General features: G+C 37.6%; 1 protein-coding gene and 2 pseudogenes across 1 annotated transcript; all 3 read left to right on the plus strand.

Moving 5' to 3' along the window:
- Nucleotides 1-21,196: 21,196 nt before the first annotated feature.
- Nucleotides 21,197-22,156, plus strand: LOC138917730 (olfactory receptor 2T6-like). Its single transcript, XM_070235925.1, has one exon. It carries the CDS (start codon nucleotides 21,197-21,199, stop codon nucleotides 22,154-22,156), a length of 960 nt encoding a protein of 319 aa, XP_070092026.1.
- On the plus strand, nucleotides 31,074-32,043 carry OR2T131P (olfactory receptor family 2 subfamily T member 131, pseudogene; annotated as a pseudogene).
- Nucleotides 47,904-48,842, plus strand: OR2T135P (olfactory receptor family 2 subfamily T member 135, pseudogene; annotated as a pseudogene).

Below are 72,089 nucleotides of genomic sequence, written 5' to 3' on the forward strand. Positions count from 1 at the left end.
AATTTCATAATTTAATTGTATGACTTTTAATTCGATTTAGTCATTTCTTTCTTAAAAGCTTATGTCTCCTAATTTTTGCTATAACAAAATACTAGAAAATATATATCACTGTTAATCTATGTATGTATATGAATATGGCCAATTATATTTTTATCTTGGGATGTACTTATAAGTGCATTTTGTTGTAGGCAGTAGATGTCTCAATTTTACTAAATTCTACTTAATTGTTTTATATTTTAACTTTTTTTTTACTATTCATTCATCCCAGAAATATATACAAACTATTGGAAATGTGATGCACTGTTTTAGATCTGGGAGCTAAACATTGGGTAAAAGTTACTACCCTCAAGATTTCGAGGACAATATGGAGGGGGTATATGTATATATATATTTTTTTCTCCATGTATACTATAATTTTATGTGTTTGTATATGATGTCAAATAGTGATATGTCAAATGAATAAACAAAAATCATAAAAAAGAGTGACTGATACTTGCTATATTAGAGATTCAATACTCAAAAATATCTCTGTTAAAAGGCACTTGGACAGAGATCCGAATAAAGAACAAGAGGCTATATATGTCTATAATGTAGACTTATGGCTAGAAAGTGGTAGCTGCACCAGGTACTGCATTTCCAGGTACCCTTTATACATGATGGCACAAGGTATGTTATCAGTTGACACCAGTGGAGTGTGAGCTGTGTGCCATTTCTGGTCTAAAGTGGTTTATAAAGAGGTGAGCGGCCTTCCACTCCTGTGTAATTTTGTCTTCTGTACAAATGTAGAAGAACCAGTAGAGGCATCCCATTAGAGGAAAGGAGCTAGGACCATGAGTCTTTCCATGGAGGCAGGGACAAACAAGACTTATTCAATTAGGAATGTCAACAATGGGCCTTTCCTAGGATAAAATAAACTCTTTGCATAAAGCCACCGAAATTTCAGAGATGTGTGTTATAGAGGCTAGAACTAATAATGCAATCTAATACTGGAGGTTGTAGCTTGAGGGCGTACTAACTTTACGAAAGCATAAAAACCATATATTTGGCTAGATAGTCAAAAGGTAGAGGGTGAGAACATGGATTTCAAGGGCTAGAATGAGAGCTATCAATATTGCATTGTACCTAAAGATTTTGTAAAATGGTTACTTATGATAATTTGAAGAGAGGCCTCATGCCTTCTGAGTTGGTGGCTCTAGGAGAGCTGGGTAGAGAGCAAAGCAATGAGGGTATCTGTTTATTGCTGCTGGTTTCATTTGGCAAAGGGTTAGAACAAAAAGGGTCTCATGAGAGAATTGGCCAGCATGCAACAGACATGAAACAGAGCAGATAGAAACAGAAATTCAAAGCCTTGTAAGGTTTGAAAAACCTACGATTACTACTGTACTCCAAATAGTAAGAAAAGGAATCTTAAAACCACTTTGATCAATAATGTTCTAGTAAAACTTTTATTCAAGTGGCAACGTTCCAGTAAAACTTCTGAGGTGAAGATCAGTTTAAGCATGTGGCTTTTAGATCTTTTATCTAAGATGGTTTCTAAGCAACTGTTTATGTGGCGAGAAGCACAGGTGATGAATAAATAAATCAAGCTTCAGTGTTTGTCCTTTAGAAAAAAACTCTACTGGCTCTCAAAATTTACTGGAAGCAGATAAGTAAGAACATTTTACTTTATTACCAAAGCATCCAGAACACTAAAAATAAATAAACTAAAATATATTTGAAAACAAACAAAAAATCCATATTGATTGCATGGGCTACCCAGTGGCCATTGGAGCACAGGTATGTTTGCAAACAGCACAGCCCTCAAAGAAGACATAGCCCCCATGTTCAGTTCAAACATAGTTAAGGATGGACATGGATAAGGTAGCAGCTCTGACAAGATGGAGCCAGGGAGATACAGAGAAGGATGAGGATTTTTCTCCTGGAGATCAGAACTGACCTTTTGAAGGAGCCTCACCCTCCCCACTAACTATGTTTGTGTATCTACATGGCAGAACTATGGCCCTCTATCTGCTACGTGACTACCTTGCCTCTCCTTTCTGAATGGAAGCATTTCCTCAAATAAACTTGTTTCTGTTTCTACACTATATGAACACTGTATCTTGTATGAGCTCCTGGGGGCGGGCAGATGAGGGAGATAATTTTAATTTTCACTTAATAAGTGATTGTATCAAGAGGACCCACATTTGGTCCTGATGGAGAGATCTTGAGTCACCTCGGATTCTTAGATCTTGAGATAGATGCCATCAATGGACATATTTTGGCTTTCTTTTATGAGGAAAGTGTATTCTATATGTGGGAAGAGGGCCACACAGAAATATTTGGTGACAAGAGTGGCTAATTAGGGCAGAGATGGGCAGTGTTCTACTAGCAATGGCTTGCTCTCCTACCTTCATGTAGAGACACGCCTGGAAGTGTTTGCCCAGTTAGGTCTACATGCCCCCATCTGCTTCAGACTAGATAAGACCATGCAGATATGACAACCCTTGGGATGCCAGTTAGAATGCATCATATGTGAAATGGACATTTTGTGGAATATCAGTGAAGGTTCCTCTTCTGTCGACAGGCCAACTCATGGAGTGTCCATACAAATACATTCCACATAGGTAGGATATCCTGTAGACCATCAGTAAAAGTGTTGTTGTTTAAGTCTGGGCTATGATCCACCATTCTCACTTTCTCCATATTTCCTTGGCTGAAGCACGGCTATGAAGAACACATCTGGCTAGATGTGGACAGCTCCAAGGAGGCATTTTATGGGAGGACGCTGCATCTCTGTGTTACTCCTTGAATCAGTACCACAAAAAGAGCTAATTCACCAGGAACAGCCACATGATATTCTGCCTGAGAGAGGAATGTATTTTTATTATTCTAAACCCTTAAGATTTAAAGTTAGTTCATAATAGTGACTAGGTTAATTTCTCTCATATTAGAGAAATATTCTGGTCAGAGGTTGACTGTAAATATGACAACTACAAGGCAGGGTTAGTGTTGAAGATGATCCAAGTGTTCTGTGAGCCTGGTGTGGAGTGAGAGATGAGAGATAAGTTAGAAATGCAGTCAGAGAGCTCAACGGGACTGGACTATTTGTGGCACCAGATAAGGAGTTCTACTCTCAGTGACATGAGAGGTAATAAGAGGGTTTTTAGAAATATTTATGTTTATAAAGAGTTACTCACCTGTCTGTGTGGAGAATGAAGACATGAAAGAATAGGAGAAGTGATGTGGGTTACAAGGGTAATGAGGTGAAAAACTGATTGATTTTTGAAAATATTTTTTACTAGAAAGGCCACAGGATTTGCTAATGTCTTTAGATTTGAGCTATGAGAAAAATGAAGTATGACTTCGTGTTTAATTGGACCAAAACAGTAAAAAAAAAAGTGGAGTTTCTGAGATGGGGAAGGCTGAGGAAAGCACATAGGAGGGGAGAAATCAAGTGTTCAGTTTAGAATATGGAAGTTTGAGATGTCTGTTAGTCAAGAGGATTTATTGAGGAAGTAAGTCAATGTCTGAGTCCAGAGCACAGGGCAGAGGAGAAGGATGGAGGGAGCCATTTGGTGTTTTTCATCATGTACTTGATGTTTACAGTCATGGACCTGGATAAAGTCCCCATGGAATGAGAATCTTGAAGAGGAGAGATCCAAGCATAGAGATGTGGACAAACAGAAGAGGTCAAGGTGATTAAGATTTTCTGCAAAGGCAACCAAAAGAACAGCTATTGATGAAGGAGAAAAATGAAAGTAGTATCTCATACATTAAAGGAAGCTAGTGTTCTAAGTATGGTGGAGGCATCCATGATACCCACCTCTCATCATTGATTGAGGAAGAGGAAGACTGAAAATTAAGCATTATATTTGGAAATGCCAATGTCATTGTGGCTTTTGGGGGAGTGTTTTCATGTGACAGATGGAGACAACAGTCTGATTGAAATGGATTCAAGAGAAAACGGGAGGAGAGAAATTGGAAAGACAATGGCCTCATTCAAAGAGTTTATTGAAATCAAGGATTTTTCAGTCATGGACCAGATATGGGCCCCATTGAGATAAAAGTGACGTTTATCTGTTTTCACAGGTTTGCTTAGGGCCTGTGGAGAGTTTTATTCAGGAGAAAAGTTCGGGTGCTGTAACAAATAGGATCCTAAATCCACTGACTAGTAGATTATATTCTCCTGGAGCCTCCTCTTCTACTTCTCTTCAAAGTCACATTGCCCCATCTCCCACCTCCTCCAGTGCCAACTTCAGTCTCCCCTAAATTTCTGGAACACCCACATCTTTCTCTCTTTCTTGTGTGTGCTTTCTGGCCCTAGAGTGCCCATCGCTGACTATTCTCCCATTCACATATATACCTGTCACAGATGCCACCTGTGCCTCAGTGTCAGCTTCACACTCCTCCCCAGAAAGCTCTCCCATCCAAAGAGTGCTCTCTGGCCAGAGCCAGAATCTAAAAGTCTACCATTCCGGGGTTCTTGACCAATTCTTTATGCATCTTCTTGTCTACCAGCAGAGCTCAGAAGGCAGAGGTCATTTGGGTCATTTTTTCCACTTTGACCTCAGTCTCTTGCCTGTTCCTCAACTTCAAAGTTCATTGAACGAATGGAAGAATTGCTCTCTGTCATGCTCACTGGTTCTATTAAAAGGCACTTCCTCACTGCTGTGAAGATACTGTTGAGTACACATCAGACTTGCTATTCTGAGAGTAAAATAGTCACAGAGATGGGAACATCTAAGAACAGCTGTCTATGACCTTCTTGTTGCTGGTGGAGAACTTGAGACTAACTGTCCAGGCTGTGCAGCTACTCACTGGGCTGGGACAGAATGCATCCTCTGGCTCTGGGTCTGTTTTCAGAGTGGTTGTAAGCTCACACTGTAGAAAAATCCTGGCCTTATTCGTGTCTCTCTCCTGCCCTGTTCCTGTCCTCTGCACCGGAGTCCCCCAATGACCTTAAGGAAGCCCTCCACCTGAAGAGCGACTTCTCAGTTAACTAGGTGTGGATGCTTCCTGTCCTTGAGTCTCTCCTCTTCTCTAGTCCTCCATGTCCTTATGGAAAAACCCCCTCCAGACCCTATGCTTACTGAATGTACAGAGGTCACCAACCAATCCAGAAAAGGACTCTGAGCTCTGATGCAAATACAGAAACCTGAGCATCCCGAGCATCTGCACAAGGCAAGACTGTCCCACATCTCATAGGAGGTGTTTGTCCTCATCTCCAACCACCCTTCCTGCTGTGCAGAGTGAAAGCAGATCTCAGGCACACTGAGGCTGGAAGAGGAGCCACCTCCATCCCTGAGGGCACCAGTGAGGACTGGCCAATGTGGCCATCTTATGCCTGCAGGGGCAACTGCTGCTGCTGCTCCAGGCACAGCCCTGCCTCTGGAACCTTTTGGGATGCAGCGCATTTCTCCCCAGGAAAATGCTTCTGGCAAGGGCATTTTTCTAGTTCTATGTCTCTTCCTGATTTTCTAAAAATTAGACCATTGTAAAATTACATTGCTATTAGGGGCCCATTCATATGTGGATTGGAAAAGCAAACACAGTATCAGAAAAGTTTTAAACGACGCTTAAAAAATATGACAATGGTAATATTAAGTAGTGATGGAAGTGGATATACAAGCATGGCCCGGGATCTTGGGACAGCTGTCTACAACAGGTGGCAGCTACTTCTCTTCCTAGAAATTTTTATCATGAGTCAGTTTTAGATTGGTTTCTGAGAACTGAGCATATTTCCAGTCATCTAAAGGAGTTGGTAAGGCCCTTCCCAATGGGGCTCAAGGGCTGTGTTATTCTGATGATATTTCCAAACTCATAGTCACCAAACTCTAGACTGTGATCAGCAGGATCCTTTGAATTGCAATCTGGGATAGCTTTTTGAAGCTGTTCATGATAGGCTGAAGCATAAGATGTAGAGTGGCTGTTTATACTAGCATAAGATTACAAAAGTCAGCAGAAGGTTTTGTACTGACAGACATTTATCTGCCAGTGACCATCCCATGTGTGGTTGGTTCATTTTGTCCAAAGTGGGCATTGTGAACAGTCAGCAAGACCAAAGGCAATACCTTAGGCCAGGGGAGTCCAGTCTGTAAGTAGATAACAAAACCTCCAAGACAGTTAACAGGACTAGAATCCAATATCCACAAAGGTGGAAAATAATTTTTTCTCCACACAATACTCTCATCATTTTTGAAAAAAGATAATTACGGCACAGCGAGTTTGTTTATATTAAAAATTTGGCTTCATCATTTATGTAAGTGAAAATAAGAATGCTCACTGAGAGTTTCTGAATTCTGGAGGTATCAGGCAGAGAAAAAAGTAACTGTTTTACCTTTGTTCAAAAAGGTATACCTTACTATATTGTTGATAGCTTGCAAGAAAATATTTTTTTTAATCAAAAACAAAATGTTAGAGCATCCACCTTTGTCCATGTGGTCCTATGTAATTAATGTTTATTCTTGACCTTTTATTAGCAGTGTTTTTTTTTTCCTTGAAGCTATCAGTTTCTCTCTTAGAATTCTGTAATTTCTTGCCCAGATCAGTTTTATGATCTGAAAGTTTATCAGAAACCTGTATTCTAGAGTAAATGGCATAGTGCCTTCTATGAATCTTTCTGAAGATAAAACATATTTGCAAAGGCATCAGAGTAAAACAATAACTCTCTGTAAATGACAAAAAACTTAACATTATGACACAATTTACAAGGAAATTTGGTTCGTTCTGTGGCATATAACATGTTAAGATAATACCTAAAACTAGAAGTGATGACCTTGTACCAGGACATGTTAGAAATTTTAAAAGTTTCATACAATTTTTAAAATATTTATACTAATAATATATATGCATGCAAAGATATCTATAAATAAGGCTTAGCATCCCTTATTTGACAATCCTTCCCATGTAGTTTTGCATACCACAGAAATCTGATTCTTTTAATATTTCCCTTTTTATGGGAAGAGAGGAATATTCTTTAAGCAGTCCCAGGGGCCCAGTGGAAATTCTCAAAAGTACTTTCAGGTCAAAAGGAAGACCTTAGTTTGAATTTGCATTTTGATAAGCATTTCAAAAATATCAAATGGTTTAGAACACATGGTCAAATAGATCATAGGTCATTTTGAAACAATGCCTATTATCCATTTAATCACAGGTGACAAAGGTTTTCAGGCAACTGTAAAGTTTTAAATAGGTGAAAGAAAATCCTTAGCGCTTGTGATTAAAGACTTAATAAAAACAATATGGAAAATTTATTTTGATGGAACATAAAACCTGTCCCTTTTTGGGAGACTGCTCAAAGGTAAAAAAAGAAACAAACAAAAATGTTTCATAATCTCTTCATCAAGAGCAGACTAAATGTTTAATAAATTATCCTTTTGAGAGAGAAAAACCCAAATTCTAATTTCATACCACCTTACTTGTGGTATTAAAACCTATTTATTTTAATCTTAGCCATTTTGACCATCCATAAAACTATTTTCTCAGAAATTTTATTCCACAAACTTTTTATAACCTTAACAATCAGAATTTGTCCCATATCTTCCTTCCCTCCTAGAATTTTAGGACAAGTGTACTTTTTGAAACCAAAAACACAAACGAAAATATCTCCATTACCTATATCTTCTTTATTGAAAACATGCAACTCATTTTCCTTGATCTAGAGATGTTTCATTTATTAAATTTAGTAGCGTTAGTCATATATAATAATTAGAATTATTAACCCCTTAGAATTAAACCTTAATTTTTAGTCAAAAGGAAGAAGTCAGCTATTATGAACTGTCTATTACATTAGCATTCTGTGGATTGGCAGACTTGTAAAATATTTTCTTGTATAAAATTTCTCAGCATGGCACAAAACATCTTTATTAATAATCTCAAATATTTTAACTTTTTCTGTAATAAGAAGCCAAAAGTAAATAAACTGATATTTAGTAGTTAATGTCTAATATTTTATCTTATTTGGAAATTATTTTGATATTCAATACACTTCTATCACTTAATTTAATTTAGCAAAACTCTAAGGCTCAAGTTACCAAAAGATTTTGAAGTTATTTTAAATACATATACCATAACACTATAATACACAATTATTGTTAAAAAGTTCACTTAAAAACCTTTTGATCTCATTTATATTTACTTAGTTTACTTATGCCAATACTTATATTTAGATAAGGTACAAAAATTTCACAAGACATTAGACAAAGTCAGCCATCAATTCTTTCTGCCAAATTTTGAAACAGAGATAAGGCTTTAAAGGATATTTGGCTTTTGGTAAATGTAGGTAGAACAAAAGTTTTATATTTGATACTTATAATGCTATATATGACAAACAAATTAGCTTTAATATTGAATATTTTGCTAGATCACATGATCTTGAAATTCATTTGAGTCCATTTTTATTATGTTTAGAAGTAACTGATGTAAGTACTTTCTTTAAGCCAATTAAATAGAGCTTCTTGAGAAATTGTACCATCCAGAAGTGGAAAAATATCAGGTATGTAGCATACATACATAAATATGCATACATAGAGATCCCATAGGTATTGTTTTAAAATTGTCACCATGAATCAAGTACAGCAATACAAAGCACATTATTTATGGAAGATGATTTGAATCCAAGTTTTCTTTCTGGCAGATGGAATGTAGCAGTTTACCAGAAAATCTCTCAGAATTTCATCAACTCTGGAAGAAGCCCATACTGAGGCCCTCTTTCAAAGGTAGGTTTGGGAGTGTCTGTAAAAACATTAACTTAACAGACTTTTGTATAGCTTTTTCTTTTAGCTACCTCTTTCTTCTTAATTTTTCATTAGCTTTTTGCAGCAAATCTTTCAATAAGGCTATTTTGGAATTTTGAAGCCTTTGTCTTTAAGGGCACTTCTTAAATGATCTTATCTGATTGGAACGTTCTTTCTAATGATCAATGTAATTTTAAATTATCCCTAGTGATTGTAGTCTATAGAACAAGACATTTACAGGACCCAGAGTCATAATTCTTAAACATAAACCCAGCAGGGGTAATGTAGGGCAACTGATACACAGAGGCTGTCCTTTAGCATGGATTTGCCATGTTGAGCTCAAGCAAACTTCATTTTTCTGAATGGGAACTTCCCACTGAATAACCTTATCTTGTGGTGACAAGGAAGAGGGACAGTAGTCCAGAAAACTGCAGTGGAGACCCTTCTCCCCTTTCCCTGAACTTTTATGGAGGGAACCCTTGGGAAAAATTCTCTCTGAGACCTCTACCTGAAGGTATGGGAGGTCATAGATCTGAGAGGACTTACCTGAACGTATCTCAACTCCATCAAGGAACAAGTGAGCTCAAGGGCTCTTGCAGGCACCAACGCATTGGTTGCAGACAGTGCAAGGAAAAGTCTGGGGATTATTTTGGACTCCATTTCTGATGCCAGAGGATGTCAACAAAAAATATCTGGAATAAAAAAAATTAGTTAGGAAAGCTTTATTGCTCATAGAGTTTGGAGACCTGGGAGATGCAGCCAGCAGAAGAAATCAAAAGTCTGCTACTGAACAGTGTGTGGGAGGGTAGAGCTTATGAAGGCAAAAATTGTAGACCACAGGGATTCCTCTGCAACCTCTCTGATTCATCGGTTCCCTGACAGATACCAGTGTTCTAAAATCTGCTGTATAAGGCTTCTAGGCAACCATCAGAAAGGAGCACTCAGTTTCAGGTACACATTGTGTTTTTTCAGAGAACAGAGTACTTAACTTCACCTCAGTTCCGGCATGCCTGTTCGATTCTGTTTTCTTTTAGGTGCCAGTTAGCCACACAGAGTCCATTTTATCTTTCTCTTTTAGAGGTCCTCTATCTTTTGTTTTAATTCCACATTAATATTCTTTTCCTCTCTCTCTTGTTTTCTCTCTATCTGTCTCCTTGAAGGAGACAAAGTTTAGACACAGAAAGTTGAAGTTACTTGCCTAAGTCCACCCAGGCTGTGCACAGAAAGGTCCAGAATCAGAGCAACCTTTGGGCAGCAGGATTTTCTCTTGTCATTCACAGAGGGACCACCAATACCTATGGGTTTGCATCATGATTTTCTACTCTAACCCTGCCCCCCTGCCCTCCCAAATGGAATAATTATAGACTCACAAGAAGTTACAAAAATAACAGAGAAATCCTATATATGTATTGTCTATCTTCCCACACCTGACATAACTATAGTAGATGATCAAAACCAGAAAATTAGTGTAGGCACAATACAATTAACTAGATTTCAGTAATCCAGAGCTTACTCAGATTCCACTGGTTTTTGCATGCACTTCTTTTTGTTGTCTTTTGCAGAGTTCTATGACATTCTATCACATGTATAGATTTGTGTAATCATCACCATGATCAAGACACATAACTGTTCTGTCACCAAAAAGGAACTTGTTCCTTTGTATAGTCACACTCTCCCATCCCTAATTTCTGGTAAATACTGATATATATTCTACTGACATTTTGAGGAAGATATATAAGTGGAATCTTGCAGTATATCACTATCTGAGATTGCCTTCCCCTCAGTATAATGCTATAAAGTCCATCAAAGGATTATGCATATAAATAGTTCATTCCTGAATCATATTTTACAACATGGCTACAGCAAGCTTGTTAAACCATTCACTCATTGAGGGACATTTGGTAGTGTCCAGTTTTCACTCATTAAAGATAAAGCTACTATTGTCATTTGTGTGTAAGTTTCTGTGCAGACATAATTTTGAATTTCTCTGAGATAAACGGCCAAGAGTGAAAATGCTGAGTCATATAGCAAGTGCATGATTAGCTTTTTAAGAACCTGCCAAACTATGTTTTGTAGTGGGAATGCCATTTTATACCCTACCAGTGAGGTAGGAGAAGCCCAGGTGTTTTGCATCCTCTGGAGCATTCAATACTGCAGTATTTTTACTTTATCTGTTGTAATAGGTGTGCAATGGTATATCATTATGGTTTCAGTTTGCACTTCCCCAGTGGCTACCAATTGAACATCATTTTATGTATTTCTTTATCATCTGTATATCTTCGTTGATAAAGTCTCTGTTGAAGTTTTTGCCTATTTCCTAATTTTGTTTTTTTATATTTTCTTCTGCATTTATAAAATTTAAGATAGGGTGTTTTGTCAGATGTGATTTATGAATATTTAATTCAGTTATTGCATGTTTTTTTATTCTCTTAACAGTCTTTCACAGAGCCAAGAGTTTTTAATTTGATTGAAGTCCAATCTATCATTTTTCCTTTTATGTATTGTAGTTTCGGTGTCATGTCTAAGATGTTTTCCCATAACCCAAGGTAATGAAGATTTTTTCCCATGTTCTCTTCTAACACTTTTATATTTTCATGCTTTACATTTAGATTTATGGTTTATTTTGATTAATTTTGTATGGGATGTCAGATTTACATCAAGATTCATTTATTTGTGTATTGATATTCAATTGCTACAGCAATATTTGTCAAAATGACTCTCCTTACTGCATTTAATTTTCTTCTGCACCTGACAAAAATCATTTGGGTGTCTTTGAATGGATTTATTTCTGAGTTCTTTACTCTATGCCATCAAACTAAATTTCTATCCATCCATCAATACATGCTGTCTTGATTACTGTAGCTTTATAAGTCTTACAATCAGGCAATGCTATTCCTCCAACTTTACTTTTTAATTATATTTCCTATGTCAACATTTTATTAAATATGCTAGTTCTTTTTTAATGTAAGATTGTCTGTATCTTCAAAATATCTTATAGAAATTTCTTAGAATTACATTGATATCATTACATTTTTAAACTATCTCTAGTAACTCATAGATTCTATTTCTAAAGTTCTGTAATAGTTCATTATTATCATTTTGTATGTATATGAAAGCAGTTAGCTCAGGGTTAATCTTCCTCAAAAAAAAAAAAAAAGCTATGGCAGCTTATTATCTACAATCACCCAACTGCAGTCCCTTATTCTAATTGCTTACAAGTACACACACAAACAAATGAGCCACAGTTCAGATTGTGATGATGAAAGTGATGGTGGTGGTGGAGTTGACACTGATATTTTAGTTGTTTTACATAAATTCTAAAGTACAAATATATGGTGGACATATGCGTAAATATATATCAAAAGCAGAAGCAAAGACTTCCACAATGATGGTGAAATAGATGCCCTGCCATACATTGCTATTAAGTGTTTTAAAATTCATCCTGTGGTTCATTTGGCAATATGGATTTCTGTCCCTTGACTTAGTAATTTCACTTTTAGAAAACTATTCTAAAGAAGTAGAGTTGAGCATGTATATTTCCACACAGGTATCTGTTGCACTGTCATTCAGAATGGCCATAATCTGCATCAACTGAAGAAATCAGTTACTGTTGTTTCTCTTTATATTAATTTGCCCCAAGATCATTAGAATAAGAGTGCAGAATTGTGAAACTAGTTATGACATATAATGAAGTGAAATAATTAAGTAAATATACTCAGTATTATAACCTAGCTCTCTAAATTCCATCATTTCATAAGCATGTAGCACTGGTTCTTTGATTGGTAGAATGGCATATGCTGTTAATATGTTTTTTCTTAATTTTGCTTATTATTGTTTTTCACTTGTAGGTAGTCACAGGATGTATTCATCCCAGACGTCAGATTCTGATGTTCTTAGAAAAAGATATTGAGCATATCAAAGATTTTTGATTGACTAGCACAATTTTGCTTTATGCAATACAGTGTTGAAGTATTTTTCACATTTTTCAAATTAATTGTTGCTATGAAAAATAAAACAAAAGCTTATTTGAAACAAAGTGGGCTGTTCTTCATGAATTCATAACTTCCAATCTAGGATAAGCACTTTTCATCAACTTGATTTCTGGCCGTGTGTTCAAGAGGGTTTAATAAGAATCATTTCCTTAAATTGGATTTTTAGGTTAATCACACTTTCAATACGTTCATCAAAAACTTCATGATATATTTTCTTAAGAATTTGCTGCTGCTCTTATTGGTGATTGCACAAATTGTTTTGATGTCATTTAATTAATGAATGATACCTATTGGGAACTTGCTTCATGAAAGGGAAAAATGAAAGCATTATAGCTCATGATTTTTGTTGAAGGGAGAAATTAAATAACCAAATGAAAAACTTAATTTTCCTTAGTTTGGCAATTTTACGCCTATTACTAATTTGTTCTCTGTTGAAATAAAATGCATACAAAATCTGCTGAAGAAACATTCAGAAAACAGTTGCTGTCAAGCTGTTAATTAAAAAAAAAACTAGAGAGGCACAATCTTTGTTTGCCATTTAGATATTTTAGTAAAATTTTCAATATCAATCAGAACCAGTTTAATTGATATCCTCCCAGGATTATTAGGAGAGCTCTCCATAAGAAATCTCAGGATGGTTATGATGTCATTTTCTAGGTTATTTAAACTCTCCCCTCTTTGGTTCCTTGGTGCTTTGTGCCCCTAAGTGTTTGTGGCGCTGAAGTGTGAAATCCATAGCTCCAGTTAAGTGGTCATTTTTAAATGCTTCTCACTAGTAATTTCCTTTTTGATGCTCTGTGCCTTTCAACCAGGATCTTCTGTCATCTCTTCAAGGAAAGAAAGAAGCCAACATGGAGAAAGAAAATCAAGTAGGTTCCATTTTATCTCTTTAGTTTCTAAGATCTTATCTCTTGGGAAGATGTCTGTAACCAGTTTTGTCTTTAACTAATTTTCCTCTCTCTAGTATACTATACCTATAAGTGATCTTCTGTCATCAGCTTTTATTTCCATTCTCAAGGTAAGAAAGCCACTTGGCGGTGGCAGATAATGTGTGTGGGGGCAGAAAGTTTACTGATTTGAGATAATTCAGATATTTTGTGCAATATCTGAATTATCTGAATATTTGTGCAGATATTTCCCACAAACTTGCTATTTTATAAGTTTAAAGCATAGAAATTTAGATGATGAGAAAATAATGAAAAATGAATAGGATTGGAAAGCAGAAATTCTGATGGATGTGTGAGGCATTAGGATACTTTATCTTAAGAAGTTTGGATTAGAAATGGATGAAGCACAACCCAGGAGTCTGGAAGCAAATAATTTGGGGAGTGAACTGAATAAAGCCAAAATTGTGGACAAAAACCTGTTGTCAAATGTAAAAACATAGGCTACTGTTTGAGCTATCTCTGAATATTTCTGAAGTCTTCATTTACCACACATTTTTCAGGTAACAATTATTTTTCAGGTAAAAATGGAATATTTACAGTTAAGTGGGGTTAGTAGCTAGGCATAACCATAGAAACATTTGGGAAGGACTTGACATTTTCTCTTGCTTCAACTACAAGATGTTCATTCACTTATTTAAAAGAAGCATCACTTTCTTGCACAAGTGTTTAGACTACAGGTAATCAAATGATAAATTGTCCTGCTAGCATTGTGATGGTGCCAACCACTATTTCATGAACTGATTATATTTATTGCATTTATGACCTATTTTGGAGAGATCAAGAAGCAGTGTCCAGAAGATGGGAACACTCCTCACTGATGGTTGTGGATGTTGGCTGGACAGATGTTGCTACTCAGACTGTATTGAAAGTGTGGGCATCATGCACACTTTGATATTAGAAGAGAACAAATAGTAGATATCACCACCTTTCTGCTTGGTGTCTTTCTTTCTTTTCCAAAGACCATTTTTTTCTGACTCAAAAGGTCCTCAAAGCTAGCCCCTTGGCTCAGTGTGATGTCATAGAGGATATCAAAGCAAATATTTATATTTTCTTTGCCCGTATATACAAGTTTGAAATGGGAAAATATTAAGTCTAGAAGTCATCAAATTCTTGAAGTAATCTGTTGATATATAAACCTCCTAATATATGCAATGTTGTACTAATGATTGTGAATAAAAGACTATTTAGAGGATGACTCTCCTCTCAAATAGCTCATATTGTAGTTGGGCAGACAGAAATGTGTGGCAGATGAAAACACCATGCAGACTGTCGTGAGTTGTGGAAACAAGTCTAGGACACATCAGAGGGCAAGGAGGGAGCAGTGCTCTCCCTATCAGAAACTTAAGAGCATCACAGAGAGATAGAATTCGTCCGTCCTCAGGGAACTTTGACCATCAGAGTCTAGTTTATGTTATTTGGAAAGTCATAAATTACAAAGTTCATGGTATGTGGTAAATAAAGTAAACCTGGTTCTAGAATGTTCTGGTGCACTGTCTGCCAAATTCTTCAATCTCCATTCACTTCAGCACATCCTCTTAGTTGCTGTACCATAAGCCTGATTTATGCTCTTGGTTTCATTCTTCTCCATCTCAATGCAAAACCTGCTAAGTCAACTAGAAGAGATTATAATTTTTCTGCACATACATTTCTTTAAAACGATTGTAATATATTTTTTACTTCAAATATATTATTCACATATTTACATAACAAGATACCTAACTTACATCAGTATTATCAATGGGGTCAAGGTCAGCTGCATAATGTTTAATTTCATCAACCTAGTAATGTTGATCATTTAGATTTTTCCCAGTTTATTCTTACTATCAAAAGCAGTGATCCATTTAACATCTTCACTTGACATTTACTCACATCTTTATAATACGTAATTTCTTAAATCCATAAAAGTGGAGAAAGTGTAGATGTTTCTTAAAGACATTTGATCAATATTGCCAAACACTTCCAGAAAATTTGTTTTAAGTTGCACTCACGCTAGCAGCTCTGGAGAATGCATGAGCCCAGTTCCTCACATTGAAAATCCTAAATATTACTGTCATCCTTTAAACATATCTTTTCTGAATACAATATGACATTTCTTTGTTAAAAATATTCAAACACTATATATGTATTTATTTTATAAATGCATTTATTTCTTTAAGTTTTTGAGCCACCTGCTGTAAAGATTGTGAATGTGAAAGAAAAGTCTTTTTATTTACGTCTAAATTGCAAATTTGTCTCCATAGGGGAGGCAAAAATTTACCTCTAAGAATGTTAGCTTTCAGCTGCAACTCTTTAACAAAAAGTCAGGTTAGCACAAGGAAATCAGTTTATTAACGCATGCAGTGCATGCAGCATACAACATGCAGGAGAAAGCTCAACAAAAAAGTAACTCAAAGCAGTGGCTTAGAACTGTGACTTATATAACATCTTCACCAAAAACAAAAACATGCATTTACAAAGAAATGGCAGGACAAAAGGATGCAGTTTTAATCTTCCATGAGTGGCAAACTGTGGGAAGGTAAATACATGGGAGGGGAGTGGTGCAGTCACGTTACTTTCCAGGTTCCTCTAGTGCTGTCTCTGGGCTTATTAGAGTCCGTCTCCAGTAAAAGGAGAAGTTGGATCCTCCTTTAGGCAGAAAAGGGAAACTTTCCTGAGTCTCCTGCTTCTTAATTGCCTTCAGCTCAAAATAACTTTTATGGCAAAGATGCATATTTTGGGCTGCCATATTGTTTTCCTTCATCTCCATATAGACATTGTGAAGTCCAACCTTCCATTTCCTTGAACTTTCATGTAAAACATGTACTTGCATGCTACGATTTTTGTGGGTGTTTCTTTTGGGGGGTTGTTCATTTCTAAACACTCTCCTCTGTCCAGTTATTCAGCCTCTGTATTTTACACTGGTCCCATGGAAAGTTCAATGTCCACTGTTAATTTTTAAAATTTTTCTCCTCTGGACAATTAGCACATGCTCATTCTTTCAGATCAAATTTAGAATCACTTTGCCAAGTTTCTCCAGAAAAATCTCTATTGGGATTTTAATCAGAATTGCATTTTATTAGTTTTACATTTTTCTTCAAGTTTAGTACATTATGAGTTACCTCATTATTTTTTTGCTATTATTTAGAAATATTTTGTTGATATGAGCAAATATGCTAACGTGTAATGAGGGAATTTTACACTATTAACACCAAAGGGGTCTCTCTCTGAGAGAAGTATATGCAAGCTGAGACCTGGGGCCACAGAAAGCAGATGAAGAGGGGGTAATTGTGCTCCAGGCAGGGGGAGCTCCTGCGTTAGTCTATATTCTGGAAGCCAAGTACCAAGAATTGAGAACACTGGAGAGCAGATGGCCAAATAGCCAAGCCATTAAGGGCCACACAAATCACACACAGCACTTTTGTCTTTAGTTCTCAGCCAGTGCAGAGCCTTGGAGAGTGCTAAGAAGGAGAGGGAGTGGGTTTACATGAACAGGTCTGCAGATATGTCATCCTTAACTACTGCTAGGTTTAACAACTAATATGAATTTAGGCAATTATAATCTATATTTATAAATGAGATTGGTTTATACTAATGAGAGGTGTTTTGGGAGCTATACAGGTTTATAAAATAAATGAGGATTGATCTACACACTACAAGAATTTTGAAATTATTTGCTCTTAGAAGATATTCACAGAATGCTTTCTGAACTAGGAATTTTGAAGAGACACAGCTGTATTAGAATCTTTAGATTTCTCCAGATTTTGGGAGTCTTAAGTATTTTTTTCTTAGTAATTTGTCTATATGTAGGTACATATATACATACATATGTATACACTGTATTTATAGTTATATATGCATATTGTATATATAGATACATATATAATATATATTTTGAAATAATCCTCTTCATGGAAATTTCCAACTATACTAATATAATGTTAAATTAATATTATACTGTAAATATTTTGCTACTCTTCTCATATCTGTAGTTAATGGTTGTTTTTATTCTTAATGATGTTTTGTGTCTTTTTTTCCACCACGTGTCATACTCATAGCCAGAAGTTGGTCTATTTTGTTTCAATATCAAAGAATCACTTCTTTATATATCCAGTTTACTTATTTCAGAACCCACGAATATCTGTTTATATCTTTTACATTCTATTCCTCTTATTCAAATTTATTCTGTTGATATTTTTCTAACTTAATGGATTAAATATTTATTTACACCGGATAATTTTTAATAAAAATTATATTTTTGAGTGCTATAAAACTTTGTCATAGTATCTCTTTGGCTATGTACCCTAAGTTTCCATATTTGGTATATTTGATTGAAGTACAATTTTGAGCTTCCTTTTGGCCTGTGTTGTGTTTTAGGCATATGCTTAAGTATTTCAAATTCTCTGAAATAGATGTAAAACTGTTATTGTCATTTTAGAGTTCTAATACATTATATTTAAACAAAAGATTAGTCTTTGGAAGATAACTGAATGTGTTAGGAACAGAAACCACTTCCATCTAAAATTTGACTGATAGAATTATTTCCTTGCTTTATTTATACTATTGTCTTAAATTAGATTTAAATTAGATTTAAGGCAATATTACAGAATATGTTTGACTTAAATTGTGTTCTGTATATACTGAATTCACTCACTTGTTTTTGAATCTTTTAAGTCTATCTTTTCTGTTATGTACCTTTTCTGATTTGCTTTCTTAAACGGTGAACCTACACTTTAAAAGGGATAATGTTGTTACTAAATTAATGTTGTTACTAAATTAACATAGTTATTTTCTATCTAAACTCATTATATGCTTTTTTCTTTTTTACCTCCTGCACTGTTATATTAAGTTCTTTTTCTTCCATATTTTCAGTGTTGTAGAAAACATATGTACACGAGAAAATTCTTGCTCTGCAGCCCTTACTTTTAACTCAAACATTATATGTCTTCTGTTTAGACACTTCTTTGCTTTTATTTGGATTTTATCCATATCAAAAAGATGTTTGTGACCAGTCTAAGTTTTATTCTGTTGTAGGTTGGACTTTTTTTCTTTTTTTTGTTCTGTCTGCATACTTCTAGCTGTTTTTCTCCTCTTTACTCCCTCATTCTCTTTCCTTCCTTCCTTCTTTCTTCTCTCTTTTTCCTTCCTCCCTTTTTCTTCATATTGATTTTACCTCAAAAATTTTCCAGGACATACGTAAGTGTATGTATCAATTTGTTAAATGAAACTTCCATGTATTAAGACATTTTGTTATTTTCATAAAAGTTTTCTTCTCTTCAATTTGTTATTAATAATTGTCTTACATTGGAATCACTATCTTAAAAGCCACCAATTATTGATAGCTTGCTTTTGTTATGTTATTATCACATATCTATCACTTTCTTCCTTATCATATAACCTCTGTCCTTCTACATTCCTAGAGAGCTACTCAAGTTTTATTCTCCACACTTCTGATACAATTTCACATCATCAGCACTGTTTTTTCCTGCCTCTCCTGTGGCTTTCCATCCTGGTACAACGTTTTTAATTGTCACGAGTAAGCCCCTCTTTCCCTTCCGTGCAGCAGTGCACTGATCTAGCAGTCTGTTCATCCTCTCCTGAAGAGTCCACGAGCGTCATGGGCTTTCCTTGGCTTTGCTGTGGGTGCCTTCTGATTCCACAGATCATCATTAGGGACTCATTAGACCAGGTCGTACCCCTTTCCAGAAGAGGATGAAAAGGGGCAAATAAACCACAACCCCCTTTCCTCACTACCCAACGCATTCAGCCTTTCCAAAAATGGCAAGCAACACCATTGAGTTATGTTCTGACTTTCATTGAAAGATCAGAATAAACTTAGAATGAAAGAGATTAGATTTCTAATTAGCTTGCATTTTCCCTTAATCTGCATATTTTCCACTTTCCTAAATCAGATCTCCAATTCACTGTGGTGACACCCTTAATTATATGTAAGACAACTGCCATCATAGAGACCCACCCCCACTCAAAAATGCAGCTCCTAAACTGGAAAAATGGCTGCCACTTCCATGCACTTATGGCCACATCACCTGCTTCTTTCAGTGTATGCAATGTGCAATAGTTGATATTATGTCTAATAATTCAAAATATATATTTGGCCTTTGAAAAATAGTGAAACTATTGAAGAATTTTTGAAAAATATTCTCTTGTTTTCATGTCTGTTCCAGATGCAAATGCATCACCCACAGTGTGGACACCCCTACGTGGCCTAAGATCTTACAGGACTTCCTGTTACCCTCTAACCTGCATGTCCCTCAGATACTTTATTCAGGTACCATGTCTCAGGTTATGATGAACCAAAAAAGTACGCTACTGAGAGTGAAAGGAGGAGGAAGACATGCTAAGCCAGATGGGATCCTGGACAGAAGATGCAACCTGGACTTCCCAGACTAACCTGGATGGAAGCTCCTTCTTGTAAAGCCTTCAAAGCATATAACAATGCAGAACCAAGGGAAAAGGACCATTGGCTGAAATGAACAAAATGGAAACTAAAAAATCAGAATGAACATATGTTTAAATGTTAACCAAACTGTTACAAGTTTTCAACCATACTTCAATTCTAATGATAATATTTAGAAAATAATTTTGACATTGTTACCTTGGTCTTCATGCCTTGAAATCTGATCTCTGACACCTCACTATACCCCTTATTCACAATGCTCTGCCTGAACCATCCTGAACATAACAAGCTTGTTTCTGCTTTAAGAATATTAAATTTGCTATTCATTCTGCAGGAACACCCTTCTCCCAAACCTTCACATGGCTGTTCTTTGTCATCCTTCGTTATTCATGTTAATCTTTTCCTCATAACATTTACTAGTATTATCCTGAACCATCATCACCCTTTACTTATTTGTTTTCTTTCTCCCACAACTGGAACTGTAAGTCACAAGAGATTTCTCCTTTTGTTTACAACAGTATCCCTAGAGCTCAGAACACTGTACAGATAGCATCCTATAAATAAAAGTTGCTGCATGAATGACTATGACTGAGAAATCAACGAATGAGTGAAGGAACAAATAAGGGTGATCAATGATCAGATAAATGATGCTGTGATCCAATTCACTACAGTTCATTATAGTTTTCAATTGTATCTACACCTTAACTATTATTCCTAGATAAGGCTGAATAGTTTCAAAGTTGTCACAAAACTTCCTAATTCAACAAAACATCTTGCTGAAATGTTTCATTATTTGAAATGATTGGATCAATTGTTTTTCAGTTTTATGCACATTTTTTGAAAATGGAGTTAACTCTAAGTGAACAATCCTCTTTCTTGGACCCAGATGTTCTGCAGTAATAATTAAGCTCTCTTAAACCAAGCATCCGTTTCCAAATGTCCATTCATCCTCATGTCATGGAGAACTAACTTTGGAATTGCTCTTCAACAGTAAAGAAAGAAGAAGCTGCAAATCTACCACCAGACATAAAAATGCTTGATATTAGTCATATAAATAATGTCAAGACATTTTTAAATAATTCACTCTATCTACTGCAATTTTCATTAACTCCACACTTCTCTTCTTCTGCCTTCAGTTATAACAACACCATGGATGGAGACAATAAGACGTTTCTAAGTGACTTCACCCTCACAGGACTCTTTACTCACAGTAAAGCCTCAGGCTTCCTTTTCAGCATCATTTGTGCCATCTTCTTTATGACCATGATAACTAATGGGTCCATGATCTTTCTGATCCACATAGACCCTCACCTCCACACTCCTATGTACTTCCTGCTCAGCCACCTCTCCTTCATTGACATGATGTACATTTCCACCATTGTGCCCAAGATGCTGGTTGATTATCTCGTGGGCAAGAGGACCATCTCCTTTATCTCCTGTACAGCCCAGTACTTTCTCTACATGGGCTTTGTGGGGGCTGAATTCTTCCTGCTGGGACTCATGGCCTATGACCATTATGTGGCCATCTGCAACCCCCTCCGCTATCCTGTCCTCATGAATCACTGCATCTGTTGGATGACCTTGGCCAGCTCTTGGTTCGGCGGCGCTTTGGACAGCTTCCTCCTCACCCCTATCACCATGAGTCTCCCATTCTGTGCTTCCCACAAGATCGACCACTTCTTCGGTGAGGCACCCACCATGCTCAGGCTGGCCTGTGGTGACAAGGCCACCTATGAAATGGTGATGTACATTTGCTGTGTCATAATGCTGCTAATCCCTTTCTCCGTGGTGATTAATTCGTATGCCCAGATTCTCATCACAGTGCACCAGATGAAGTCAGCAGAAGGCAAGAAGAAGGCCTTTGCCACATGCTCATCACACATAATGGTGGTGACCTTGTTTTACGGGGCTGCCCTTTACACGTATATGCTTCCCGAATCCTACCACACTCCAACCAAAGACAAGGTCTTCTCTGCCTTTTACACCATCCTCACCCCCTTGTTAAACCCTCTCATCTACAGCCTGAGAAACACAGATGTAACAGGGGCCTTGAAGAGGGTTTTGGCGAGATGGCGAGGACTCCGTGGTGTGACAACGGAAGAATTCTGACAGTTTAAATCCTCCATCTCTACTCAGGAGAGTATGGGTGCTGTTATATATATATATATATATATTAACATGGGTAATACTTGCAGCAACTGCCAATGCCAGCTATCTGAAAAGGTGTATCAGCAGCATTTTCATCAAAAATGTGAAGCCACTGTAACATTCACACAAGGATAGTGCTGTAAACACCACTGCTGTTTAGTCCTTCTTTGTGTGTACCCATTCCAATTCTTCTCTCATACCACTTCTCTGATAGTAATTCGTGTATATAAATGCCCCAAAATGTCTGGTTAATATTATATGCTCTGCCCACCTTCAGTGGCCTCATATGACCTGGTCATTTTCATTATGTTGTTTAAATGATCCATTGATGGAGTTTATGGAAGGGTTACGTGTGTTGGCATTTGAAAGAATTTGAAAGAGACTAAAGTGTCATAAAACTTCAAAGGGAGTATTTACACAGACTTACACCAGGATTTAGAAAATCTGGAGACCCTTTCTTTAAGTAGTAACTGAAAACATTGCTCCTTTATCTAAATTTGGAACTGGAAACAATGAATCACGTGTTTATTTTAAGAAATGCAAATACTAATCCTCCACAGTGCAAGGACTCTACGATGTTACATTTTTTATGTGGTAACTAATCTTTACATCAGAAGATACAATGAGAAGTAGGTGAGAAAAAAGTGCACTATTAACTCATAAATTCAGAAATCACTTTTCAGCTTCTCCTCCAATTCATTAAGATTATTAGATTTCTGGAATCCTTCTCTAGATGTTAGCAGTGGTATGGATATTTCTATTAATCTTTTTCTTCCAAAGAAATAGTGGACAGAACGTTTTTTCCATCTCTGGAGCACTGAGTTTTGAACAGGATAACATTACAAAATGGAAAGGAAATAATTAGCTTTTCATTTGAGAGTGGGAACTGGAAAATTCTTTGGAAATGATTTAGTATTTCTTTTTAGGAAGCTGATCAGTGGAGAATGTAAGTGTGTAACCTAAATCATAGACCTAGTTGGAAAAACCTGTACCATATTCCAAGCCCCTTAGACCACCTCTGTGTGGTGTTATGTGAGGCTTTGTGCTCTCACCAGTTTAACAAAATCCCAGCTGAGTTCAGTGATGTTTTACTGCTGACTGACACTGGCAATGGTGGGTGAGGTAAAAACAGCCATGCCTCCTATTCCCTGAAAAATCTGCTGGGTGGTAGACAAAAATCTTTAACCAAATGAAGCAATTCACCTTGGAACACTGTGAGTTGAACTGAGAAGTAGTTCAGGAAAGTTGACCTGGGTCAGCTCCTACCTAGTTATCGGTTGCAAACCGGGTTCAGCGTTTTTGAGGTTCTCTTTGTCAGACAGGCTTGAAATGGACCACATACAGGGTGATAGCAGAGGGCATTTCCAACTCAGAAGATCATGACCCACAAGAAACATAATAAATAAAAGAGAAGAGAAGGCGAGGGCTGAGCCTGAGAACTTGACATCCATTTCAACTCCACTTTTAGAGAACTTCTGTCCATCTTGTAAAATGACTGAGGCCCAATTTCCTCGTCTGTGAAATTTGAGTTAATACATGTTTTTCTTATAAAATTTTAAATGTCAAATATGATAAAAGTAATGAATACTGGTCATTATTTTTTATTTTAGCTATTCCTATTAAATGTAATTGTTTTCCATTCTCATAATATTTATGCCATTTTTTAATTCAGTTCCCTTTTTCTTTCTGTGCCTCACACACAGAAACATGCTCTCTCATTAATTATACTTAAGTATAGAGAATTGATAATAGGTAAAATATATTCCAACTACAGAATTTGAAAATAAATTTTATTAGGAAAACTAGAAAAAGAATAAATAATACGTTCTTTAAAAATGTAATTAAAATAAAATTAAGTACTTCACACTTATTAGAATAGCTACAATTCAAGATACTAACAGTAACAAATTCTGGTGAAATACAAGAACTGTTATTCTTTGCTGAGGGAATACAAAAAGTACAACCACTTTGGAAAACAATTTGACAGTTTCATACAAAACTAAACATAGTCTTAACATATGGTCTGGCAATTGTGGTTCTTGGGATTTTCCCTAGAAGATTTGGAAACTTAGGTTTACACAAAGACCTGCATGAGAACGTTTATAGCCTAATCACCAAAAACTTAGAATTAATCAACATCTTTCAGTAAGGAAATGGATAAATAAACTGTGGTATATTCACACAGTGGGATATTATACAGCAATGAAAATAACTGAACTATCAAGCCTTGAAAACAAATGAAGAATTCTTCAAAGTATAGTGCCAAATGAAAGAAGACTATAAAAGATACATACTATACGAATCCAGCTATATGACATTTGGAAAAAGCAAATCTGTGGAGATAATGAAAAGATCAATGGTTCCCCGGGGTTGGGAGGAGAAAGAGGTGAATGGGCAGAACACAGAGGATTTTTATGGCAGTGGAACTATTCTGTATGATGCTGCACTGGAAATTACATGACATTATGCATGTGTCAAAATTATGAAACAGTGAATCACTGCAAATTATGGACTGTAGTTACGAATAATGTATGAAAATGCATTCATCAATTGTAACAAATGCACCATATAAATTTACAATGTTAACTAAGAGAAAGAGGAGTACATGATAACTCTGTATTGTCTGCTAAATTTTCTTTAAATCAAAAGCTGTTCTAAAATATAAGCTTATTTATTAATAAAAAGAAAGATCTTTCCAAAAGCAATGTAATCCTATGATACTATGTTTCACTCAAGAAATCACTAGAAGCTGTCAGCACAGAATTGAGGAGTTTGTAGAAGGAGGGTAGGGGCAGGGCTTTAAATGATAAAAGGGTGTTAATCACATTGGCCTTGTTTTTGAGATTTGCCTGTGTGTATGTTGGGGATGGGGAAGCAGTGAGGCTAGTATCTTTTTGGAAGGGGAAGCTAATTAGATGAACTTAGACCAAATCTTAATTAGCTTCACATCTTGAGCTTAAGCTAACATTTCCCTGGCACTCCACATTCCAAGTCATCAGTCCTTTATCTTCCTGCATATATAATAAGGTACTGGTAATGTACAATCTGTGTATGGAGGAGAAATAAATGGTCTAAATTTCCCTGTGCTGTGCATTCTCCCCAACACTAGGAGTAAATAATCTTTCAAAAGAAAGCTGGTACTGCAGGGAAAGCCCTCACTAGCATGAGTGGAGTGGTTTTCTTCTCAGAGGATATTCTATCATTCATTACAAGTCTCATACACTAAAAGGGTTAAGTAGGTCATACAATCATTACTGTGCAGTGATAGGAGAAAATTTTGAGGGCCTTTGACAGAATGCGAGCTCAAGTCCTCCACTTGTGAGTCATTCGGTCATGTCGGCAAGAAAATCAGATTGAGTATCAGTGCCAGAGCCCATTGAAAACACCTTAGGACCCTGCACTTCCTCTGGTAGAAATGAGCAAGCAAAATGAGGAAACTGTGTTCACAGAGGAAGTAGTAATGACAAGAAGCATGATCAGTTTGGCTCTTAGTTCTGCCAGTTGCTCTATCATGTAGCTAACTCTGCTGCCTTAGCCTCAGTTTCTCTGTAGGTGAAATGGGAAATACACCCACTGATGTAATTGCTGATTCCTTCAGGAAAAAATAAACTCACCAACAATTTGAGTAGTGTACTGACACTCTCACCAACTTAAGGAAAAATATGATGGAATTTTTAAGTGTTGGCCTCTATTCTGATATTTAGAATGTCATGAACACTTGCTATGCTAAAATAATAAAAGATGTAGTTACATATAGCAGTCAGAGGGATTTTTGGCAAGAATTGGTGTTCCTAAGATTCAGTGGTTCCATCTAAGAAGCACAGGCCCATCCTTAGGAAGGAGTGCAGGTGTACTGAGGACTATGGTGGAGCAGGGAACTGCTGGTATTCCAGGACCTACCCCAGGGCCTGACAAGCAGCAGACACTCTGCAAATGGTGTTCAAAGGAGATGTGTGGAATCCTTCAGACGAGGGAATTCAAGGGAGTGAGTGATCCTAAAGGATATCTTGTCAATGGCTGCCCAGTGAATTTATGGCATGTGCCAATTTCAATGGCACTGTATGCGCTGCTACATCTCTCTGGGACTCTGTTTACACTCTGACTGCTATACATAACTACACTTTTTTTTTTTAGCATAGCACATGTTCATGACATTCTAAATATCAGAATAGAGACCAACACTTAAAAACTTCTGGATTGCTGTGTGGAGAACTTTCTGAAGCTGGGTCCTCGGGGTGAGGCCCACGGCATATGCCAGGCACAAATGTCATGTATTTGTGATTACTGTTCTTGTTCAAAGTGATCATTGCAGAGATAAGGAAACAGAGTCCCAGAGAGATGTGGCAGCTTATACAGTTTGCCATCAAGAGAAATGTTGTCACAGACTTCATCTACTTCATACATTTATTTACTGACCCATTGCTTGCTGATAAGCACTCTCAAAAAATATTGAAAAAAATAAACTTGCAATGTGGTCTCAGAGTCAGACACACACACACTCAGATAGAAACACACACACACATACACACAGAAGTTGTAAAGAATGGTTGCCAAGTAATTAAATCTAGTAAATATTATTTATAGTAAATCTTAGATGATACTAGCTAGAGAAACATAATTCCTTAGCATGATGAACGGTATGTGCTTCAAAGTAAGGAAAAATCCAGGCATAACAAAGAGGTGATATTTGTATTATTATTAAGTCAAAAACAAGACAATAAAACCCATTTCCACTATGTTGATTGATGTAGTTTTGCAATACTAAACAATATAATGAAAATGAAAAACAAATCTCTATGTTTTAGAATAAAGGAGATTAAATGTTCATTTTGTGCATTTGATGACTGTGAAAAGTAAAGACTATGTGATCTTTTGCAAAGTTTTTTACTAATTAGGGGCTATACATTAGGAAAATTAAAAAAATTAATTAATATTTAAAAACCAACAGCCTGGGGCCAGCCCCGTGGCACAGCAGTTAAGTTCGAACGGTCTGCTTCTCAGCAGCCCAGGGTTCGCCGGTTCAGATCCCAGGTGCGGACATGGCACCCCTTGACATGCCATGCTGTGGTAGGCGTCCCACGTATAAAGTAGAGGCAGATGGGCACGGATGTTAGCTCAGGGCCAGGATTCCTCAGCAAAAAGAGGAGGACTGGCAGTAGTTAGCTCTGGGCTAATTTTCCTCAAAAAAGAAAAAGCCCTCCAATTTGCCACAAACAAAGATTCACAAACAACAGAAAATTTCAAAATCAATAGCAAATAAAATAGGAATAAACTTAATGAGAAATACAGGGAAGTACATTTAACGTGAAGTCTGCATAAATGTACAGAAGGAACACACACATAAATGAATATTCACACACCACACACAAATCATAACTCTTAACAAAGGAAGTTAACTGAAAACCTAACTATATCAAAGGGTCTAGTTTACTCCTAGATGAGAAGAGTGATTTTGTACAGATGTCAGTAATCTTCAAATAAATGATAAGGTTAGTGCTCTTTCAATAAGAACTATGAAAGGTTTTGCCATTGTTTATGAAGCATGACCTTGCAGTTATAGAGATTATTTTCTTTCCTAAATAAATGGGCAAATCTTTATAAAATTGTTTGGAAAACAAGAAAGATAAAAGACCATTTTATTTTACATACATAAATAACACCTTAAAATAATCCAAATGGTGAGGCACAGTTTTGGGAATGAGAAGAATCAGTAGAGAATACTAGCAGACTCCTGATAAATGTAAAAATTTAATATATGAAAAAAGTATTATCAAAACTCATAGATAAAGGGATAATTTGTTAACAATTGCTGTTAGGATAGCTGCATCATTACTCACAGAGAATACAGTAAATCACTGCTTCATAATTACACTCCAAAATTCCGAACTTTAAAAAGTTAAATGAAAAGAAAACACACAGAAATAAAAACTAATATAAGTAAAAATATTTTTTATGTTTTAAGCTATTAGAGAATTTTCTAAAAACAGAATCAGTGGAAAAAAACTACAGAAATAATATTGGTGTTTTACATTCCATAGTTTTAAAAAAAACACTTGTATATAAAAAAAACTATGAACAAAATAAAGTACAGAAGAACTATAAGAAATGCAAACACTACTTGAGACATACATGGCTGACTTATTCATACTTTAATATTGATACTCAACATCATTAGCTATCAGGGAAATGCAAATCAAAACTACAATGAGGTATCACCTCACTCAGGTCAGAATGGCTATAATTAACAAGACAGGAAACAACAAATGTTGGAGAGGGTGTGGAGAGAAGGGAACCCTTGTTCACTGCTGGCGGCAGTGCAAACTGGTGCAGCCACTATGGAAAGCAGTATGGTGTATCCTCAGAAAATTAAGGATAGATCTACGATGTGATCCAGCTATTCCACTGCTGGATATTTATCCAAAGAACTTGAAAGCACAAAGGCATAAAGATACTTGCACCCCTATGTTCACTGCAGCATTATTCACAATAGCCAAGACTTGGAAGCAACCTAGGTGCCCATCAAGGGACGAATGGATAAAGAAGATGTGGTATATATACAGGATGGACTACTACTCAGCCATAAGAAATGATGAAATCCAGCCATTTGTAACAACATGGATGGAGCTTGAGGGTATTATGCTGAGCGAAACAAGTCAGAGGGAGAAAGTCAAATACCACATGATCTCACTCATAAGTAGAAGATAAAAACGACAAAAAAAAATCACATAGCATTGGAGATTGGACTGGTGGTTACCACTGGGGAAGGGGGGAAGGGGGAGGGCAAAAGGGGTGATTAGGGTCACATGTGAGGGGATGCACTATAATTAGTGTTCGGGTGGTGAACATGATGTAATGTATACAGAATTTGAAATATGATGTACATCCGAAAAAAATAAAAATTTAAAAAATAAATAAATAAAATTTTAAAAAGTTTGCATAAATTAAAAAATAATATTCCTTTGGGTAGAAAGGACATTATTTTTTTTCTTCCAATTCATGAGCACAGATTATTTTTGTGTTTATTTGTGTCTTCTTCAGTTTCTCCCAGTAATGTCATGGTTTTCAGTCTAAAGTTCTTTCATCTCTTTGGTTAAACTTATTCCTAGGTATTCTGTTCTTTTTGATGCAATTGGAAATGTGATTATTTTCCTAACTTCAAATAATGGCACATGAAATGAGCAGACAATTTAGAACTTGACCTGGTGGAGCTAGTTGAAATACTGTTAATATTTAGGCTATTCCAATAATTGGAGAGGATTTTTCCTTCAGATACATGTTTCAATGGGCTTCATTAATGGAAACTAGAAAAGTAAAAGAAAAATGAGGCAGATTGTAAATGATGATGAAACGGTACATGTGTCAGGGAAATTTATGAAACCTCGCATCAAAGATTCTGAAATTGGCAAAAAAAGAAGCTAAACATGAGAAACAGCGTTTGCTCACTTAAAAATAGTCATTATTAGAATAATTTATGTCACGTGCTCTTAAATGTCTCATTTTCACTAGTCACATTAATGATTATATATAGTTAAAATTTTAACAGATTCACATTGTTGGAACATTTTATTTGATAACTACAGTAAAAGTCTAGCTGTTTCTTTGGGTTGTAAGCAAGGAAACAGAGAGAGTTGAGACTACCTGGTCCAAACACCCCCACCACTAACAGACTGTCTGACCACAGGAATATTACTCTCAATACTGCCATTGGCTAAATGGGGGTTTTCTAGTTCATCGCTGCTTAGCTTTATTGTGAAGATCATGAGTCAATAGATATGAAGAACGAGGCACAGGTAAACTCTTCGCAGTGTCATTATTCTTAACGGTAATTTTTTGCAGTTCAATTGACTCAAGTGCACATATTTTTAGGATATTGGGAGAATGACTAGTTTCATCAGTTGAAGTCCCAAACATGCTGATAAAATATATCTCACCTTGTCATATTTAAACCTAAAACACATAAAAATCATCCTTAACATTCAAAATGTTTGCTGCAGGTTTTTTTTTCCTTTATCATCACCTGAAATTATATAAAACACAGTCACTCAGTTTTTCCTTAAATTATAAATCACTATGAAAAAATTCCAGTTTCCAAAAATAATACATGGGTTATAATTCAGTATGTATGTTCATGTGCTATTTCCTCTGAATCCTAATTGTTAATGCTAATTGCTAAAGTTAATGCTAATCATAATTCTAATGCTAATTACTCATCATTCTAAAATTAAAATTTATTTCCTAAAAGTTCAAAACAATTCTAAAACAGTGAATGCCTTTTGTTGTGGATGACTTGTTCATGTCTGAGTTTGCAAGAGTAGTTTCCATTGCCCACTTTGTGTCTTCCCATGCACTTTTGTTGCAACATGGATGAAGTGACACCAAAAGAATACTCATAATGTAGACAGGGACTCATGGCCCAAATGATTGATCAGCTGTATTTGTGGCTAAATGGTAGGCATAGACTACCCACAACCAGAACTGTGATATTTTGAAGATGGGGGTGATGCCACCTATAATAAAGATTTATTTAATAAAGATACTAATTGAAGCATATCTCAGGTAGTATGTTCACACACACACATGTGCGCACACACCAGACTAGAGTATGTTTACCTGCCACATAGCATGATATGCACGCCTAGGTGTTGTTATGTGTATCATGTAGCACAATAACATCTGCTGGCATCATCTTTTCTAAGGTATTTAAGAAATTACGGATTTTAATTGATCAATTTTACTTAAAAACTTTCTAGAATAGATTAGTTGCTAGGCATCAGTGCCAAAGTAACAAGAAAAATATTTTTAAATGTTTTCTTCCAACTTTTAGAAGTTCACTGCCTAAAAATCAACCTATATATTGTTATGTTAATTGTGAATATGTAATCATTTTATTTGGAAAATTTTAGGTCACAGCAGAGCCATCAGGGGTTCAACGCAAGGGTACATTACGACCTCTCCATATTTCACCTTCATGGGGCTGTTCAACAGAAGGGATATCTATGTCTTTTTTGCCATAATCTCTATCATCTTTTTCACCATGCTAATGAACAATAGGGTCCTGATCTTCCTGAGCTGTACTGACACATGCCTCCACACCCCCATGTACTTCCTGCTTAGCAACCTCTCCTTGAGTGACATGATGTACATCTCAAGAAGCTACCCGATAAGCTGGTTGATTACCTGCTGGGTCAAAAGACAATGTCCTTTGTGGGATGCACAGCTCAGCATTTCCTCTACCTCTCCCTTGTGGGAGCTGAGTTCTTCCCGCTGGGCCTCATGGCTTATGATCACTATGTGGTCATCTTCCATCCTTTCTGCTATCCTGTCCTCATCAGCCAATGGGTCTGTTGGATGATCCCAGCAGGTTTTTGATTTGGGGGGTCTTTGGATGGCTTTCATGTAACCCACATCACCATGAGCTTCCCCTTCTGCAATTCTCAGGAGCTTAACCATTTCTTCTGTGAGGCATCTGCAGTCCTGAAGTTGGTGTGTGAAGACAGAGCTCTGATGAGACAGTGATGTATGTGTGCTGTGTTTTGATGCTGCTGATTCCTTTCTCTGTGGTGATTGCCTCCTATGCCCAAATTCTGACCACAGTTCACCATATGAGCTCAATGAAAGAAAGGAAGAAAGCATTTACCACCTGCTCATCTCACATATCAGTGACCTTGTTCTATGGGGCCACCATGTATGCTGCCACATTCTTACCACAGTCCAGGCCAGGCCAGGACAAAGTCTTCTCTGTGTTCTACACCGTCCTCATGCCCATACTGAACATCTTCATCTATAGTCTGAGGAACAAGGTTGTGACAGGTGCTCTCAGGAGGGCACTGGGCAGATTCAATGGTACATGAAGAGGGTCAGGGGATGTATTTTGACAGTTGGCTTCTTCTCACATAGCTGGTGAATGGAAGCCTCTGTGAGCAGTGTGGCCATGCTCTCAATGAAGGATTAAATGGGAGGGTAGTGTTCAACTGTGCAGATAAAACAAAAAGTCAATATAAAAGACGTATCCTCTTGGTTTCTTTTATCTCTTCTTTCCTTTCTTATGTCTTCCGTTTCTCATTCCCTATTCACAAGTATTCAAAATAAATGTCCAATTGTTTTCAGAAACACAAATTAAAATTTCTTGTTTGGCAATTTTATCTTTTAGAGGTAAAATAAATTGCATGCATTTTTCTTTTTGAGGAAGATTAGCCCTGAGCTGACTGCTGCCAATCCTCCTATTTTTGCTGAGGAAGACTGGCCCTGAGCTAACATCTGTGCCCATCTTCCTCTACTTTATGTGTGGGACACCTACCACAGCATGGCGTGCCAAGTAGTGCCATGTCTGCACCTGGGATCCAAAGCAGCAAACCCCGGGCCACTGAAGCAGAGCATGCAAACTTAACTGCTGCACCACCAGGCCGGCCCCTACGTGCAATTTTAAATGACATGGATCTTGTTGAGGAGTGCAGGAGGGAAGATGTTACTTTTTGTGTATGTGATCCCATGGTGTAAGTCTGGCTTACCACTAAGGATAAGAGAAAGATCATCTTTTCTATGTGTTAGAATAATACTCTGACACAGTCTTTCAGGAAGATGGTTGGGTAGCTACCTATGTGTTCTAATTTGTCTGGTGGTAGGCAGAGTCACTGAACATGATTTCCTCAAAAAGCCATTGTACTTACTAGAATCATTAGGTGTTTTTTTAAAAAAATTTATGAAGAAATGCAGTATTTAACTTTTGTTTCTTTGTAACACATTTGTGAAAAATCTACAGGTAAGATAAAATTGATGGAAGCGAGTGAAGGATGTTGCCCTAGACAAGACAACATGAGAGCACTGAATGCCTGAGAGGGTTTCTAAGATGTTCGAGAAACACACAGGCATATGGGTCGGGAGGATAGTAAAATGAATTTTCAAATATATCACAGCCATAAAAGTTAAGCATATATGCTGGGTAATAGAAATTAACTCATGGTTCAAATCCATGATGCCCAGTGATCCCGGAATTGAGGACAAAGTGGATGTGGTAAATCATGTTTCATGTCCTATTTGATTATATAAGGAGTTCATCAAGGACCAAAGGGGTGACTTTATTAAATTATTAATGATTATAATTATAATCATATAGATCAATCTGTCTAAAACTTAATATTTACATGCCCTATCAGGTTTATCATCCACTAACAACCTCATAAAAAAATGAAGCACTTATTCTGAGTTCTAATTTCTACAGATGAGAACAGTGGAGGTCAGGGACATAAGGGGCTTCTGTAAGGTAAATGTTTTAATTAATGCCCTAGAGCACAGGATTTCAAGGAATGTGTTTGAAAGGGCACTGCATCTTTCAGATACAGCTTCCTCATTCATTCATCATAGCCGTGAGCTAGATAGTCAAACTAACTGCATGTAAGAAGTTTATAATCCAATGGGGGAAAGACAATGAAAATAAAAAAAAAAAGAATAAATAAGCAAGCAAACAACTTATATTACAACTACAATGTGTGTAGCAGCAATGACTAAAGTAAAGTTGGTACTTTACTTACATTTCAGTAAAAAGCCATTGATGAATTTCAAGTAAAGGAAAGCCAGATCATGACTAATTTGCTGAGGATGTTACTCTGGCTGCTTTATAGAAAATGGACTGTAGGTAAAAGCATTAAAGTAACAAGACCTCTTTGGAGACTTTTCATGGGTTCTGAGCAGAGAGGCTCCTGGCATATGTTAGAGTTTTAGGAGTGAAAATGATAAGAAGTACTATAACTGAGGAAATACTATTAGGGCATGGATAATAGAAGTTGATGATGAGTAGAATGTGGGATGTGAGAAAAATAGTAGAATCAAGAAGAGCCCCCACTTGTTGGGGCTAAGCAATTAAGTGGATGGTAGATATTTTTGTTAAACGATAGTAAAGCAAGGTTTGTGCACAGAATTAAGTTTTTTTTGAGAATGTTAAGTTGGAAATGTCTATTGAATATCTAAGTGAAAATGTCAGATAAGAAGCTAGATATTTTTGTCTGGATAACTTTTGAGTTGTTACGTGTGAAGATAGGTTTTAGGAGTCATTGGGATGCACCTGGATGTAAATACAGGGGATTAGATTAAAGAGATCAACTAGGAAGGAACTGTGTAGATAGAGAAGAAAAGAACTGAAGAACTGGGACAAGGGAAATTAAGAGATGGCAATAAAAGGATGGAAAAGATCTAGAAAACTCAAAGGATCATGGTGCAATAGAAATCTATAAAAAACAGTATTTCTAATACAAGAGAGGTGTCCACAATGTGAAATACTGGGTATAGTTCAAATATTGTGAAACAGAAAGTTGATCACCTGAGTAGGCAAGCTAATAGTCCATTTTGTTCTCCACAGAGAAGTTTCAATGAAGTGATGGAGAAGAACACCCTATGAAGTAGATTAAAGACAGAAAGAGTTTTATGAATTGGAGAAAACTAGAGGAATTTTCTCTGAATATCAGAAGAAAGATGAACTTATATATCGAGAGTTATGTGTGGTTAAAGGAAGATTTTTATTTTTTTCAATATGGATAATATAACACTTATTTGGATTTTAACAAGAAAAGTCTGATGTTGAAGGAGTAATCAGTGATTCTAGAAAGACAGGGATATTTCGAGAAGAAGACCTATGAATCGAATGCAAGAGGTCATGGAATCCCATTGGAAGTCTGTACTTTGGAGGGAAGCAGAAACACTTCCTCATGAAAAACAAGGATAAATGCAATAAGTTGGGATACAAGAAAATAGAATATCTTCAAATATGTTGCCTCATTTTCATTATTTCTGTCACCTAATCCCTCACTGTTTTGAAGCCACCTATTTCTTGATTGTTTTAACATATGCTTAACAGATGGATTGCTGTGGTTGTGCAGACACTATCTACTAGAGCTAAGTTTTTGTTTGAAATAATTGACCACTTCATTTAACTGTTTAAACTGGTTTAGTCTACGAGATTAATTTAAGTAGATGCACATTAAAAATTTTAAATCCAACCAATTATAAATTTCATAAAGTTTTGACACCTTTCCTTTCTGTTTTGACCAGTCTCATTCACTGGGGTCTTACAGCAAAGCTCATATACTCCGAAGTCTAACTACAGTGCTATTCACTTAGAGTTTCTAGATTTCTGACTTCCTGAACCTAGTGTCATTACAGAGGACTATGATGCATGTCAACAACCAGATGAAGTGATACATAGGGTGGGTCTCAAGCAAAGGAGCTTCTGTCATTATGGAGCTTGGGCCCTAGCACAGTGGTATGTGGAAGTGTTCTGGTTCCCCAATGTGGCAGCTCTCTGAAAAAAAGTAATCCAATGAACTGTCCTTGGGGGTTTTATGGAGGCTTCATTATGTAACCATGATTGACTGTCATTGGCCATTGGCAATTGATTCAACCTCAAGCCCTCCTCTCCTCTTCAAAAATCAGGGGGTAGTACTGAAAATTCTAATTCTCTGATCATCTGACTGGTTTTCCTGGCAGCCAGCCCCCACCCTTGGGTGCTTCCAAAAGTCATCTCATTCACATAAGAAAAGAAAAACTATTACTTTAAAAACAGGAAATTTCAAGGGTTTTGAGAGCTGTATGCCAGGAACTGTGGATGACTATCAAATATATTTGAGAAATATATATATTGGTTACCCAATTGACCAAATAAATATTTATTATAAGCCACAATATTTCAGCACCCAATTTGGTTTTAATATCTGCTTATCTGATTCCGATAAAGTTGAGTACTTTTTATTGGTTTGCCAGTCATTTATATTTCCTCTTTTGTAAATTGCCTGTTCAAGTTTTTAACCCATTTGTTATTAAATTTCTGCCTTTTTAATAGATACACAAGAATTTTTAAATAAATGTGCTGGATATTTTGTTTTTAGTTTGTTATATGATATTCTAGTTTGTGACTTATCCTTGTATTTAAATCGTTTGTAGATACATGAAATTATCGATATTTTCCTTTATGCTCTCTTTTTTGTGTTGTTTAAGTAATTCTTCCAGATCCTGAAGTCACTGAAGATATTATATCCTATCTTCTAAAAATGTCATAGTTTTTTCATTTTTCACATTTTCATCTTTACACAACTAGAATAGATTTGTGGTGTATGAGAGGCAAATTTTCCATTTTCCATGTGTACCTATTTTCCCAGCAAAATGTACTGATAATTTCTTCCTTTTTTTCTGGTCTGCAGTGACATCTCTGTCCCTTTTGCAATCACACTTTTCAAAAGCTTTCTCTATTCTTGATGTCCCCAATTCCTGCCCTTCCATTTTTTTTCATGTGCCAGCTCTATTGAGAATCCATGCCTATTGCTTCAGTGACCTCTATATGGATCAATTCAATAATTAATTCTCAGGTTTCATTGCATTTGATCCATCAGCAGCACTTTAACATCAACTGAGAATGTGTATGTTTTGGTTGCTTTTGTTCATTTGGCTTCAAGTGTCCTATATTGCAATGATTTTATTCCTAGATTACTGTTTGTTTGTTTTTTTTTAAAATCTCTAATTTTATTTCTGGTGTCGTTTCCTCAGGGTCATGTCTTAATATTGCAGTGCACCCATCTCAGTGACTGGCCCTCTTCTCATACTTTCTATACATATTCCCTGGTAAGCTCACTTAGGCTTTTGGTTTATCCATATAATATCTATATAGCAATGACTCTGTTACTGAAACCAAAGTGAGTTCACCTCCTAGTGAGTTAAATCACACTCTCCACCAGAAGTGGTTGCCTCACAAAGTAAAGTATATGTGTGGCAAATAGGAGACCATGTAGAATCATTTCCAAAGTCATGGCATACCCAAACAAAGGGAAGCAAAGACATTTATCTCAGATAGGGAATGACTGTTCAAAAGGCAGAGGTGCGTATTTGCTTGCACAAGCTCAGTTGGAAAACATGATTCCATATATACTGCAGGCTCCTATTATAAGGCCTAAGCTCCTCCTGGAGGGACCAGAGCATTAAATAAGGCAAAAATCATAGGCATAGTTCTTGTGGTGAGCTTGGTCTGGTTCAGGGTGGTTAGTGATTGCATCTCCCTAACAAAACAAAATTTAAAAAAATCTTTTTGGAAAAACAGTTATACACTTTCAAACACACCCTTGAGCTCCTCAGGCATCTGGGCAACTAGTCAATGACAACTCCAGTCCAGACTTCTTCCTGCACTCTATACCCATCCATTCAACTACTTACCCAATATGGCCACTTGGATTTTGAATTGTCTTCTCTAATGTTCTATTCACCAAATTTGAAGAGATATAGACTTCCCTAGGCCCAGTGGAGTCACCTCCTCCCTTCCGGTTGCTCTATGTGAGCTCTCGGTGCTATCCTGACACTTTTTCTTCTCTTGATACCACATCCAATCAGTGAGCAAACCTAGCTGGCTCTGTTTTCAGACTATATCTACGCTCTAGCCATTTCTGAACTTGGCTCCAGCTTTGTCTTAGTCCCCTAAGAGATATTTCCACAGCAGCAGCTAAGGTGAAAATACATCAGAGGATGTCACTTTTCTGTGATTAAGACCCTGCTATGGCTTGCCATGTCTCAGTTTATTGAAGATATAATTCCTCATCTTTTGACTTCCTTTATTTTCTGTTGAGAAATCAGCTCTCAATTTAACTGTCACTACATTAGGTAATTTCTTTCCTGCGTAGTTCATTTTGAAATTTTCTCTTTGTCTTTGATGTACAATTTCTCTGTAAGTTGTCTATCTGTGAGTATCTTTGTATTTATTCTGCTGGGTATTTATTAGGTATCTTTCATAAGTATATTGATGTCTGTTGACAGTTCTGGAAAATTGTTGGTGATTATCACCTACAGATCGTTGACCAGGGCCCTGGCAATTTGTTCAAGTGACGTATATTTTTGTAACATAAACCATGCTTCCTTTTGCAAATTTGCAAAAGATATTTTAACTATGAACTAACCCCATTTACACTTTTATATATAAAATATATAAATATAAAATATATATTATATATATAATATATATATATTATATATATAAAATATAAAAAAATATATAAAATATATATACTATTTCATATATATATATATATATATTAAGAATAGTCCACAGACTTGCTTCTGGCTCTGATGCTTCAAGCATTTTAAAATTCATTTGTAACCTCAAGGGAACATAAATATCCAAGACAATTTTGAAAATTAAACGCAAAGTTGAAGAACACTTTCCAATTTTACTCAAAATGTATCAAAGCCCAAAATGTAAGGGCTAAACTCTTAAAAGAAAACAGAGCAAATCTTTATGAGATTTGATTTTGCAAAGATTTCTTGGATATGAAACCAAAATCACAGGCAAAAAAAGAAAAGATAAATAAGTTGGACTAAATCATATTTTCAAATGTTTGGGGGGCAGCCTGGTGGTGCAGTGGTTAAGTGCTTCTTGGCAGCCAGGGGTTCAGCAGTTTGGATCCCGGGTGCAGACTTGGCACCACTTGGCAAAAGCCATCCTGAGGCAGGTGTCCCACATATAAAGTAGAGGAAGATGGGCATGGATGTTAGCTCAGGGTCAGCCTTCCTCAGCAAATAGAGGACTGGCAGTAGTCAGTCAGATTTCAGACCAAATAATCCATCTTCCATGACCTATCCCATAAAATTAACCCCACCGTATTTTCCATTATAAGAAAAGTTGGAAGCAACGTGAATGTCAACCAATTGAGGAATAAGTAAGTCCATGTTAAATCACTTAACCTTAACAATATTCTTTGTAAAGACTGCATACCTACATGAAAAAGATATACTTAATGGTATTTCATAGTATATATATTAAAAATTTGAAAGTATACTTAGATAAAGAATTATGTATAGACATAGAAAGAGTTATTACATGAGGGCATGGAATATTCAAGTTGATTCCTTTCTATTTTCTTATTTTCCAAATATTCTTTGATGTTGCTATATTGCTTTGTAATTGTTTTATTTTTTTATTCATTTATTTTTTCTCAGGAAGATTAGCCCTGAGCTAACATCCACTGTCAATGCTCCTCTTTTTGCTGAGGAAGATTGGCCCTGAGCTAACATCTGTGCCCATCTTCTTCTACTTGTATATGGGACATCGGTCACAGCATGGCTTGATAAGTGGTGCATAGGTCTGCTCCCAGGAACTGAACCAGCAAACCCCAGGCCACCAAAGCAGACTACATGAACTTAACCACTATGCCACCAGCCTGGCCCTCTTTTAATTTATTAAATGCAGGGCATGAGTCAACACTGACAGAATGGGAGGAAAATGCTTTTAAAATCTCAGGAATTATGGAACTTCCCTGTGTGAAGAATGCTGGGAGATGGCTAGGGCCTCATTAGTGAGTTTCAGCGCCAGGACTATTCATGAGGATGAAAGTTAAGGTTATTTGTGCCCTGAAAGAGAGGTCTTGGGGCCCATTTGTCCCTCATGGGATTTACCATTCCCTGTGGACCAAGGCAGTTACTGTGCTTGGACTCCAGTAACCATATAGCATCCTCTGAATTTATGGTGAAAAGAATGAACAGAGCCCTCCAAGGAGCTTGCTGTTAGTACACTTCTGATGGGAAGGGCTGAGTGGGCATTTCCCTCTCTCTTCATTATCGGGATTGCTGCTGAATGCTTGCTTTTAATTTCCCCAGGGGTTTAGCACAGTGAGGAGGAAAAGAAGAGAAGAACACAGATATCCATCAGGAAAACAGCTAATAAAAGCCCTGATGTGAAACTAGCAATACTTCAAGAATGAAAAAGCTGAAAAGTGTATAAGGATGTAATGTGGGTCTCATCAATAAAAAGCTGGCTGGTAATATATATTTATAGTTATAGATGAATTTCTCCTGAACTAGCCAAAGGGCTTCAGGTTCCGTCACTTCCACTGAACTCTTCTCTGCTGGTTATGCCATTTGCATATTCTCCATTGTATACTAGCTGGGTGAAAACCCCAGAGATTCTAATCAAATCCACTTGCAAAGTGCACCTGTGGCAAAACATATAAGAGTTCTTATTTGCTTCAATACTAGGTTCCTTGAAGGCAGAGACCATATCTTATACATTCCTCTAGGTCCTTTTGTAACTTAAGTTTGATTCACACAGTGTTCCCTAGGAAATATATGTGGAGTGAATGAATTGATATCTACTTAGGATTATTTTAAAAACAGTATAGAGTGATTAGACTGCCACTTGTTAACTAGAGTCATGTGACTCTGAGACAGTCTCTTGATCTGTTTAGATCTCATTTTGTATCTGTTTAATGGATAAAGTAATTGTGTAGTGTTTCATAAGGTTGTTGGGGAAAGTAAATCAATTAAGATTTATGTACCACTAAGCACTCTGTTATTTATGTTTTCTTACTACTATTTGCCAATGAATGCATATAGAGGCAGCACTGTCACTTTTCCTAGTTTGCTATTATACTTGATTTTTTTGCTCAATTCTTTGTAAATTGGATTGTATTCGATTCTAGGGGACTTGGTTAGATGGAGCTTTTTGGAGCAACCATATTCTGGAAAGGAGAAGCTCTGAGACTAGTGATGTCCAGTACAAATCTGATGGACACCACAAAAGTAATTTTAAATTCCCTAGTAGCCACATTAAATGTCTAAAAAGAAGAAGATAAAAGTGATTGTAATCTATGTCATTTAACCAAATATATACAAAATATTATAATTTTAGCATGTAGTCAATATAAAATTATAATGAAATATACCGCATACCTTATTTACACTGTCTTTGATTCTCAATGCAATTTGTACTTACAGGAAATCTCCCTACAGAACAGGCATGTTACAGAGCCTCAAAAACCTCATGTGACTTGTGGCTACTATACCTGACAGTGCAGAAATATATGATGCTAATATAAGCTCTTTTCCCAAATAATCTACTAGTTTATAAGTGTGGTAAAAGATTATTTAACTACAGAGCTACATATGCATAATTAAACTTCAGGTTTAAGCATAAACATCCCTCTTTTGGAAGAAGATGTCCTCAGGTATTATTTAAATCAGGTTTTCTCACTCAGTTTTCTATTAAAAAGTTATTCATTGGAGTGACATCAGCATCATGGTGGAATGAGCTCTCCACTCTAAGATACAATGAAAAGGACATTCATATACCAACAGAAGACATTCACACAACACAAAAGATGTCTGAGAGACAGACTCAGCCATACATTGGAAGGTGGACATACTGGAAATCCCCAGAGGAAAGGGAATGAGGTAAGGAGATCTCCTCTCCTTCCCCCAAAGGCAGTGACCCTTGGCTCCAGACCATGTAGCTTTGAGAGAAGTGGGAGGGACAACACTGTGCAGGAACATCATGACTCTCCAAGCTTCTTCACAGCCTGTGAGAAAGCCCCACACAGAGGTGACTAAGCTGTTGTGGTGGTGGCTTCATAAATCTACCACCCAAGGAGAACAGATAGTGAGGGCACAGTTAGAATACCCCCAGGATCACACAGGTGAAAGAAAGCACTCCTGCCCTCAAGTGGCACTCCAGTTAAGTCAGTCATCCAGATCACCACACAAATAGAAAAGCAGTCAGCAGCTGGAGAGAACAAGCCACAACTCACAGCAGGTTCAGAATACAGAGGTCTTAATACCCACCCAGTGGAGGCAGGTGAAAGCTGTGGCCAGATGCTATCAATATGTGGAGGTACAAATCCATGCCATCAAGCAGTATGAAAAATATATTAAATCTCCAGACCAGAAGGAAAATAACAAGTGACCAGAAATCAATCATGAAGTCATAGGAGTTTGTATTCTAATTGAGAGAGAATTCAAAATAGCTATCATAAAAAACTCAATGAGTTACCAGAAAATACAGATGCACAGTTCAATGAAATCAGTAATTTCTTCACAAAAGAGATTAAACTATAAAGAAGAACCAAGAAAAAATGTTGGAGATGAAAATAACAATGAATGGGGTAAAAATTTGGACTCCGTAAACAATTGTGCTGACATTATGGAGAAGCAAATGAGCAGTCATGAGGACAGAAATATGGAAGTGCTTCAGATGGAGGAGGAGAGAGATCTAAGGCTAAAAAGAAAGGAAGAAGTTAACTGAGAAATTGCTGACTCAATTAGGAAATCCAACATAAGGATTCTAGATATTGAAGAGGGAGAAGAGAAGGAGAAGGTAGCAGAAAGCTTGTTCAAAGAAGTAAAGCTGAGAACTTCCCAAACCTGGGGAAATACAAGTGAAAGAAGTTAATAGATCTCCTAACTATATCAATGTAAAAAGATCTTCTCAAAGGCATATAGTAGCAAAGCTTGTAAAAGTAAATGAGAAATAAAAGAAATATTAAGCGCAACAATACAGAAGAAAGTAACTTACAAAAAGACTCCTATCAGGTTTCACCAGATTTCTTAGCAGAAACTTTATAGGCTAGGAGCGAGTGGAATGATATACTTAAAATTCTGAAAGACAAAACTTTCAGCCAAGAGCACTCTATCCACTAAAAAATTTCCTTCAGATATGATGGAGAAACAAAAGTTTTGCATATAAACAGAAGCTAAGGAAGTTCCTGGCCACAAGAATCCCACTACAAGAAATGCTCAAGAAGGCACTCATACCTGAAACAAAGGGAGGCGTTACAAAGCCTTGAGAAAGGAGATAAATTGGTAGAAAAAATCAGAAAATTGCAGTTCTCTATCTGAACAGGTTAGCAAAACTTACTTATGACGTTAAAGGTAAAGGAGGGAAAACACTCAAAATACATATAATCTCATCATTTTAATCACAAATTCACAAAAGAAGATGGAATAATTCATGACATAATAACTTAGAAACGGAAGAGGAAAGAGATGGAATTCACTTAGTCTAAGGAAACAAGAAAGTATCAAAAGATGGACTATCTCATCTATGAGATTTTTTACACAAACTTCATGGTAACTACTAGACAGATAAACAGAACAGAGAGACAAATGATAAATAAAGAGAAAACTAGGAAAGTCATCATAGAAAACTACCTAACTGAATTTGTAGTCCAAAATACATAGGATGAGAAACAAAGGAAATGCAGAAGAACTGGGAAACAAGAGATAAAATGGCAGCATTAAACCCTTATATCTCAATAGTCACTTTAAATGTAAATAGATTGAATTCTCCAATCAAAAGAGAGAGAGCGGCAGGATGGCTTAAAAGACAAGACCCAACAATATTCTGCCTCTCAGAAACACACCTCAGCTTCAAAGACAAACACAGGATTAGAGAGAAGGGATGGAAGACAACACTTCCAGCTAACGGCAAACAAAAAAGAGCAGTTATTGCCATATTTATATCTGACAAAGTATACTTCAAGATAAAACAGGTAATGAGAGACAAAGAGGAGCAGTATATAATAATAGGGACACTCCCCCAAGAAGACATACGCTCAGATATATATATATATATACATACACCCAACACAGGATCACCAAGGTACATAAAGAAACTATTAACAAACCTAAAAGAAAATATTAACAACACCACAATAATCATGGGAGACCTCAGCACTCCACTTACATCAATGAGTAGATCATCCAGACAGAATGTTAACAAGGAATTAGTGGATTTAAATGAAAAGCTAGACCAGATGGATTTGACAGATATATATAGAGAGAGCACTCTATCGAAAAACAGCAGAATACACATTCTGCTCACATGCACAAGGAATATTCTCAAGGATAGACTATGTATTGGGAAACAAGGCAAGCCTCAATAAATTTAAGATTGAAATCCTATCTAGCATCTTTTCCAAACATGATGCCATGAAAATGGATATCAACTACACGAAAAAAGCTGGGAAAGGGACAAAGATGTGGAGACTAAACAATATGCTACTGAACAACAAATGGGTCATTGAAGAAATTAAAGAGATACCAAAAATTATTTGGAAAGAAATGCAAATGAAAAGACAGCATACCAACTAATATGGCATGCAGCAAAAGCAGTATGAAGAGGGAAAATCATAGCAATACAGGTCCATCTTAATGAAGAAGAAATATCTCAAATATTCAATCTAAAACTACACTACCAGAATTAGAAAAAGAACAAACAAATCCCAAAGTCAGCAGAAGGAGGGAAACAATAAAAATTAGAGAGGAAATAAATGAAATTTAACCAAAAATACAGTAGAAAGGATCAATGAAACAAAGATCTGGTTCTTTGAGAAGTAAACAAAATTGACATGAGCTTAGCCAATCTCACTAAGAAAAAAAGAGAGAAGACTCAAATAAATAAAATTAGAAATGAAAGAGGAAAACTGAATCAATACCACAGAAATTCAAAAGATTATAAGAGAATACTATGAAAAACTATATGCAATCAAATTGCGCAATCTAGAAGAAATGGATATATTCTTAGACTCATACAACCTTCCAAAACTGAACCAAGAAGAAATGGATAATCTGAATAGACCAGTCACAAGTAAAGAGATTGAAACAATAATCCAAAACTTCCCCCCAAATAAAATTCATGACCAGCTGGCTTCTGTGGAGAATTCTGCCAAACACTCAAAGAAGATGTAATACCTATCCTTTTCAAACTCTTCCAAAAAAGTGAGGAAGATGAAATATTTCCTAACATATTCTACAAGGCCAACATCACTCTGATCCCAAAGCCAGACAAGGAAAAGACAAAGAAGGAAAATTGTAGGCCAATACCTCTGATGAAGATAGATGCAGAAATTGCCAACAGAATATTGATAAACCAAATACAGCAATATACTAAGATCATAACATGATCAAGTGGGATTTATACCAGGGACACAGGGATGGTTCAACATATGTAAATAAATCAATGTGATACACCAAATTAACAAAATGAGGAATAAAACCCACTTGATCATCTTAATAGAGGCAAAGAAAGCATTTGACAAGATCCAACATCCATTTATGATAAAAACCCTCAATAAAATGGGTATAGAAGGAAATTACCTAAACATCATAAAGTCCATTTATGAAAAACCCACAACCAACATCATACTCAGTGTGGGAAAGCAAAGTCATCCCTCTGGGAACAGGAACAAGGCAAGGGTACCCACTCCCACCCCTCTTATTCAACATAATACTGGAGGTTTGGGCCAGAGCAATTAACAAGTAAAACAAATAAATGTTATCCAAATTGGCAAAAAAGAACTGAAACTCTGTGTGTTTGCAAGATGGCATGATTTTTAATACAGAAATCCATAAAGAATGCATTGGAAAACTATTAGAAATAATCAACAACTACAGCAAAGTTTCAGGGTGCAAAATCAACTTACAAAAATGAGTTATATTTCTATATTCTAATAACAAACTGACAGAAAGAGAACTCAAGAACACAATCTCACTTACAATCACAATGAAAGGAATAAAATATCCAGGAATAAATTTAACTAAGGAGGTGAAAGACCTGTACAATGAAAACTATTAGACATTACTGAAAGAAATCGATGATGACATAAAAAAATGCAAGCATATTGCATGAACATGGGTTTCAGGAGTAAACATAGTTAAAATGTCCATACTGCTTAAAGCATTCTACAGATGTAATGCAATCCCAATCAGAATCCCAATGACATTCTTCATAGAAATAGAAGAAAAAATCCTAAAATTCACATGGGGCAACAAAAGACCCCAAATTGCTAAAGCAATCAAGAGAAAAAAGAACAAAGCTGGAGGCACCACAATCCCTGACTTCAAAACATACTACTAGCTACAGTAATCAAAACAGCATTAGTACTGGCATGAAAACAGAGACACAGATCAATGGAACAGAACTGAAAGACCAGAATTAAAACCACACATCTATGGACAGTTTATCTTAAAGGAAGGTGCCAAGAACACACAATGGAGAAAGGAAAGTTTCTTCAATAAATGGTGTTGGGAAAACTGGACAGCCACATGCAAAAGAATGAAAGTAGACCATTATTTTTTTCACGCCAAGAAAAATAACTCGACATGGATCAAAGACTGGAAGGTGACACCTGAAACCACAAAACTCCCAGAACAAAATATAGGCAATACACACTTTGACATAGGTTTTAGAAGGATCTTTTCAAATACCATGTCTCCTCGGGCAAGGGAAACAAAGGAAAAATAAAAAAGTGGGACTTAATCAGACCAAAGAGCTTCTGCAAAGGAAAGGAAACTAGGATCCAAATGAAAAGACAACTCACCAACTGGGAGAAAATATTTGCAAAATCATATATCTGACAAACAGTTAATCTCCATAATATATAGAGAACTCACACAAGTAAACAACAAAAAAACAACCCAATGAAAAAATGGGCAGAGAATATGAACAAACGTTTTTCCAAATAAGATACACAGATGCCCAATAGGCAACGTCACTAATAATCAGGGAAATGAAAATTAAAACTACATTAAACTCTCACCTTATACCCATTAGAATGTCTGTAATCACCAAGGCCCAAAGTAACAAATGTTGGAGAGGTTGTGTAGAAAAAGGAAACCTCATACACTGCTGCTGGGAATATATATATATATATATATATATATACACACACACATATATACACGATGGAATACTACTCAGCCATAGAAAAAGACAAAATAATGCTATTCACACAGCGTGGCTGGACCTTGATGGTCTTATGTTAAGTGAAATAAGCCAGACAGAGAAAGATGATCACCATATGATTTTGCTTATTTGTGGAAGATAAACAGACACAATGACAAAGAGAACAGTTTAGTGGTTACCAGGGGGAAGGAGGAAGGGGGTTGGGCACAAATGGTGAAGGGACACAGTTATATGGTGCCTGACAAATAATGTACAATTGAAATTTCACAATGCTGTAAACTATTACAACCTCAATAAAATTGTTATTTATTAATTATCGATTGCAACTAACTAATCATATTAATAACGCATATGTTGTCAATCAGTGGTTTTCTGCTAAAAGAAGGAAAATAACCACCATTTGACCATAAATATTTTTCCCTTGATTTTCTTCTTTCACCTAATTCTTGGATGGCTTCTCAGAGATCACAGCTATTGTGTTTTGTTCTTCACCATGAAATCATTATTTTCAAATCTCCGATACCTCATAAATATAAACTAAGCACTCCAAGTTTACAATGTACAAATGAATCTAGAATATTGTGCATTAGGTAAAATCAGTCAAGGTTGTTATCTTTTCTTAGGGAAAATGTATACCCTGACAATGGTTTTCAAACTAAATTTCAATCATGAGAACTAGACCCCAGTGTAAGGAGAGAAGAATATGGTGAGGATTCCCTGTCTTCCTGACCCACCCGTCTATCCCTATTCAGTCAGACAGATTCCAGTTTTATCTGTTTTATGCGTATCTCTCTCAGTATAAGATTGTGTTTGAGAAAAATAAACAAAGTCATTAAAATAGTGTTCTTGATCAAAAGGACATAAAATTGTTTCATCGTGACCTCTAAGTTAACAAGTAATAGCAAATCAAGCATATCATCCTTGGATGAATGGTTTGACTCAATACAATCCTGCCTAGGCTGTTCAGGCAAATTAAAAGTTCTGAGATTCATGAATAGCTGTGAGTCATACTTAGAACCCAAAGGTAAAGGCTAATTTCTCAAAGCAACTCATTAACTGGAATCAACCCCAGGAATTATAAGAAAGGAGGAAATTAGACCATGAGATGTGATTAATTTGTATTGATTTGTGTTTGGCCACATCATAAGTTTTTAATCAAACCAAATATTTCCCTTTTGTGCTCAGCTTCACCCATCATATCCATCTCTCTTTTGTGTAACCTACAGAGCTACACAGTGGGGCAATTATTCTACATATACAGACTTTGTCCTCCTTGGCTTGCTCAGCAACATCCATTTCTGCTGGTTTCTCCTTGCCCTCATCCTCCTGGGCTTTGTCATCTCCATAGCCAGCAGCACTATCATGATCATTCACATCCACATGGACCCCAGCTTCCACATCACCATGTACATCCTGCTCAGCCAGCTCTCTTAAGGACACCCTGTACATTTCCACCATGGTGCCCAAGATGCTGGTTGACCAGATGTTGGCCAGAGGGCCATTTCCTTTTCAGGATGCACTGCCCAGCACTTCCTCTACTTGACTTTGGCAGGAGCTGATTTCTTCCTTCCAGGACTCATGTCCTATGACCAGTACATTGCCACCTGCAACCCACTGTGCTGTCCTGTCCTCATGAGAAGCAAAGTCTGTTGCTTATGATGGCAGCTAAGCTAGCAGGGTCCATGGATGGCTTTCCACTCACTCAAGTCACGTGTAGTTCCCCCTCTGTGCCTCTCAGTAAATCAACCACTTCTAGGAGGTCCCTGCCCTTCTGAAGCTCTCCTGTATGGACACATCAGCATATGAGACAGCCATGTATGTCCTGCATCATGATGATCCCCATCACTTTCTCTATTATCTCAGGCTCTTACACAAGGATTCTCATCACTGTGTAGGATGATTGAGGCAGAGGAAAGACAAAAGGCAGTGGCCACTTGTTCCTCACACATGGTGGTTGTCAGTCTCTTCTACAGGGCAACCATGTACATCTAGGTGCTGCCTCACTCTTACTATACCCCTGAGCAGGACAAAGCTGTGTCTGCCTTTTGCACTATCCTCATTTCCTTGCTCAACCCACTCATTTACAGCCTTAGGAACAAGGATGTCACAGGGGCCCTACAGAAGGCTCTGGGGAGGTGCTTGTGCTCAAGAAGCATAATGACCTTCTAAATAAACTGCATTTGCTGCTGGAGACTTGATGAAAAAGATACAGGACTTTATCATCACTTTTGGACTTAAATATTCTCCACCTGGAAAATTAATATGTCACCCATATGCCAGCTACTGTGAGGCATTTTTGGGATTTTGAAAGCTGACTGTAGGACTTTGAGGATATGATCATCTTTTGAAAGCTATGAGAGTTCTGAACAATGGATGATTTTGGATAGAGTGGGAGTAAAGTTGGAGTTTCAGTAGTCACCTGTCTGCTTTCTACAAAGCTTGCATTCTACTGGAGACTATGCCATTGCCGGTTTCTTGCTAAGGTGTCATGACAAATAAATGCTCATCTCCAGCTACTCCTCCAACTTTTCAGCACTGTCTTTAGACACTCTAAAAAATGATCACTTCAACGACATCAACTTGTCAAATATTATTTTGACTTTATTTCAAATGTCATTTTAATATCTAATTATTTTTTTCTGCAAATGTTGTTTTTGGCCTTCCAAAGTGTTTAATTCAATCAGGCCAGTATTAGCATCATAATTATTTGAAGAAAATTGGCTTGACTCTAAGTAATTAGCCTCAACTGAATTCTATCAACATGGCTTTTAGACACAAGAATATACATCAAATTTTGGAGGAGACCAGCACATTCATTTTTGCCCTGTTGGGTTTTGCTAAAATCATTCCAGAAGGATGCACTCAATTAAAAAATATTTGGCTCTGAGGTATTGGTAAACATGGATGGCTCCTTAGTTTTCTACTTCTCATTGTTGCAACCTCCTAATGAAATAATTCAATAGAAGCAATCAGGTCAGTTTAAATCACATCTTTTTCACTGTATTTAAATTGTCTGATGGCATTGTATATTTCATTTCAAAGATTCTCATGCAAAAGAATGGCACTTTTTTGAGAGTTAAAGGTTCTTTTATTCTTTTGGAATTCAATAGAAGCTCTTGAATTCGTTCTACTTTTTAAAATAGTACTTTAATTTAGTTTAATTTATTTAATCATTTGAATACTTGTATAATAACTAAGTATTTTTCTGAGGTAGAAAAAATTATTTTTATCTCCTTTTTTCCATGCTTTTCCCACTTGGCTAAACTCATTCTATTTTCAGTTCTCAGTCTTTCTGTCTTCCTCCTTTTATATCTTGGAGTTTACTTATCTTGTATTTCATTATCCGAGAAGGAAATATTTTTCATTACAAAGAACAAAGTGTAATTTGTATAAACTTTTTTTTTTTCTGGCTGATGAAGATTAGCCCTGAGCTAACATCTGTGCAAGTCTCCCTCTACTTTACGTGTGGGTCACCACCACATTGTGGCTGGTGAGTGGTATAGGTCTCTGCCCAGGATTCAAACCCTTAAACCCAGGATGCCAAAGCAGAACACACCAAACTTAACCACTACACCACGGGGCCTGCCCCAACATAAGCGTTTTTAAAATATAAAGTATGATGGTGGTTTAAACACATAGAGACAAGTCAGCTGGCATTTGACATGTGTTTTAGAAAATCAAATGTTTCCATACTCTGGAAAAGAAAAGTAGGAACATCTCATCACAAAGCTTTCAAAGGCACCTTATTTAATATCTTGCTTTTTCAAAGAGGAGAGATGGGTGAAACTTTTGTCTCTAAATGTAGGCACCTGTCCTATTTTCCCTCAGTTAAACTCGGAGTGGAATCAAAGTTGGAGTCAACTTTTAGACTTCACCACTGGGTCCTGATCTCCTAGCATTCCTCAACTCAGTCCTTTACTCTGTTTCTTTGTTGTTGTTTATTAAGGTAAAATGGGCTTATGACATCATATAAATTTCAGGTTTACATCATTATATTTGAATTTCTGTGTAGATTACATCATGTTCACAACCCAAAGACTAATTATCATGCATCACTGTACATACATGTGTAATCACCCCTTTTGTCCTCCTCCCTCCTCCCTTTCCCTCTGGTTACCAGAAATCTGATTTCTGTCTCTAGGTGTGCATTTGTTGTTGTTTTTAGCTTCTAGTTATGAGTGAGATCATGTGGTATTTGACTTTCTCCCTCTGACTTATCTCACTGACCATAATACCATCAGGGTCCATCCATGTTGTCATAAATGGCAAGATTTCATCTTTTTAATGGCTGAATAGCATTCCTCTGTGTATACATACCATATCTTCTTCATCCATTCATCCCTTGATGGGCACCTAGTTTGCTTCCACATCTTGGCTATTATGAATACTGCCACAATGGACATATTGGTACATGTATCTTTATGCATTCATGTTTTCATGTACTTTGGATAAATATTGAGCAGTGGAAAAGCTGGAGTCTATGCTTACAATTTTGAGGAGTCTCTGTACTGTTTTCCATAGTGGCTGCAGTAGTTTGCATTCCCACCAGCAGTGTATGAGAGTTCCCTTTTCTCCACATCCTCACCAACACTTATTGTTTCCTGTCTTGTTAAGTATAGTCATTCTGACAGGAGTGGGGTGATATTTCATTGTAGTTTTGATTTGCATTTCCCTAATAATTAGTGATGTTGATCATCTTTTCATGTGCCTGCTGGCCATCTGTATATTGCCTTTGGAGAAATGTTCAGATCTTTTGCCCATTTTTTATTTGAGTTGTTAATTTTTTTGGTTGTTGAGGTGTATGAGTTCTTTATATATTTCAGGCATTCACTCCTTATCAGATATATGGTTTGCAAATATCTTCTCCCAATTTTTAGATTCTCTTTTCATTTTGTTGATGGTTTCCATTACTGTGCAGAAGCTTTTTAGTTTGATATAGTCTCATTTGTTTATTTTTTCTATTGTTTCCCTTGCCTGATCAGTCATGGTACTTGAAAATATGCTGCTAAGACCAATGTCCAAGAACGTATTGTCTATGTCTTCTTCTACAGGTTTAATTGTTCTGGGTTTTACATTCAAGTCTTTAATCCATTTTGAGTTAATTTTTGTGTATAATGTAAGATAATGGTCTATTTCCATTCTTTTACATGTGGCCGTCCAGTTTACTGAACATTATTTATTGAAGAGATTTTCGTTTCTCCATTGTATGTTGTTCGTTCTGCTGTGGAAAAGTAGCTGTCCATAGATGTGTGGGCGTATTTCTGGATTCGATTTTGTTCTGCTGATATGTGTATCTATATTTGTGCCAGTACCATGCTGTTTTGGTTACTAAAGCTTTGTAATATATTTTGAAATCAGGGACTGTGATACATCCAGATTGTTCTTTTTGCTTGAGATTCCATTGGCTATTCAGGGCCTTTTATTCCATATAAGTTTTAAGTTCCTTTTTCTATTTCTGTGAAAAAGGTCATTGGATATTTGATAGGGATTGTATTGAATCTGTAGGTAGCTTTAGGAATTGTCACATTTTAACTACGTTAATTCTTCCAATCCAAGAACACAGGAAATGTTTCCATTTGTTTGTGTCTTTTTTTCAATGTCTTTGAACAATGTTTTGTAATTTTCGGTGTACTGTTTTTTCACCTCTTTGGTTAAGATTATTCCCAGGTATTATTTTTGCAATTGTAAGTGAGATTGTATTTTTAATTTCTCTTTCTGCTACTTCGTTAATAGTGTATAGAAACACAACTGATTTTTGTATGTTGATTTTGAATGTGGCAACTTTACTGTATTCATTAACTATTTCTAAAAGATTTTTGAGGATTCTTTAGAGCTATCTATATATAAAATCATCTGAAATAACAACAATCTCACTTCTTCCTTTCCAATTTGGACCGCTTTTATTTCTTTTTTTGTGCCTGGTTGCTCTGGCTAGGACTTCCAATAATATGTTAAATGAGAGTAGTGAAAGTGGACATACTTGTGTGTTTCCTGTTTTTAGAGGGATAGCTTTCAGTTTTTCTCCAATGAGTATTATATTAGCTGTGGGTTTGTCATATTTGGACTTTATTATTTTGAGGTATGTTCCTTCTTTACCCATTTTACTCAGAGTTTTTATCATGAATGGATGCTATGTCTGTTAAATGCTTTCTCTGCATCTATTTAGATGATCATGTGATTTTTTTTTTTTTTTGAGGAAGATTAGCACTGAGCTAACTGCTGCAATCCTCCTCTTTTTGCTGAGGAAGACTGGCGTTGAGCTAACATCGATGCCAATCTTCCTCTACTTTCTATGTAGGACAACTACCACATCATGGCTTACCAAGCGGTGCCATGTCCACACCTGGGATCCAAATTGGTGAACCCCAGGCTGCCGAGGCAGAATGTGCACACTTAACCACTGCACCACCAGGCCAACCTGATCATGTGATTTTTATTCTTCATTTTGTTAATGTGGTGTATCACACTGATTGATTTGTATATATTGAACCATACCTGCACCTCTGGAATAAATCCCAGTGGATCATGGTATAAGATATTTTTAACGTATTGTTGTCTTTGATTTGCTAGCATTGTCTTGCGAATTTTTGCATCAATGTTCATCAGTAATATTGGCCTGTATTTTACTTTTTTTTTTTAATTGTCCTCGTCTGGTTTTGTTATCAGGGTAATGTTGGCCTCATAGGATGAGTTACAAAACTTCTCCTCCTCTTGAATTTTTGGAAGATTTTGAGAAAGATATCTGTTAATCATCCTTGAATGTTCCATAGAATTCACCAGGAAGCTGTCTAGTCCTGGACTTTTACTTTTGGGGATGCTTTTGATTGCTGTTTCAATCTCCTTACTGGTGATTAGTCTAACCAAATTCTCTATTTCTTCTTGATTCAGTTTATTGGAAGGTTGTATGATTCTATGAATCTATCCATTTCTTCTAGAGTATCCAAGTTTTGGCATACAGCTTTTCATAGTAGTATCTCATAATCTTTGTATTTCTGAAATTGCCGTTGTAATTTCTCTACTTTCATTTCTGGCTTTATTTATTGGAGCTTTTTCTCTTTTTTCTGGGTGAATCTAACCTGAGGGTTTACCAATTTTGTTTATCTTCCCAAACAAAGGGCTCTTCCTTTCACTGATTTTTTCTTTTGTTCTTTTAGTCGGTTTCATCTGTTTCTGTTATGATTTTTTTTCCTTCTCTCTGCTGACTTTGGGCTTTGTTTGTTCTTCTTTTCATAGCTCCTTTAGGTGCACTGTTAGATTGTTTACTTGAGATTTTTCTTGTTAATTTAGGTAGACCTGTATTGCTATAAACATCCCTCTTAAAGCCACTTTTGCTGCATTCCATAAATTTCGGCATGTCATATTTTCATTTTCATTTGTCTCCAGGTATTTTTTGAATTCATTCTTTGATTTCTTCACTGACCCAATCATTGTTCTGTATTGTCTTGTTTAATTTCCGCATATTTGTGGGTTTTCCAATTTTCTTCCTTTAGCTGGTTTCTATTTTCAAACAGTGGTGATCAGAAAAGATGCTTGGTAGTATTTCAACCTTCTTAAATTTATTGAGACTTGTTTTGTAGCCTAATATGTTATCAATCCTGGATAATGTTCCATGGGCATTTGAATATAATGTGTATTCTGCAATGTTTGGATGGAATTGTTCTGTATGTATCTACTAAGTCCATCTGGTCTAAAGTGTTGTTTAAGGACAATGTTTCCTTTATGATCTTCTGTGTGGATGACCTATCTATTGGTGTAAGTGGAGTGTTAAAGTCCCCTACTATTACTGTGTTACTGTCTATTTTTCCTTTTATGGGGGTTAATAATTAACTTGCATATTTAGGTGCTCCTACGTTGGGTGTGCAGACATCTACAAGGGTTATAACCTCATGTTGGATTCTTCGCTTTATCATTATGTAGAGCCCTTCTTTGTCTCTTGATACAGTTTTTAGTTTTAAAGTTTTTTTGCCTGATATAAATATTGCTACCATAGCTTTCTTTTAATTTTTATTTGCATGGAGTACCTTTTTCCATCCCTTCATGTTCAGTTTGTGTCTGTAGGTCTGAAGTGTGTATCTTCTATGTAGTAAATATGTTTTTTTTTATCCAATCAGCCACTCTATGTCTTTATATTTTATTTTTTTGGCTGAGGAAGATTTGCCATGACATAACATCTGTTGACAATCCTCCTCGTTTTGCTTGAGGAAGACTCACCATGAGCTGACATCTCTGCCAATCTTTCTCTATTTTGCATGTGGGTTGCCACCACAGCATGGCTGATTAGTGGTGTATGTCCATTCCTGGGAACTGAACGCAGGCCACTGAAGCAGAGTGCACCAAACTTTACCACTAGGCCATGGGGCCAACCCTCCACCTATATCTTTTGATTGGAGCATTTAGTCCATTGACATTTAAAGTAGATACAATACATATGCACTTATCATCATTTGATTACATTTTTGTTTTGATGTTTCAGTAGCTCTTCTCTGTTCCTTTCTTCTTCTATTACTTTCTTCCCTTGTGTGTCGATGGCTTTCTTTAGTATTTTGTTTTGGTTCCTTTCTCATAATTTTTGTGCATTTATTATAGGTTTCTGATTTGTGATTATCATGAGGTTCATATATAATAACTTACATATGTAGCAATCTATATTAAGTTGATGGTCTCTTAAACTTGACCTTTTGCTAGAAGCTCTATTCTTTTATTCCTCTTGTCACACATTTTATGTTTTTTATATCATACTTAACCTCTTTTTTGTGCATGTGTATTGGTTACCCTCTTATCATGGGAATAGATAATTGTAGAACCTTTGTCTTTTGACCTTCGTATTAGCTTCATAGGTATTTGATCTGCTACCTTTACTGTGTATTTGCCTTTACCAGTGGTTTTATTACTTTTTTTGGGTAATTTTCTTATTCCTATTTGTGGTCTTCTCTTTTACACTTACAAAAATCCCTTTAGCATTTCTCATAAGGCTGGTTTATTGGTGATAAACTCCTTTAGTTTTTACTTGTCCCGCAAACACTTTATCTTTCCTTCCATTCTGAATGTTAACCTTTCTGGGGAGAGTATTCTTCGCTGTAGGTCTTTTCCTTTCAGCACTTTAAATACATTGTGCCACCACCCCCTAGCTGTAAGGTTTCTGCTGAGAAATCAGCTGATAGCCTTATGAGGTTTCCTTTGTATGTCACTCATTTCCCTTCTCTTGCACCTTTTAGGATTCTCTCTTTATCTTGAACTCTTGACAGTTTAATTATAATGTGTCATGTTGTGGGCCTTTTTGGGTTTATCTTGTGTGGTTTTCTTCTGCGCTTCTGTACTTGGAGGTCTGTTTCTTTCCATTGGTTAAGAAAGTTTTCAGCTATTATTTCTTCAAATAGACTCTCTGCCTCTTTGGTTCTGTCATCTCTTTCTGGGAATCCTATAATATGGACATTAGTGTGCTTGATGTTGTCACAGAGGTCCCTTAGTCTGTTCTCATTCTTTTTAATTCTTTTTCCCTTTATCTGTTCAGCCATATGTGATTCCCTATATTCTTTCGTCCAGCTCATTGGTCCATTCTTCTGTATTATCAACTCTGCTATTGAGTCCCTCTAGTGAATTTTTCATTTCCAGTACTGTATTCTTCATTTCTGATTCAGTCTTTTTTTTATATTTTCTAATTATTTGTTGATGTTCTCACTGAGGTCATCCATCCTTCTCCCAAGATCATTGAGCATCATTATGTCTATTAGTTTGTACCCTTTATCAGGTAGAATGTTTATCTCTGTTTCATTTAGTTATTTTTTTCCTGAGGACTTGTACTGTTTCCTTATTTGTAAAGTATTTCTTTATCTCCTCATTTCGCCTCTTTTCTCTGTACTTGTATCTATGTATTAGGTAGATCAGTTATACCTCCTGATCTTGGAAAAGTGACCTTGTGTAAGAGATGCCTTATGAGGCCCAGCAGTGTGCTTCCCTCTCATCATCAGTTCCAAATGTTCCAGGAGCGTCCCCTGTGTGGGCTACCTGTGTCCTTCTGTTGTGGCAGGGTTGCTCTTGCTGCAGGTGCCTGGGGAAGCTAAGCTTTCCCCCTGGCAAGCTGGTTGTAATGCTCAGCTGTGTACAGCTGCTATGGTCCCTTCAGTCACTTTACTGGATGTCAGGAGCCCCAGCACAATTGACTGCAAGGTATAATAGCATATTCCTGCTGCAGTTTTTCTGTTAAGTGAGTAGGTCCCCATCATGGCTGATTGCTAGGCTTAAGAGCTTAAAATTGCCAAAGGCCTCCAGCCTGCTAAGCTGTTGTCAGCACTTCCAGGACTAAAGCTGGGTGGGGCCTGCCCCAATCAGGGTAGCACACACTTGTTCCAGAGGTTGTAAGTTTGGGCTGACCCCCTACGTGGCTGTTTGAGATGCACAAGTCTGCTGTAGCTCACAAGCTCCACCTCCCACAGGGTCACCCACACCATCAACACAGTCTGCCCCATGTATACCCCCCAACTCACTGAAGTGGACCCATTTTCCCCATTGCAGAGGCCTCACACATTCCACCAATGCAGACCTACCTCGTACACATTCCCTTCCTCATAGAGGTGAATAATCCACTCACACCCCTTCAGAGTTCCCACCCACTGCACTTATGCAGGCCCACAAGTTACCCAAGGGCTTTCTGTTGAGTGGGGCCAGTCCCTAGGGTGGGCTGCCTTCCATGGCTGAGCTGGATTAAATCAGTGTTCTAGTGGATGGGGCTGCCTCCTGTGCTAACAGGTCAGAAGAACTCTAGTGGCGTCTGCCAGCATCTTTGTCAGAACATCTGACCTAGGTCACAATAATAGCTGCTACCAATGTCTCAGACCTGGGTGGGGGGAACCAGTGTGTGGAGGTCTCAATTCTTGCCAAGATGTGCCCAGAGCCTATCAAGTCTTTTCTCACCAGAGGACTGTGCATCCTTCTTTCTGGTTATTTAAATTTGCTTTCTGAAATAGGTGAATTTGTGCATGGGCCCTTTAATAGTAGGCTTTTCTTTCCTCTTATGTCTGACAGCTTTTGTAGGGATATTCCTCATTGCTGTTAACAGCCAGGGAAACCAGATATTATGACATTTGTCTCAGTTGTGCTGAGTACGACAGCTGCTTATTGTGGCAAGACTCTCCTGCTCAGATCCCGCACTCCTCCAGGAAAAGCTTCAGACCTTAAGACGTCTCCAAGCCAAAGAGCCATGGCTAAAATACAGCTTGCTCCTCTTGAGAAAGGAGTTTCTGAGTCTTCTACCTCAGTCAACACTGTCCCCGGTTGTGGGGGTTCTTTTTACCCAGTTTCCAGTTCTCTCTCAGGGATAATTTTTCAAAGAGTGTCTGTAAATCTGTGGTGTCTAAGGGAGGAGATGAGGTCAGAGTCCCCTCATGCAGCCATCTTCCTAGCCCTTTATTCTCTTTGAAATTTATTTTCTGACATCTGTGTCATCATGAGAATTACTTAGACCAGGATTAGAAGTTTTGTCCATTTTCTGATTTAGAAACAGTGAATATGTTTTATAAACAGATTCTGGACAAGAAAGAAATAATGAGATTAGGAAAAATGCATTCTCATTATAGAGAAGCTTTGCTATTATAACTCTTGCTGATAAGTTTACTATGTCAGGTTGAAGAAAAACATTTTTTTAGTTCAACAAAGAAAATTCAATGTTTTTAAATCTTCTTTATCAATGTATTAAATTAGGACATTCTAGCCTTCTTCTTACCTTGGAGGGATAATATTAGGAGAATACGATAACTGGTAAAAAGCAACTTTATCTTTGGAAGGTGCTATATACCATAAGGTATTAAAACTAACTTATCACCATAGAGAAGGGCCAGTGAAACCTGCTTCTTTCATCCACTTCTTTCGGGAATGGTCTTGGTATTGCACTTCAAGCAGAATTATTTCTTACACAGATGAGGCTACAGAGGTGATCAATGTCTTCTAATTTCAACAGAAGACATTTTATAAAACATATATAAAATATTTCAAGGGCCAGTGTTAGTCTGACTGACCTATCACATCCTTGTCATAAAATAATAGACGTTGCCTCTTGTGTATCATGAGGGGCTGGATATCATAAGGTCATTTCACACTGATTTCCACCCAATTTCAGAAACCAAAGAAAACAGACAAAAAATACCTTAACATAAACAGAACTTCTTAAAAGAAAACTACTCTGCCAAATGCATGGGGCTGACCAGTTGTTTCCTATCCCAGTGAATCAAAAGGGACTACATGCCTCCAGACACATTTCTCATGTATATTTGCTTTCTTATTTATTTTCTAGCTCAGTTTTAGGCATATAGTTGGCACTCAAATAATATAAGCTGAACAAATAAAATAAATATCACATGTTGTATAATACATTTCTTTTTAATATCAGCTCATTCTCTCCCCTCTAGAGGAGTGTTATCAAATCTATGACTTATTTCTATTATTGGTCTCTGCCTTTCCCAAATTTAAGCCCTTTTCCCCTCCCACCTCTTCTTTTTCTCTTCCCCAATTTGTACCCCTTCTTCTTCCATACCTGACTAACAATACCTACCTCCAAAACCCTTTTCTCTTTTTTTCTCTCCCTTTCTTTTGCACTTTGCCCATTCCCATCATTTTCTTCTATTTTGACTTTGCTCCAACGTCCACTGCTACCTGCAGTGATGCAGCTACTCCCCAGTGGTGCGTAGGGTTTTAATTATCCTAGATTAGCAAGATATGCAGGTACATGGGCATTTCAGAATGTTTTTAAATGGGTTTCTGAAGTGTATTGGCAGTGATATGACAGGGAAGGAGATGTGGCTAATGAAGAGAGACGTGTGATGGAAACTTATTTAATACAGATGTGTTTATCTCGGTCAGATAGAATTAGTTGTAGCAAGAAGAAGGCTTTGCATAATAGAAAATGTAGGCAAATCTGTACCAGCTCCTTTTATCTTTTATAGTTTATATGACTTGCCTATTTGGTTCTGATGTATTTTCTTTTTCTTTTCTTTAGGAAGATTAGACCTGAGCTAACTACTGCCAAACCTCCTCTTTTTGTTGAGGAAGACTGGTCCTGAGCTCACATCCATCCCCATCTTCCTCTACTTTTTTATACATGGGACATCTACCACAGCATAGCTTTTGCCAAGCGGTGCCATGTCTGCACACGGGATCTGAATTGGTGAACCCGGTGCCACCAAGAAGTGGAATGTGTGAATTTAACTGATGTGCCACCAGGCCAGCCCCTGTTCTGGTGTATTGATATAAACATTTTTTGGTCTAAAGTAGATGGAATTCCCCTAAAATTCAGAATCTACTGTTTCATAGTGAGCTGATTAAGCATAGAGAAGTGTGTCCCCTCCTCTGGGCAGACATATGATTCTGTGCATTCTCTCTGCTTTGAGTGCCTGGTCCTTCATGCATGCTCTGGCTAGGTGCTGTTATCTGCTTATGACTTCTCCTTGGTTGCTTATATCAACATCTTTCGCCTTAGAATGTAGACTTTAATTTTACTGATCCCCAGTCTTTGTTTCTAGATATCCCAGAGAACCTTCAATAATCTCAAAAGAAATGCTCTAAACGTAATTTTCTTCACTTAGTTATTTGTATTGAATAGATATATTAAGCCCACTTTGGTAATAATGATAGGCTTCTTGGAGATGAACTAAATATGATAAAGCAATAAGGATTAAAACAGAAAATTATGAAATATTGTTTAAATTCTGCATCATAGAACAATGGAGCTTGAAGAAAACTTGGAGATGATTGCATCAAAGCTTTTCACTTCAAAGATGGAAAAATAACCTCTAAGAATGGAACTCCTTGCCCAAGAACTCACAGGAAGTGGCAGAACTGTAGCTGCAGCCCAGGTATCCTTACCCCAAGTCCAGGGATCTTTAGCATTTCCTCTGAGTCTTTTAATTTAATCATTCATCAAAGAACATGATAGAATTATATGATTTCTGAGTCACTGTTTAGATCCAATATTCTGCCAGCTGTGCATTTTCCTAATCCCTGCTCTCCCAGTGTCTCCATGCTTTATTTGTCCATGTCTGAATCTCCAGCTAGGAAACCTCTGATATGCATCTCTGTCTTCCAGGGACATGAACAAAGAAGTAAAATCCTTAGAAATTTAGAAAAAAACATTTAAAAAAATTAATTTAGGTCTTATGATGATAAACAGCAGGGTTTTACCCAAAGAAGACTAACTCTAAATGCCAGGTATTACTTGGGCAGGGTGTGGGTAGAGAGAATTATTTGAAATCAAAGCAAGCACTGGGAATGTCAGCATCCAGATTTTGGGAATTATTGTTGTGGAATGTAGGATCCATGTCTATTTCCACCTTTATTTAAGGAATATTACTGGAAAGGATGGAACGGGCTTCACCATAGAAGGAGGAGAAGAGCTAAAAGAGAAATATGAGCAAGACACATGAAAAGGAAGACTGAGAAGTCACAAAATATCTGTTATGTATAAATAATTTGGACTCCGGTATTTTTATATGATACATTTCAACAATAGATGAAAAATTGTGGTGCTCACAGGCTGTGCTATTTTCCTTAGCAAACTTGATAATAACAATAAAAGCTTGACTGAACTGTTATAGTAGCACTTCTCAACCAATTTTCATGACGTGGATACCAAAATGGTACACTGGGGTAAACTGAGATGGCTGTTGACAGCAGAATCAACTGCGTGCTGGTGTAGTCAGCTCAGGCACTACAGACCAATCGAGGGCTGAGAAGCTCAGCATCTAGTTGTAACTCATTCATGGCTCTGTAGTGAGCCACATCACACTGCAGGGAAAATCCTATTCAAGTCAATTTGATATCCACTTGAGCAAATCTTATATTTATTAAATACATAACATATTCTTCAAGAATTATTTATTGAATAGCATCCTAAATGGCTGAAAATGTGTCTGTTCATCTGTAATGTAGAGAGTATGAAGTCTAAGGTCCATGTTTAGTGAATCTGTGATGATTAGAAATCATGTAAGTAATGTGCCCATCACCACGCCTAGTGCATGAGAAGCATTCATGGTATTTATTACTATTATCATCATTGTTACTATTATTATTTAAGTTGTTCACCTCCCCAAATGTGACCATTTCCTTTTCTTTTTACCTCTCTAGAGGAATAAAAGGAACAAGTTTTAGAAAGTTCAATTTATCTCATGGTTAAATATCTTAATATATTATGCAAATAATCTTTAGAGAATACATGACTTCTGCTTTATTTCATGACTCATTTCTTTCTTCCTTTCATCCCCTTTCCCCCTCCATCCTTGCTTTCTTATTTTCTTTCCTCTCCTTTTCTGCTTTCTCTTCTCTCTTTATCATGTCTCCTCTATTTCATCCTGAATCTTAATTCCTTCTATACTACTCAGTAGATGAATAATTCTGAAAAAAATTTAACTTCCGTGTCAAATGCATATTTTAACATAATTTTCCCAAGTAATATAGACCAATGACACGGAAGGGAGGAATTTTTAGTTTGACAAGTCTCCTTTTAGAAATTTTAACTTTTAACTTTAAATTTAGTTTCAATCTTACAATCACTCCTAGATCACATTTTTTTTTTATTGTTCTGGAGAGATGCCTGGATTAGATAAGTAGTTATATGATGAAATACCAAGAAACGATTACAATTTTTCACACAGGAAAATAATGCATCCTCTGGAAAGAAGAATGGGCTTTGATTGACCTTCTTCTAATGCACAAAGTAAACTCAGTAAGTTTAGATTGATTACTAGCCTGAGTATTCCTCCATTGGGATGCTGAAATCCATTATTAATGAAAAGCTTTATTTTGACTGACTCCCACCTCCATACCCCAGCATTTAAGAAGTCTGCCATTACACTGTTGCCTTTCTAAGGCTTGGACTCAGCTGCTCTGAGGTAGGATCTTAGCTTTTCAGGAAAATCAGGTAAAACACTCCCCATATAACTAGGATGTTTTCCTTAAGCACCACTCTATGACTATTAGAAAATCTCTTCAAGATTAAGAAGGATGAATTGTGCATTTACTTTTGGGCTGGCAGACTATTGAAAAAGGGATATTTTAGCTTAAAGAATGGGAAGCTAAGGAGAATCAGAGAGCAGTTCAAAAAGACATGAACAAATTTAAAGAGGATAAAGGGGCTTGTAAGTGCTGATTGGCTGGAAGAGAGAGCTTAGTATTCACGAATAAGAGTTTTCAGATATTAAGGGGTAGGTTGCAAGGGTGAATATTACTAAAGGAGAAACACTGATTTCCTTCTGAATATTTTTAAGGCAAGGATTATCCTATTTATATGTAATTAAGTGTGAGTGAAGGACTTTAGCATGCTTGGGAGGAGATTTAAATATGTTCAATTTCAGTCAGGAATGGCCACAAAAGGAGACAGAAGAGAAGCTCAGGAAAAAACGGTTTCTTATACTCACAGTCCTAGAGACTGGCAGTATGGCACACCACACAGTGACAAATGGGAAAGTCACCAGAGTGGTGAGAAGGCTGAAGGCAAGAGCAAAAGGAAAGCATTAGGAACAGCCTTTATTGAGGTTTCCACTGGAAAGATAAGGCAGGGCAGGAGAAACAGTTTAGGACTGGCTAGTTTGAGTAATTTTATGGGGCTTTAATGTGGTCTCTAGCTGCCTGGTGGTACCTAGTCCTGGGGTGACTAAGGCTGAGGAAGATTGTCCCCAGGGGTGCACAAGGCAGATAGGGGAGATCTGGGCTGGACTGGTTAGTTTGCATCTCAAAGGCTTGATTCCAGCTGGGCCCTTTGCTATCTCTAAGAATCAACAAGCCAGGAGGGCCAGGCTCTCCATAGCTAGAAAGGTTTTTAAGATGTCACAACATCATATTAAAAAGAAAATTTTAAATATACACATATGGGATATCAGGAAAGATTGGTCCAAGACCTCTCCATCTTGGACAGCCCTTCTTCCTGGTAGAATGTTCCCTAATCTCACTTTGAAATCTCTTCTTATAAGATGCTGTGAGGGTCACAGACTGTGCTGGATTTCCACGTCTTCTCCCAGAACAAATTCAGGCCTGAAACATGCAGCCTCTGCCAGCTGGCACCTGCAGAGACACCCTCCTGGGTCTTACCACTTCACTCCACATAACAGACCACAGGCAGGATCAGCCCCTCTCACAAAACTCACTCGTCTCTTTCCAGTGCACAGATCCAAAGCTTCCATTCACAGTGACTTCCACACTTTGGCTGGATCTTCCCCAACTCCCACATCCTAACAAGCCTGGGGGATGTTACAACCAGTCTGGGAGTCAGGGTATTCTCTGCCTTGAACATCAGGAAGGCCTGAGTCTGACGTCATGATGATGAAAGGTTTTGGGGTTATTTTTAGAAAAAAATTATCTTTGGGGGAGGGAAATAGAATTAAATCTGAGAACCTTGAGCCATGGAGAATGATGATAGTGGAGGAAAGGTTACCAGATGGGGAATTGAATCTGAGGTTTTGCATATGTGTATAAACCAAATCACACATTAAGAAATAGCATCAACGTTAATGTTAAAATTTGATTCTGGGAACGGCTATAAACAAAAACAGATCATAAAACATCATTGTGTTCATAGTGTAGATGTTCATTGTCAGTGCTTACTGGCCATGCCAAATATCCCACAGTATAGTATTAATTATGCATTTTGACCATGTGTCACCTTAGTTTTTATATACTTGATTCATGGACAAAAGTAAAATATTCTCCTTTGTGCTAAGTCTCTTAGCATGCTACTCTCTGAGCAGGGTCTGTTGCTTTCACTCACATACACTCTCTTTCTCTTTCTCTCACATATACACACACACAAGCAAACTGGATCCAATTTGTGGTTCTTTTATGCCCTGAGTCTTGATTCTTTTAGAAATAAGGAAGTTGGCTCAAACCATATCTTTACTCTCTTTTAGCTTTTTATTCTATTATTGTAAGATCTACTCTAAGACAAGATCTTGGAGTTAGAAAATTTTAGTTACTTAAACAAAGAGATTTGAGACAATGAAAGTGATTTACTCTTTTTAATACTCTGTGGAGACCAATCTAAATTTTTATGCAAAATGAAATTCTCTGGGTCATATTTGGATTGAAAAGTAATTTTTTATTTCTTAGGCAACTTTCAGATCATTGGATCACATTGTTTGCTATTTGAGTCCCTCACTGTATTTTTTTAAAATTTTTCTTTTTTGAAGAAGATCAGCTAACATCCACTGCCAATCCTCCTATTTTTGCTGAGGAAAGTTGGCCCTGAGCTAACATATGTGCCCATCTTCCTCTATTCTATATGTGGAACCCTTGACACAGCATGGCTTGATAAGCATTGTGTACACCTGCGCCTGGAATCCATAACAGGGAACCCCAGGCCACCAGAGCAGAGCATGCAAACTTAACTGCTGCACCACCAGCCTGGCCCCTCCACACTGTATTTTTAAAGGGATGATTGGCAGCTGATTTGATACTATCAATAAGTAATATACAAATTCTACAATGTGTCTAAGCAGAAAAAGAAAGATTGCTGGCCAAGATAAAATTGTTGCCTGTATGCATGGATATTTTAATATCTAACCAGTTATTGCCAGGCTCTATAAACACAATTTTAGTTGTAAAATCTTAAATTCAGCCTCTTGGTATGTGTCAGAGCTGTGGTTGTCACAAGAAAATCTTTCACATGTTAAAGAAGGCATACGTAGAGTGGATTCCAAGATGGCGCCGTGAGTAGTCCTCTTTGTCTCTCGCCCTTCGAGTCTACAATTATTTGGACACTTATCGCTTGACAAAGGATATCCAGACAGCATCTCAGGACGTCTGAGACACCCACACGACTATACATCGGAAGGCGGACGGACTTTCCTCCGGGAGGATGTGGAAATAGGTGAAAACTCTCCGACCCCGACGGGCAGCCTAGTACCCGCAAGCAGCTTTCTTCCAACGGACGCCCCCAGAGGATCCACACACATCTAGGGCAGGAGCGAGAACACAACAGAGGAGCGACGGTGGAAACAGGTGACCAGAACCCTACTTAAACCCCCTGCAATTACTCCTAAACGCAGAGGGAAACTTTGGAGTTGCACACCTGAGCCCGCGGGGAGAGTCTCTCCCCGCCATTGGCGGGGAGACCCAGCCTGGTGCTCGGGGCGCACGGAGGGTCCCAGAGAGACGCCCGCCCCGGGGGACTAGGGATTGCCGGAGATCTCGGAGAGGACCGGGGCGGGGGAACTTTCAAAGGCGGGTCCGGCGACCCGGTGGGGAAGCGCCGGAGCTCCGCCAGGCAGCAGACAAAACTCTCTGTCTGCCAGTAGCAGAGGGGCCACGCTGAGCACTCAGGGCTCCCGGCAGAGGCCCGGAGAGAAGCCCAGAGGGCGGGGCGACCCCCAGCTGCCGTTGCCCGCCCCGGGGGACTAGGGATTGCCGGAGATCTCGGAGAGGACCTGGGCGGGGGAACTTTCAAAGGCGGGTCCGGCGACCCGGAGGGGAAGCACCGGAGCTCCGCCAGGCAGCAGACAAAACTCTCTGTCTGCCGGTAGCAGAGGGGCCATGCTGAGCACTCAGGGCTCCCGGCAGAGGCCCGGAGAGAAGCCCAGAGGGCGGGGCGACCCCCAGCTGCCGTTGCCCGCCCCGTGGGACTAGGGATTGCCGGAGATCTCCGAGAGGACCGGGGCGGGGGAACTTTCAAAGGCGGGTCCGGCGACCCGGAGGGGAAGCGCCGGAGCTCCCCCAGGCAGCAGACAAAACTCTCTGTCTGCCATTAGCAGAGGGGCCACGCCCAGCATTCAGGGCTCCCGGCAGAGGCTCGGACAGAAGCCCAGAGGGCGGGGCGTCCCCCAGCTGCTGTTGCCCGCCCCGTGGGACTAGGGATTGCCGGAGATCTCGGAGAGGACCGGGGCGGGGGAACTTTCAAAGGCGGGTCTGGCGACCAGGAGGGGAAGCGCTGGAGCTCCGCCAGGCAGCAGACAAAACTCTCTGTCTGCCGGTAGCAGAGGGGCCACGCTGAGCATTCAGAGCTCCCGGCAGAGGCCCAGAGAGAAGCCCAGAGGACGGGGCGACCCCCAGCTGCCGTTGCCCACCCGGTGAGGCTAGGGATTGCCGGAGATCTCGGAGAGGACTGGGGCTGGAGAGAGTTCCAGAGACCCAGCTTAGTAGCCTAGGGGGAAACCCTACAGGCTCACAGAAGCCTTAGGGAAAGCCTCTGCACAGCACCAGTAGAAGGCACCCAGCCGCAAGCCACAAGGCTGGAAGACCCCAGGGCAAAAGCAGCATAGCTAGGTGTACTAACCACAGACTGTAGAAGATGCCAATAGCTCTCCTGCGACCCATAGAGGACAAGTGAGATTTGGTGGGTGCCGACAGCAACGGAGCGACAAATATAAGTGATCCCACCCCTGGCCGCTGGAAAAGCCCATAACACCGTTGCAGACCCCAAGGAGAGAGCGCATCTAGGTGGGCAACAACAGTAGGCCCCTGCAGCCTGAAGCCCCCCGTGACGGCCCCCACGGCAGAGGAGGGAATCCAAAGGGCCACTGTGGCTACGAAGAGGGGCCCAGGCCCAGTTAGCAACTACGGACAGGGTTCCTGGTTGGTGAAGTATAAACAGCTGCTCCCCCCACCGCAGCAGCTGAAACAAGTGAAAGGAGCAACTAAACTCTATCTCCATGCGGAGGCACAAATCAACATCATCAAGCAATATGAAAAAATACATTAAATCTCCAGAACAGAAAGAAAGTAACAAATACACAGAAAACAATCCCAAAGAAAATGAGATATATAACCTAAATGATGATGACTTCAAAACAGCCATCATTAAAATACTCACTGAGTTAAGAGAGAATTCTGACCGACAACTCAACGAGTTCAGGAGCTATGTCACAAAAGAGTTTGATAAGATAAAGAAGAACCAAACAGAAATATTGGAAATGAAGAACACAATAGAGGAGATTAAGAAAAATCTAGATGCTCTGAACAGTAGGGCCGATAATATGGAGGAAAGAATTAGCAATTTGGAAGATGGCAATATAGAATTGTTGCAGGCAGAGGAGGAGAGAGAAGCAAGACTTAAAAGAAATGAAGAAACTCTCCGAGAATTATCAGACACAATTAGGAGATGCAACGTAAGGATTATAGGTATACCAGAGGGAGAAGAGAAGGAGAAAGGGGCAGAAAACCTATTCAAAGAAATAATGGCTGAGAACTTCCCAAATCTGGTGAGGGAGATGGATCTTCAGGTGACAGAAGCCAATAGATCTCCAAACTTTATCAATGCAAGAAGACCAACTCCACAGCATATAGTAGTGAAGCTAGCAAAAGTCAACGACAAGGAGAAAATATTAAGGACAGCCAGGCAAAAGAAACTAACCTACAAAGGAACCCCCATCAGGCTATCAGCAGATTTCTCAGCAGAAACTTTACAGGCTAGAAGAGAGTGGAATGATATATTCAAAAATCTGAAGGACAAAAACCTACAGCCGAGAATTCTCTACCCAGCGAAAATATCCTTCAAATACGATGGAGAAATAAAAACTTTCCCAGATAAACAAAAATTAAGGGAGTTCATTGCCACAAAACCTCCTCTTCAGGAAATCCTCAGGAAAACCCTCATTCCTGAAAAATCCAAAAAAGGAAAGGGGCTACAAAACCAAGAGCAGAGGAGATAAGTAGAAGGACAACAACAGAGAGTAGCAGCTCTACATCAGAACAGATTAAACCATGGGACGAGAAACAAAGGAAACTGAAGAAAACCGGAAAACAAGACACAAAATGGTAGTGGTAGGCCCCCACGTCTCAATAATCACTCTAAATGTAAACGGATTGAACTCCCCAATCAAAAGACACAGAGTGGCAGGATGGATCAAAGAACAAGATCCAACAATATGCTGCCTCCAGGAAACACACCTCAGCCCCAAAGACAAACACAGACTCAGAGTGAAGGGATGGAGAACAATACTCCAAGCTAATAATGAACAAAAGAAAGCAGGTGTCGCTATACTAATATCAGACAAGGTAGATTTCAAAGCAAAACAGATAAAGAAAGACAAAGAGGGACAGTATATAATGATAAAAGGGACTCTCCACCAAGAAGACATAACACTTATAAATATATACGCACCCAACACAGGAGCACCAAAATTTGTAAAGCAACTCTTAATAGAACTAAAAGAAGACATCAACAACAATACAATAATAGTAGGGGACCTCAACACACCATTAACACCAATGGACAGAACATCCAGACAGAAAATCAACAAGGAAATAATAGAATTAAATGAAAAATTAGACCAGATGGACTTAATAGATATATATAGAACACTTCATCCAAAAACAGCAGGTTACACATTCTTCTCAAGTGCACATGGAACATTCTCAAGGATTGACCATATTTTGGGGAACCAAAGCAAACATCAATAAATACAAGAGAGTTGAAATAATATCAAGCATCTTTTCTGATCATAACGCTATTAAACTAGAAATCAACTACAAGAAAAAAGCAGAGAAAGGTGCAAAAATGTGGAGACTAAACAACACGCTTCTCAACAAACAATGGATCATTGAAGAAATTAAAGAAGAAATCAAATATTATCTGGAGACAAATGAAAATGAGAACACGACATACCAAATCATTTGGGATGCAGCAAAAGCAGTCCTAAGAGGGAAATTCATCGCAATACAGGCTCACCTCACTAAACAAGAAAAAGCTCACGTAAGCAACCTCAAACGACACCTAACAGAACTAGAAAAAGAAGAACAAACAAGGCCCAGAGTCAGTAGAAGGAGGGAAATAATAAAAATAAGAGCAGAAATAAACGATATTGAAACAAAAAAGACAATAGAAAGGATCAATGAAACAAAGAGTTGGTTCTTCGAAAGAATTAACAAAATTGACAAACCCCTAGCCAGACTCACCAAGAAAAGAAGAGAGAAATCGCAAATTAATAAAATCAGGAATGACAGAGGAGAAATCACAACAGATACCAATGAAATACAAGAGATCATAAGAGAATACTATGAAAAACTATATGCCAACAAATTGAACAACCTGGAAGAAATGGACAAATTCCTAGACTCCTACAATCTCCCCAAACTGAATCAGGAAGAAATGGAGAATCTGAATAGACCAATCACAAGTAAGGAAATAGAAACGGTAATCAAAAACCTCCCCAAAAATAAGAGTCCAGGACCAGACGGCTTCTCTGGAGAATTCTACCAAACATTCAAAGAAGACTTAATACCTATTCTCCTCAAACTGTTCCAGAAAATTGAGAAAGATGGAGAACTCCCTAACACATTCTATGAAGCCAACATCACTCTGATCCCCAAACCTGACAAGGACAACACAAAGAAGGAGAACTACAGGCCGATATCACTGATGAACATAGATGCAAAAATCCTCAACAAAATTTTGGCTAACCGATTACAGCAATACATCAAAAAGATTATACACCATGATCAAGTGGGATTTATACCAGGGACACAGGGATGGTTCAACATCCGCAAGTCAATCAACGTGATACACTACATCAACAAAATGAAAACCAAAAACCACATGATCATCTCAATAGATGCAGAGAAAGCATTCGACAAGATCCAACACCCATTTATGATAAAAACCCTCAGTAAAATGGGTATAGAAGGAAAGTACCTCAACATAATAAAGGCCATATATGATAGACCCACAGCCAACATCATACTCAATGGACAAAAGCTGAAAGCCATCCCTCTGAGGACAGGAACAAGACAAGGGTGCCCACTTTCACCACTCCTATTCAACATAGTTCTGGAGGTGCTGGCCAGAGCAATTCGGCAGGAAAAAGAAATAAAAGGAATCCAAATAGGTAACGAAGAAGTAAAACTCTCGTTGTTTGCAGACGACATGATCTTATACATAGAAAACCCCAAAGAATCCACAGAAAAACTATTAGAAATAATCAACAACTACAGCAAAGTAGCAGGGTATAAAATTAACGTGCATAAATCAGTAGCATTTCTATACACTAACAATAAACTAACAGAAAAAGAACTCAAGAACTCTATCCCATTCACAATCGCAACGAAAAGAATAAAATACCTTGGGATAAACTTAACCAAGGAAGTGAAGGATCTATACAATGAAAACTACAAGACTTTCTTGAAAGAAATAGGCGATGACATAAAGAGATGGAAAAACATTCCTTGCACATGGATTGGAAGAATAAACATAGTTAAAATGTCCATACTACCTAAAGCAATATACAGGTTCAATGCTATCCCAATCAGAATCCCAAGAACATTCTTCACAGAAATTGAACAAACAATCCTAAAATTCATATGGGGCAACAAAAGACCGCGAATTGCTAAAGCAATCCTGAGCAAGAAAAACAAAGCCGGCGGAATCACAATCCCCGATTTCAAAACATACTACAAAGCTACAGTGATCAAAACAGCATGGTACTGGTACAAAAACAGGTCCACAGATCAATGGAACAGAATTGAAAGCCCAGAGATAAAACCACACATCTATGCACAGCTAATCTTCGACAAAGGAGCAGAGGGCCTACAATGGAGAAAAGAAAGTCTCTTCAACAAATGGTGCTGGGAAAACTGGACAGCCACATGCAAAAGATTGAAAATTGACCATTCTTTTTCACCACACACCAAAATAAACTCAAAATGGATCAAAGACCTAAAGATTAGGCCTGAGACAATAAGTCTTTTGGAAGAGAATATAGGCAGTACACTCTTTGACATCAGTTTCAAAAGAATCTTTTCGGACACTGTAACTCCTCAGTTGAGGGAAACAATAGAAAGAATAAACAAATGGGACTTCATCAGACTAAAGAGCTTCTTGAGGGCAAGGGAAAACAGGATTGAAACAAAAAAACAGCTCACTAATTGGGAAAAAATATTTACAAGCCACTTATCCGACAAAGGGTTAATCTCCATAATATACAAAGAACTCACACTGCTTAACAACAAAAAAACAAACAACCCGATCAAAAAATGGGCAGAGGACATGAACAGACATTTCTCAAAAGAAGATATGAATATGGCCAATAGACACATGAAAAGATGTTCATCATCGCTAATCATCAGGGAAATGCAAATCAAAACTACACTAAGATATCACCTTACCCCCGTTAGATTGGCAAAAACATCCAAAACCAAGAACGACAAATGTTGGAGAGGTTGTGGAGAAAGAGGAACCCTCATACACTGTTGGTGGGAATGCAAACTGGTACAGCCACTATGGAAAACAGTATGGAGATTTCTCAAAAAGTTAAAAATAGAAATACCCTATGACCCAGCCATCCCATTACTGGGTATCTATCCTAAGAACCTGATATCAGATATCTCAAGAGTCCGTTGCACCCCTATGTTCATCGCAGCATTATTTACAATAGCCAAGACGTGGAACCAGCCTACATGCCCAGAAACTGATGATTGGATAAAGAAGATGTGGTATATATACACAATGGA

This window comes from Equus caballus, chromosome 15 (assembly GCF_041296265.1).
Source record: "Equus caballus isolate H_3958 breed thoroughbred chromosome 15, TB-T2T, whole genome shotgun sequence".
NCBI lineage: Eukaryota > Metazoa > Chordata > Mammalia > Perissodactyla > Equidae > Equus > Equus caballus.

What these genes read in the sequence shown, in the direction of transcription:
- LOC138917730 (XM_070235925.1), top strand. Translation starts at nt 21,197, where the DNA reads ATGGATGGAGACAATAAGACGTTTCTAAGTGACTTCACCCTCACAGGA.